This window comes from Xyrauchen texanus, chromosome 36 (assembly GCF_025860055.1).
Source record: "Xyrauchen texanus isolate HMW12.3.18 chromosome 36, RBS_HiC_50CHRs, whole genome shotgun sequence".
In the NCBI taxonomy this organism is placed as follows: Eukaryota; Metazoa; Chordata; class Actinopteri; order Cypriniformes; family Catostomidae; genus Xyrauchen; species Xyrauchen texanus.
The window spans coordinates 22,476,354-22,547,331 of record NC_068311.1 but is presented as its reverse complement, the minus strand read 5'-3'; the positions used below and the strand labels follow the sequence as shown (position 1 = coordinate 22,547,331).

At 37.2% G+C, this 70,978-nt stretch overlaps 2 protein-coding genes across 2 annotated transcripts in view; both read left to right on the top strand.

Moving 5' to 3' along the window:
* LOC127629630 (ribosomal protein S6 kinase beta-1-like) overlaps window positions 1-8,840 on the top strand; it is a 17,776-nt gene extending 8,936 nt beyond the window's left edge. Inside the window, exons 10-15 of the mRNA XM_052106752.1 lie at window positions 1,899-2,006; window positions 2,148-2,210; window positions 2,308-2,385; window positions 4,462-4,569; window positions 4,667-4,779; window positions 7,445-8,840. Coding sequence (XP_051962712.1) covers window positions 1,899-2,006; window positions 2,148-2,210; window positions 2,308-2,385; window positions 4,462-4,569; window positions 4,667-4,779; window positions 7,445-7,691 — 717 coding nt within the window. The 3' untranslated portion in view covers window positions 7,692-8,840. The remainder of the gene's footprint in view (window positions 1-1,898; window positions 2,007-2,147; window positions 2,211-2,307; window positions 2,386-4,461; window positions 4,570-4,666; window positions 4,780-7,444) is intronic.
* Window positions 8,841-10,369: 1,529 nt separating this feature from the next.
* Window positions 10,370-62,564, top strand: LOC127629628 (sorting nexin-19-like). Its single transcript, XM_052106751.1, has 12 exons — window positions 10,370-10,596; window positions 12,985-14,665; window positions 19,709-19,847; window positions 19,934-20,034; window positions 25,403-25,522; window positions 25,614-25,735; window positions 25,857-25,950; window positions 26,140-26,335; window positions 27,715-27,844; window positions 51,385-51,569; window positions 53,824-53,911; window positions 60,051-62,564. The coding sequence occupies exons 2-12, from the start codon at window positions 13,004-13,006 to the stop codon at window positions 60,172-60,174; spliced, it is 2,961 nt and encodes a 986-aa protein (XP_051962711.1). The 5' UTR covers window positions 10,370-10,596; window positions 12,985-13,003; the 3' UTR covers window positions 60,175-62,564.
* The last annotated feature ends 8,414 nt before the right edge of the window (window positions 62,565-70,978 follow it).

Genomic DNA, 70,978 nt, shown 5'->3' with positions numbered 1-70,978 from the left:
ATCTCTTCAGTGTTGTCACATGTAAGATGTAAGATGTAATCAAATATTTACAAAAATGTGAGGGGTGTACTCATTTTGTGAGATACTGTGTGTGTGTGTGTGTGTGTGTGTGTGTGTGTGTGTGTGTGTGTGTGTGTGTATGTATATATATACAGGTGAAACTCGAAAAATTTGAATATCGTGCAAAAGTTCATTAATTTCAGTAATTCAACTTAAAAGGTGAAACTAATATATTATATAGACTCATTACAAGCAAAGTAAACTATTTCAAGCTTTTATTTGATATAATTTTGATGATTATGGCTTACAGCTTATGAAAACCCCAAATTCAGAATCTCAGAAAATTAGAATATTACATGAAATCAATAAAAAAAGGATTTTAAATACAGAAATGTCGGCCCTCTGAAAAGTATAATCATGCATATGTACTCAGTACTTGGTTTGGGCCCCTTTGCATTAATTACTGCCTCAATGCGGCGTGGCATGGATGCTATCAGCCTGCGGCACTGCTGAGGTGTTATGGAAGGCCAAGATGCTTCAATAGCGGCCTTCAGCTCTTCTGCATTGTTTGGTCTCATGTCTCTCATCTTTCTCTTAGCAATGCCCCATAGATTCTCTATGGGGTTCAGGTCAGGCGAGTTTGCTGGCCAATCAAGCACAGTAATACCATGGTCATTGAACCAGGTTTTGGTACTTTTGGCAGTGTGGGCAGGTGCCAAGTCCTGCTGGAAAATGAAGTCAGCATCTCCATAAAGCTTGTCTGCTGAAGGAAGCATGAAGTGCTCTAAAATGTCCTGGTAGACGGCTGCATTGACTCTGGACTTAATAAAGCACAGTGGACCAACACCAGCCGATGACATGGCTCCCCAAACCAACACAGACTGTGGAAACTTCACACTGGACTTCAAGCATCTTGGATTGTGTGCCTCTCCATTCTTCCTCCAGACTCTGGGACCTTGGTTTCCAAATGAGATGCAAAATTTGCTCTCATCAGAAAAGAGGAATTTGGACCACTGAGCAACAGACCAGTTCTTTTTTCTTTAGCCCAGGTAAGACATTTGACATTTGAAGCCCATGTCCAGGACCCGCCTGTGTGTGGTGGCTCTTGATGCATTAACTCCAGCCTCAGTCCACTCCTTGTGAAGCTCCCCACACATTTGAATGGCCTTTTCCTGACAATCCTCTCCAGGCTACGGTCATCCCTGCTGCTTGTGCACCTTTTTCTTCCACACTTTTCCCTTCCACTTAACTTTCTATTAATGTGCTTTGATACAGCACTTTGAGAACATCCAACTTCTTTTGCAATTACCTTTTGAGGCTTTCCCTCCTTGTGGAGGGTGTCAATGATGGTTTTCTGCACAACTGTCAGGTCAGCAGTCTTCCCCATGATTGTGAATTCAACTGAACCAGACTGAGAGACCATTTAAAGGCTCAGGAACCCTTTGCAGGTGTTTAGCTGATTAGAGTGTGACACTTTGAGCCTACAATACTGAACCTTTTCACAATATTCTAATTTTCTGAGATTCTGAATTTGGGGTTTTCATAAGCTGTAAGCCATAATCATCAAAATTATATCAAATAAAGGCTTGAAATAATCTTACTTTGCTTGTAATGAGTCTATATAATATATTTGTTTCACCTTTTAAGTTGAATTACTGAAATTAATGAACTTTTGCACGATATTCTAATTTTTCGAATTTCACCTGTGTATATATATATATATATATATATATATAATTTCATAGCCACATGACACTGTGTAAGCTTCATATTATTATCCAGACCTTTGCTGGGAAGGAACTGTAGAGACCAGACCTCTTGGAACTTTGAGTACGCCTGCACTAGTTAATACCAATAAATTGATGTTTTCTTTCCTTTTGTTTTTTTTGCTGCTCCAGCCACCATTTACTGGAGAGAACCGGAAGAAAACAATTGACAAAATTCTTAAATGCAAATTGAACCTCCCACCCTACCTCACACAAGAAGCCAGGGACCTACTCAAAAGGGTATGCAAACATCTCTTGACCCCCTCCAAGTTATAATTTGTATACCTGTTGCTTGTATTACAATGAATGACCTTGTTGTTTATAGCTCTTAATGGGTTCGTTTGTCATTTTCAGTAATTCTGATTTTACTGTGTTTTTCAGCTACTGAAAAGAAATGCCTCATCAAGGCTTGGGGCTGGACCTGGAGATGCAACAGAAGTACAGGTCTGTTTACAAGCAGTGTAACGATGCTTTAACATTCAACCACAATTATATCATGGAGTTTATTGAAATTCATTGCATTCTTGTGTTTGAATCTTAGACTCATCCCTTCTTTCGACACGTTAATTGGGAAGACCTTCTTGTGCGAAAAGTAGAACCACCATTCAAGCCTTTCTTGGTGAGTATAGTCTAGTTCCCTTATGACTCAGTTCACTTGACATTGCGTGCTAATGAATATGGGGAGTGTCCTTCCACATGACCTAGTTGAAAAAAATATTGCCAATATTCTAGTGTTTGAGCCCACATTTTTAGGTGTGAAGCTGTCTGCTATAAAAGCAGGTGCGCAAACACCATTCCTCAGAATTTTCTTCCTTCAAGACAGCGATTCATCTCTTGTCTAGAAGCCCACTACTGCTTCGCTGTAGTCGGTGAGGAATCTTCACGGCAACGAGCAGGCTCTCCTCTCCCCTGCAGTGTTCTGGCGAACATCATTCCTCCTCCTTGGTTGATGCTTTACTGGTGAAAGGGCCGCTTCAGCATCGTGATTCACCGCAGCGCTTCAGCAGGAGTTGTGTATCCTTATAAAGCAATTGTATATTGTGTGTGTGTGTGCATATATATATATATATATATATATATATATATATATATATATATATATATATATATATATAAAATATAAAGAGGCATTTGCATCTTTTTAAAGATGTCATTCCGTAAGTGTTCCTTGTACGAGAGGCACATCCCGCCATCAGATCAGCATGAGAGCTGCATTCTCTGTCTGGGTGGTTAAAGAGCTTGATATCATGTGGTCTCCTCCAGAGGAACCTACACAATCTCCCTTTGATGAATGGTTCCTGCTGCCGGACTGTGTCAAGTGTCGTGTATCATAGATCTGCCCCGTTCTTCCATGAAGTTCATAATGAGCACATCGATTACATCCTCTCTAATGTGGATTATAGGGAAGAAAATGGTTATGCCCCCCAAATGAGGTGGTAGCGGCACATCTCTGCCCGGCGAGTTGCAGGGCGTGGAACTCATGCCACATTCATCTCTCTAAGCCGTGTCGACTAACGTCCGCACTGGCTGGAAGAGCATACTCTGCGGCGGGGCAAACTGGTTCAGCACTCCACGGTTGATGGTGCTCCAAGTTTTCCAAGCTAAGCTTCCCAAACAAATGGACGAGCAAGGCTACGATCCAAAAACATTCAGAGAGCTCTGCACCACTACGGACTTGGTCACAAACGTCACTGTACAGGCCATTGGCAAGTCAATGAGCAGCCTGGTGTTTTTGGATCATCATATCTGGCTAACCCTCACAGAAATGTGTGACATGGGAAAAGCTACTCTATTTGATGCTCCGGTGTCTCCAGCCAGCTTTTTCGGATTCTCTGTGGATAGTATTGCTGAGCGCTATGTCATGACTCGGCAACAATCACAGGCTATGAGAAATTTAATGCCAAACGGAGCAGCACTTCATCACAATCGACTCGCTCCAGCTCTGTCTCAGGTAAACACCCCACACTAGCTGCCTCAGCGCTGCCAAATGTCGCCACCAATCCGCTGGTAAAGCCACGCAAGCCGTGGCTCAAATTAAGGCAGCCGCTTCAGTGCAAGCCTTGTGCCAATGGGAAAAACCCCCACTGTGCAGCATATCACTCTTTACAATACTGTTCTCCTCTTCCCCACTACTGCTTGTATGAACATACAAAGATTGTAAAAAGTGTACCAACATATTTTGCTCAACCACTTCCCAATGGTGAGCGGTGCATTATATCATGTTATGAACATACCAAAGCACGCAATGTCAAGTGTATTTAGTTGTAATGGAACGTCTCTGTTACGTATGTAACCTTGGTTCCCTGAGATGAAGGGAACGAGACATTGTGATCTCGGGCTGCACCACAAAATTCTAAGTTCTTCTGAGGTGCGAGCAATGAGCTCTTGTCCCTCAGTCAGAAAATTCTGAGTAAGGGTGTTTGTGCACATGCTTTTATAACGAACAGCTTTGCACCTGAAAAGGCAGGGCTTAAACCCCATAGCCATTATTAGAATATTGACGTTATGGTAGAGAGGTTTCAACTAGGTTGTGTGGAAGGACACTCCCCAAATGAGTAAGCATGCAATGTCTCATTCCATTCGTCTCAGGGAACCGAGGTTATGTACAAAACCAAGACGTTTTCTTTTATGTGTGCTGCTATCTTAGGAGTTCATTGAGTTTAGATTTACATGACCTGATGTCTTGCTTCAACAGCAATCAGCTGAGGATGTGAGCCAGTTTGATTCAAAGTTCACCTGCCAGACCCCCGTTGACAGTCCTGATGACTCCACACTGAGTGAAAGTGCAAATCAGGTCTTCTTGGTAAGACAGTCAAGTCATGATTTTGCTGTCTTTTGTTTTCTTTCTTTTAAATCTATGGCACTACCATATTGTGATTTTGTTATCTGGTCTTTTGTAGGGATTTACCTATGTAGCTCCATCTGTTTTGGAAAACATAAAGGAGAAGTTCTCATTTGAGCCAAAAATTCGTTCACCTCGCCGGTTTTTGGGAAGCCCCAGAACACCTGTCAGGTAATCAGATTTTATGGATTATATTCATGCAGAATGACTGAAATCTTAGGGCCAGACAGAATTGGCGATATTTTCTCACAATATCTGTGCTGATTTTGAGGTCAAATCTGCTGAATTCTGGGAATTAAGTATAGTAAAATGGAACTTAGAGGACTATTACTACGGAAGCCCTAAACCGCAAGGTGGTAAGAAAAAAAAAAATTGTCTTTGTTCCTTCCTGAGCCTAAATCTTAATTTTTTTTTTCTCTCTTCAAAATAGTTTTTTTCTCTTTTCAAAAATTTAATTTTTTTCTCTCTTCAAAAAAAGGAATGCGGTACCAAACTTGGTCACCAGATGCCACTATCAGTTATCATGTAATCTTATTCTTTTAATGCTTTCTCTTAATTATTTCACCTTAAACATTTCATTTTGATAAACTGGGCAGAAAATGTGTTAGCAACAGAGAAAACATTAAAAGCATAATATTACATGTTTACTGATAGTGGCATCTGGTGACCAAGTTTGCTACGATCCCCCCAACTTGTGGTTCAGGGCTTCTGTACTATACCATTATTGGTAGCTGAAAGCATCATGAAAGTAGCCAAAATATATATTTATATATATATTTATATATACAAAAAAAAAAAAAAGAAGAAGAAAGGGCTGGGGAACTAGAGGGATTTCTGTCTGGGCCTATGATTGAATTCCTTATATTTTTACATGTATGTATTTTAGATTTCTCCTAATCTGTGCGCTTAAATGGGAATGGATGCCTTCTATAATGACAAATTGTGGAGTGAAGTTAGAGACTCATATGTATTATAAGTAGGGATAGGAATTGCATGGAATTGAACAATTCTGGTTCAGATTCTGATTCAGCTTAAGTCCAGTTATTTAATGATTCCTTAAGTATTTTTGAGGAAGATTTCTACAGAGCAGATATAACAAATCAGAAATAAATGTTATGCAGTTCTTGTAAAAGGTGTTTTTGCAGGCTTTTTAGAGGCATACATGCAATAAAGTGATCATATATATATCTCTAAACAAACAAGAAATGTGATGGTATATTTCATTCATTCATTTATTCTTTTATAAAATTCCACTTATTACAATAAAACTTGTGCATCTTTAACTATACATTGTCATATGAACAAGCAGTCACTAACTGCACTGCTTCATTAAAGTCTCACAGGTCTGAAGTGCAACATTATATAAAAAAGGAACCATTCCAGAGACCGTTTAGAGTGTTATGTATTCTAATGTTGTAGTTCATACTTGTGAGTAGGGATGTTGATTTTCAGACATTTTTATAATGTAATGTAAACAGTTGTGGAAATAGCAGCGTGCAAGTGCCCTATAGCATGGATGACTGTATAGACAGCCTTATCAAAGTCTGCTGGCATGATAACTAAACACATTTGTCCTGAAATTAATTAATCAACGATCAATGAGCTTAATCGATCAAATTAATAATGACAACATCCCTAATTGTGAGACTACCACAGTTCTTATTTGATTTCGAATTGGACATTCATAACTTGCACATCAGTATAAGATTAATTCAGTAACCCTTCTGATTGATTTGTGTTTTTGATTCTCTAAAACTTAAACGGCTCATAAGAGTTATTCGGTTGGGAATCGGGCTAATACAGGAAGCGCCATATGTTTTGTAATGGAGATACAAAAGACCGGCTCAGAGTCACTGTACTATCTATACAATCAAATATATCACAAAACCTTTTCTCACAATATTGTATTATTTTGATTTGTAGATTTTACTCACCAGTGTAGTTGTTTAGTGGCAAAATTTAGTACCGAGATCTTTTCACTGTGTGTTGAGATTAAAAGGTTTGTCTCTTTCCATGTCCAAAGACGAGATCCATGCAATCCATTTGTTTTTCAATAATGTCTCTTTTAATATCCTTTCTGTTCTTTACAGTACAGACTTTACAGTTTATCAAAAACTACAGTACAGACTTTACAGTTTATCAAAAACTACAAAAGAAACATTTAATGCTGGTCTCATGGAGACAGTACCATTTTAGCACTTGTTTTACATATTAATGTAAATACTTGTAAATAGTACTAATTAGGCATATAAACAACAAACATGTAACAATATCAGTATATGCATTTTCAAGACATTGGATGGAATACATAGACTTTGTATATTTTTAAAAACCTAAAATATGACATGATAAAGAACTTAATATTTAATATTTCCATAATTTACCAAGTTTGAAGGTCCCTGTATAATTAATAACAGCATTAACTGAAATAGAATTTCTTTCATACTCAATGTGAGCAAAATGGGCATTATAACTGAATTGTACCCAAATTAATTGGAAATTAAATCTAATCATGATTTGTGTATTATGATGCTTCACAATATATTGAATCGTGAGGTGTGTGGCAATACCCAGCCCCAATCATTGGGGAATCAAAATACCCTGGTAGTGCTGTGTGTTCTACGCTGTAGATTCAGTATTTTATTACGGTGATCCATCGGCATCATTGGAAAAGTGCACATAGGGGAATATCATAAAGTTCTGGTATTGTAAAAGAACGGAACAGGCTCTGAACAAGAAACTGTTCTCAGTACCCAACCCTAATGACAAATATTTCAAGACTTAGTTTTGGTACATGGGGACATTCACACATTTTATTTCTTCTTTACTGTTTTAGCCCAGTTAAGTTCTCTGGAGATGGTTGGCCTCGAGGTCCCACTCTGCCTGAATCCTCCACCCTCCAGTCTTCCTCAGAACACAATATGGAAGTGTCCACCATGGATCAGATGGATATCACAGCCAGTGCAGAGGCCACTGCCCCTCTTCCCATCAGGCAACCTGCTGGCTCCAACATGAGCCAGTTTAAACAGCAGGCCTACCCAGTCATGTCCAAAAGGCCAGAGCATCTACGTATGAACTTATGACCTTTTTTCAATTTAGAGATTTTCTTTACTTTCTCTATTTCTTTTATATGGACACTAGGGATAAAGAAATGTCCCCAGCATTACTAACATCGCCTATATACTGTTCTTCACATCTGATGAGCATGAGTCTTTCACAGAGTTTGAAGAACTGCTCCAGTTCCTCACATCCCAAACCTAAGAGTGCATTCTTAGATGATTTCTTTACCTATCAGATGGACTGGGCCTTCTTTTGGATTATCAAGTTTTTTTTTTATACATGATTTTCCATAAAAGGAATATGGAATAAACAAAAAAAAAACAATTACTTGACACTATTTGCAAATGTGCTGACGAATAGATGCTGCCTGCAAGATGATCAAGTGATGTGGAGGAATTGCTTCCATGGGATGCTCTGGGTTTTTACAGTATTTCCAAGGGAAGTGTGGCTTTCCAGCTGTCAATGAATTGTACAAATCATTGTGGATTGAATGGATTTGTGGGGATTCCATCGAGCGGAGGTTTGCAACCTGACAATAAGTCTTATACATTTTGAAATGAGTATATCTCACAGTACTGTATAGATGATGGATAAATACACAAGCCTCAATAAAAACAAATACATTGACTTTTGAAACTTTATTATGTGCTGCAGGTATTTAGTTCCACTTGATAATTGTAAGATCTCTGTATGTGTTCTAGGACTGGAAATATCATGGAAATTAATCATATTAAAAGTCCTAGAACAATACAAAAAAATTCAGTAGTGAATATAACATTTTCCAAGTTATACTCTGCTCTGTTTCATCAAAGTATAGGTCTCTGTGAAACAATAATGGGTGTTTACCAATCTGTGGGCACTTTCAAAACGGGATGGGCATTTTTAAACTATCCAATGAAAGTAGGGAATCTCAGTGTAGTAATCAGTGGGTGTTTCAAAACCAGTATGGGTGTTTCTAATCTATCCAATTAAATCAGGGAATCTCAGTGTAGTAGGCAAATCGTGTAAAGCGGTTGAAAATGCCCATCCCGGATTGAAAACGCTCACTGATTGGGAGAATCTCTTTGTTCTGCGGAGAAATAAATCTCATGTCATCTGCTAGATATTGCTTGGATAAATTTGGCTTGTAAGACATGGGGATGTCCAATTTGTATGCGATTTATTCTCTGGAGTCGATTCTTTCCAATGAATCGGCCAAACTGGTTCACAAATAAGAAATGACTGAATACTCCTATACTGATTTCACAGATTAATGTAATGCATGGAAAATTGGCTCTCTTTTTGTATTCAATCAGTATACCTCAAAGTCATTTAAATGGAGTCTGGAATAGTTGAATTATTGTGTTTTGGAGGGTACTATCGAAGGGATGCTTGTAAACAAACATTACCTCACATTGGCTTGCTATTATGAACGAATTGCTTTATCCAATCAGAATCATCAGCACGATAGGTCACTGTGCAGCTGAACAGGATCCAAATGGCATTGCAGAACTTGTGCTGGCTGGAACAATGAGTTCTGTGAGGAGAAGAAAAAAAGTGAATTTAGGTTATTTTTGTGAATTGGGTCACTGTCATTTAGACTTTGTCCTGCATTCACTTTAATTACCTGGACGCGTCAAGTCAACTAAGAATGTGTACTTTTTCCAGCAACAGCAGTGTTGTTTCTTTTATCATTTTCATAAAAAATCACGACATCTGTTGAGGTGCAAACTTGGAAGGTTACACAAAATGTGTATTTATTTACATCTCTGTTGTTCACATTTCTACCGTTAGGCACACTCCATTAGTGGGAGTAAAATATGGAGTGAACATCAGTGTCAACTAAATATTTGCAAATAATGTGAATTGCATATCTGTTGGGATTTCCCTTAAAATTACAGAATAACGGAAATGACTGTCTGCCTCTGTAAAAACAGATGTTGAACATCACTTGTAGCAGGACTACACGACAGCTTTGATTGTTATAACAGCTTTGGATTTGAATTTAACACTTTTTGCTTTAAATTTATGAGTAGGCCCAGATGGAATCTGTTGACTTTTTGCACATTCTCTGGACTGATTTTTGGGCAAAATCTGTGGAATACTGCAAAATAGATTTAAACATGTACAAATGGACTAATGGGATACTTCACTCAAAAATAGAAAGTATTTTATCTTCTCACCCTAATGCCATCCCAGATGTGTGTGACTTTCTTCTGCTGGACACAAATTAAGATTTTTAGAAGAGTATTTCAGAACTGTAGGTCTGTTTGGTGGCCAAAACTTTGAAGCTTCAAAAAGCATAAAAAATGTCACTTGCATTGTATGGACCTACAGATCTTAAATATTCTTCTAAAAGTCTTTGTGTCCAGCAGAAGAAATTCATAAAATTCTGGGATGTCATGTGGGTGAGTAAATTATGAAAAACATTTCTATTTTTGGGTGACATTTCCCTTTATACAGAGCTGTGAGTACTGCACTCATTTTGTAAGTTGGAAGCATGATCAAATTAAATAAAAATAGTTAATAAAGGGGTTGTGTAAAATTATATGAATGGAATTCCATTTCTGTGGAAATTTCCAGATTACTCTATGGAGTCCTACACACGCATACACCTACCTACCTACCTACCTCTAGGCCTGCTTATGAGGTGAAGCTGCTGACAAATTTAAAGTTAAATTTGTCCTGTTATAACGACACCTTGTTCCAGAGATGTTCCATAAAATCAGTAGGGTTTGTTGCAACAGTATTTAATTGACAATACTTGAGGAACCTCTAGAGGGCGACAGAACGCTGATTGTAGTTCATCATCTGAGGGGAGAGATGACGAGGAAGAAGCCGTCAAAACATGAGGAAGAGGCCATCGGAGCCAATTCCGGCGATTAAACATGACTTTTTCAGGTTTCAAATTAATTTCTACACATGTCGTCCGACATTTATGTTTATAAGGTAAGTTATTTTGAATTCAATAATGTCCGTCGTTTTCACATATTTAATAAGCACGAAATGTCAGCTTGATATCCATCAATACACATACACAACGTCATAGACATGTTAATGATAAAATAGGCCTTAATAATTACATTCAGGGTATTAGCTTAAAGGCGAAGCTTTTCCTCACTTTTAATAACTCTATACGTTTTAAGTCGTCAGGTAAACTGTTCTTGTCCCTGAAATATGTGTCCTGACTCCTGAGATATATCGACGGTTTTTGCACTAGACTGTAAACAGCAAATAAAAATGTGACCGCGGGCCACTGAAACATTCTGTGATCAGCCAATCCAGAAGACTTTGATGCACTTTCTGTCTGTCAATCATTTTGCGCGTTCTAGTGTAGTAGTTGAAGCGGATCTTTCGAGAAGGGCTTCAGACATTGCTCCAGAAAGGGACGTGAACTCCAATCGCCATAGAAGATATAGGGAGGGAGAACCTAACATAACCCTTTCCCTAACCTTAACCGTGAGTGAAAGTGACGCCCCCTGTTGGAGGTGGAGCAGCCCCCTTTTAGAGTAACCACGCCCTATTTTGGGAATTAGTACAGCCCCTTTTTTGAGTAGCTACGCCCTCTTTCTGATATTTCGCCCTCGTTTTGAGATCTCCGGCTTGCATCTATACCAACTTGAATCTTTCAGGTTTAATGCCATATTCAGAATCAAAATAGTTGTCAGCTGAGGTTGCTATTGTGTTTTACAACTGTGAGAAATGAGAAGACTTTGGAGGACGGTGGTAATCTATGGAGGACGGTGTTTTGGGAAAAGGGGGCGTGTCCAATTCAACTGATTGGTGTCGTCATATTTTGATGCCTAAACATTCCAGTGTGCCTATTGACCTAACAGGAAATCATCTCATTTCAAAGAGTAAACATTATTCATTCAACCACCACTTGTATATTTGAAATCTACCTGTAAAGCATTATAGGGCAAGTGGTCGGAGGCAGTGATTGAGGCTCTTTGACAGCTGGGGAAAACCAATATGGCTACTTGAACACTTCCAGTGGCTTCACCTCCTGCTGGTATTTTATTGTTGTGACAGCAATCCAGTTCTGTATACAGTCACTGACTTTATTAGGAACACAATGGTCCTAATAAAGTGCCTGACGTGGTCTGCGGTTGTAGCAGATCAACCTCAAGGTTCAGCATGTTGTGCTTTCTGAGACAGGGTGCTTGAAGTTATTAAATGGCTTGACTCTGTTTTCACATTTTTAGAAAATATATTTGAAATTGTCAACTGCCTGAAAAAAATATTTGTCCCCTTCATCTAATACACCACTTCCATGACATTTAAAGTTATTTATTTGTTTATTTTGTACTTATTTTTAATACAAGTATTAGTATTAGTATTAGTCAGGGCCCGAACAAGTGTGCAAAAAAGCTAAACTAAATTATTATTAATTATTTAATTAATTTAAAAATAATGTTTGCCACTTGATTTCATGGGATTGGTGTTATTTCTTTAAAAAGAAGTTTTGGAATATAATTTTTAATATCAAAGTTCAGGGGCTGCTTAAATATGCATATAATGATTTTTCCCAGCATGTTAAAAAGTTAATAATTTGCATTTTAACTGTTATATTTTCAAACAAAAACATTGAGATATGTTGAGATAAGTGGTTTTATAAAACTAAATTAACTGAATGAATAAAATATTTTTATTTAAAATGAACAAATAACTACATTTTTTTAATGACATCTCGAGCATAGTCCTTGAAAATAACAAAAAATGTGCTTGAAAAGTCCTTGAATTTAACTTTGAAGCATCTGTACAAACCCTGCTGAGATGCTATTCTGCTCACTATGAATGTTCAGAGTGGTTATCTGAGTTACTTTAGCCTTTCTGCCATCTCAAACCAGTCTGGCAATTCTCCGTTGACCATATCAACAAGTTATTTCTATCTGAGATCACATTTTCCCCCCATTATGATGCCTAAACATTGTGAACATTAACTGAAGCTCCTGACCCATATCTGCATGATTTTATGCCTCACGATTGGCTGATTAGATAATCGTATGAATAAGTAGGTGTACAGGTGTTCCTAATAAAGTGCTCAATGAGTCTATATCAGTGTTGTTTAGTTCACTGCTTATCTATATATAACCCGTAGAAATATTTGCTGTGGTAGCCATAGTTTCTACCAAAATGCTAGTTAATATGAAACCGTAATTCATGAATTTGGATACACTTTAAACAGTGTAAAAAAAAAAAACCATGCAGAATTTTGGTATATTTGAAAACTACTTTTGATGACTAAGTTGCCACAGTTTTATTATAGTGATGATAAACATGACTGAAAACAATATAAATATTGAAATTTAACTGTCTCTGCATTTGCCATTACAGGAGCATATAAACATCTGCCATGTCTCAACCTGAGCATCTAAACACAAGCCCTTGGTGCTTGTCTGAATATTTGGTTCAGAGAAGGCTGCTTGGCTTTGGGGTGCTGTTGGCCTGGATGGTCCTCTTCCACTTACTGGTCAATATATGGCTTCTCTGTGTCTTCACAAGCCTCTTAGTGGTCTTAGGTGGATGGCTCGGATCTCAGGCTTTCCTGGACTCTGACAATGTCATCCATCTGGAGAGGTTTGTCAAACTAGAGGAGATCACGTCTAGCGCTGAGAGTGAGCAACAACTGGAAGATGAAATCCAGAATACAGTCGGCAAGATCATACGAGACTTTGTCTCCTCGTGGTATTTAACTGTGTCCAGAGAACAAGAGTTTGAGGACGAGGTGCACAATGCCATGATCTCCATGGCGATGGAGCTGAAGGCTCGGGCAGAAAGGTTAGATAGGAAATCTTTAATGCAGAAGGTGTTGGATCTATCTGGATGCCACCTTCAGTGCTACATGAATGCCAAGGAAATCGTGGATGGAAATAAAGTTGGGGCAGGTGGTGATTGCAGTAGTGAAACCATGCTCTGGGAGGCCTACAGCAATTTCTGCGTTCCTCATCCTGCTCTTCAGAGCTCTGCTGTTGAGGTTAATTACACAAGGGCCATTGTGGATCTTCTTTTGCATGTTCTTGTGCCTCCTCCACATTTAGAAACCAGAACGGGTAGATTTGTGGTGGGTGAACTTATAACATGCAACGTTATTCTGCCTTTAATTGCAAAATTGTCTGACCCAGACTGGTTAAACATGTTGATTGTAAGTTTCTTTACCAAATCCAGCGAAGCAACCCCAGAACCAGAAACTGTAGAATTTCAGCCTCCACCACAAGTTGTGTCAAATCAAGAAAATGCACATCAAGAACCTGAGATTCCTCGTTTCTTGACCTTGAAAGTCATTCCTGAGACCCCTGCAGTAATAGAGGCCCCAACACCAGAACTGGCAGCCTATGATGTCATCGACTCCACTGAACTTTATTCTCCTCATAATCTGGAGGAAGACGAACAACGGCCAACAAAACCATTTCCATCGGGTTTCGCCCCAAGGGATTACCTCAGACTTGGCAAGCCCAATCCATTTTATCAAGAAACAGACTCCGATTTAGACTCCCCTTTGACAGACTTTAAAAGGAGTTCTCTAGAATCACTGGTTCTGATTGGCACAGAGGAGACACTTTCAGAAAGACTCACCAAAAGCACCACGCCGATAGATAGTGTCTTGGACCTTGTAAATGAACTTCCATCATACACCAATTCGATAGAGAAGGAGTGCCCCAAGGTTCTGGTCTCAGACCATCAGGAGTTGTCATTTCATTCCACCGGTGTGACAGAGGAAGAGTCATCAAGCTTTTGCACTTTCCAGCCGTTGGACAAGAGTAATTTGAGTGCAGATAAAGTGGGGGCGATTGCTGATCAGGCTGGCATGGATAATCTCAGTGAGTTGGCTTTTACTGCACCCCTGCTGGCCTCGTCACCGGCTGCTGGGACGACATCCCTGGCAACTTTTACCTTTGAGCCACTCAGCAGCCCAGAGGGTCCAGTTATTATCCAGAATCTTCGAATCACCGGCACCATCACTGCCAAAGAACACAGAGGCACAGGGTCGCATCCCTACACTCTCTACACTGTAAAGGTGAATTTTCTTTCTGCTTTTGATAGGGATGTGCTTAGGTGGTCGACAAATCGTCTAGTCATCCAATCAAGTGAGTATTTGATTAGTGGGGTCGACTACTAACATTAATAATTTTAGTGGTGGTGGTTTTAAAGGGAGATGTAGCTCTCAAATTATTCTTTGAGAATGTTTTTGCGTGATTATAGCTTGCTGTGCTTAGAAGTGATTAATAGTAACCAGTAAAACCGTTTGCAAGAAGTTTCTTCTCTTTAATGCTTTAAATTTAGTCCATTTATGAACTGCTGCTGTTTCAGCCATCAAAGCTCTGCATCAATAATACATTTCAAGACAATCACTGTCGGACGTTAAATCCTGTTCTGTGTGTAATGTTGCTGTATTTGTAAGGTGATGTGGAGAGATTGAAGTCTTTTGCTGATCCTGATAAAAATTGCAGTTAGAATAAAATTGCAGTTAGAAAGGTTAAAATGCTTGATGTCATGAACTAGATATGTACCCACAATATTATCTAGTAGTTCTGCGCTTTCGAATGCGCAGCGAGTATCGCCCTGAGGCTCCCAAGCTCTCTGTTTACATTGCAGCGCGTCATTCTGCATTCAGGATGCACATAAGCGGTTTTGTGGCACTCTGTATTGAAGCCTTTCTTATTTCTTACTTTTTTACATTGATAGTTTGTGCAATAAGATGTTTTAGTTGTTTAGCCTTTTAACTAGTTGAATATCCATTAGTTACCATGTGGAATGCTGCGCTAAGTGTCCGTATATCAGCCGCGGGCCATGCATTTTATGTCTAGGCCTTCAGTGCTATTCATGGCAGTAAGACAACACAGTTTCACAATGAATAAGACTAGGGCTGCCCCCAACCAAAGATTTTCCTAGTCAACTAGTAGGAGTTCATTTAAGCCACTAGTCGCACATTTATTATATTAATTTAATTACTTAAATATATATATATGTTGGGGGGCATCAGAAAATGGTTTGAGTTCCAGGGCTGAGAATGTTATAAGTAGCATTGCTAACACTGTTCTACATTACAGAGAAATACTAAACCATAATAATGAGCCTTTAAAGTTTAGATTTTATATGCGCACGCATGAAGCAAGCCGCAGCGACACCGGCAAAAGCGGTAATGATTCTGAATGTGTTGGAAAAACCATGAAGGATACTGTCTCAACATTTTGTGAATTTATAGAGAGAAATGCACATTAGGATTGTGCCAACAGACGATGATCTCAGAAATTGACGATGGTCCGAGTGATTGCCAATAGCTGATATCTTTGATGATGTCAAGACGATTTTTGGCTCGTTTTCCCATGTATTAAATTATTATTAATATTATTAGGCTATTATTGTCAAATTAATATTACAAATAATTTGCACGTAGACACACAGATACACACTTGAAGAAACACAATATTATATTATTAAGAACAGATGACAGAAAATCTGTATGTGCACATGTATTACGCGTTGATATGGAGGCGTGCAGTCTCGTGGAACACGCGCATGTAAAAGGTTCTTACTATTTGTTTCTATCTTGAGATATTTATTTAATTTTTTTTTTTGCAAGAACAGTATCGCCTATGAGTGCTGCAAATTACATCTTAGCTCAGGAGGTGTTTTGAGTTCAGTTCACTTTATTTTAAAGTGCACCAAATGCACCACGCCTGTAGATAGTGTCTTGGACCTTGTAAATGAACTTCCATCATACATCAATTCGATAGAGTTCATTGTGACCAACTCTGCAGCCTAAAACATCTGTGATTAAAATATAAAATAATACAAAAACACGTACACCTCGAACCATGATTTATATTTCAGAGATTTATTATCATCATTATAATTATTATTTTTACATTTATAAATGTTTCTTAATTTAAGTAATTTTACGCCATTATGTTTAGACGAATACTTGCCTGATGGTAAATGTAAAGGTGTGTATATATATGTTATTCTTTTATCACTTAATTACTTTATTTGCTTTTTTGTTTCATTTGGATGTGTCTTGCTTTGTTGTGTAGGCTTAACCCTAACCCTGCTTAATGAAAATTACCCCATAGTACCACCTAGCGTACAACCAGCGCTAATACTGGTGTTCATCGTTTTCCTGTGGAGTTTTTTCTGCGACCAACCAACCAATCGAAACTTGCTCGACCATTACTCTTCTCATCAACTAACCTTTGGCCGACTATCAGCCCAAAATCAGACGCTATGGCTATCATACATTATGTGGCAGCTAATTAATAATACCAACTGAAATTTTAAAACACGTCCACGCACGAAAGCCAGAACTTGAAATGACACTTAATGCTCAAGCAAGCCTAATTTTAACTGCAGCATGACTTTTGTGAAATGAACGTCTCCTAAACAGATATTCAAAAATCATAATTTTCATATGAATCTACCAAGGAGGTCTATAATACCTGGAAATCTATCTAATAATATTTGAATTAAATGTTGCTTGCTATAAATTTCGTTTCGGCAGGGTACACGGTTATGCTGCATTCATTTAATTGGATGTGGGATATTCCTACTAGATATCTCCGACCATAAATGCATTCAATTCCCCGATATTCGAAACTGCAATGCTCCCGTTAGCTTATCAGGGGTTTGACTCTCATTAGAGATGTCTCCTAGCAACCCAACTGATAAACAATGCTGCAGCGCTAGCATTTGTGCTTCAGGTGTACGATTATCAAAAGAGATTATAATGTTTTATACACCCTGTTTCTGCAGGCAAGCTTTAATATCATGTAATGTGGAAACAAACTCATTTATCGATATTACTTAAGCACGTCAGCAAGATCTCGCACTCTTCGCTTTCAAATTACGTACATCACTAATGGGGCTTTTCACTGCATGGTACAACTCGACTCAAACTCGACTCTATTCGACTCAAACTCGACTCTGCTTGCTTTTTTGGGGTTTTCCACTGTGGATAGTACCTGGTACTAAAAAAAGTATCAGGTACCATCTCGGTCGAGCTTCCAAGGGAGCCGAGCCGATACTAAATGTGACGTCAAAATCCTGCAGATCACTGATTGGTCATGGAGAATCGTCACTACCAGTGTCACTGAATTTCCAACACAGGACATCAACCCGCTAGTTTTAAAGTTAGCAACAGCGATAACAGTATCATTGGTTCACACGCCTTTCAAATTGTGAAAAAAGAAATGGCTGTGTGCAAAACCATGCCGTGGTCAATAAACGAGGTGTAGATGGTCCATTCGTTAGCGAAGAAAGAAACGACGCAAAACTAAAAATTCTCTCATAAAGTTTATCAGCTGTTGGACGCACACGGTTACCACGGTTACCAACAGTGTAGGGAAAAGTAAAAAAACTTAAAAGTGACTACAGAACCATCAAGGAAAAGTGGTAGTATTTTGACCAAATGGACGCTATCTAAGCCGGCTGACAATGAGAGGGAGAGTGCCCTGGACTCAGCCACTGCTGGAGTCCATAATAGAGGATGGTATGTTAACTCTATATTCTGCTTGAAAGCTTCACTTTATTTAGTTGACCAGCTACTGGAAGATTGCTTCTAAAACAATCAGGCCAATTTAACCATTACACTTTATTGTTTTGTCATGTTTAAGATGATGTCACTGCAGTAGAGGTGGCGCAACAATGACGATCAGCCTATAATCCCACCCACGTTGTTGCGGCACTGAACTGCAGTGGAAATGCATGCTCGGAAAAGTAAAGCGAGTAGAGTTAAGGCGAGTTGAACCGTAACGTGCAGTGGAAAAGTGCCATTAAAGCGCGATTGTGTCACTCCAAGCCAGCTAGAAAGCCTAAAGATCACACCCACCAAGAACATATAAATCAATCTGATTGGCTGATGAATCTGACAATCTGACATTAGTTGCTCATTCATTTGCACTGTTGAGGGATTCTGTGGAAATTCTGAAGGCCTGAGGAGGATGGAGCTCAGACTAACGCACTGCTTCGAGCATGTGATTTATGAAACAGTTGTCACATTTTGCTTGCAAGCATCAAGGAATAAATTCTGACTGGATAAACTCTTTTCTCTTTTTGTTTGTAGATTAATTAAGAGTGGAAATCGATTAAATATACATAAGCAAAAATGTGATTGAGAATGAAAGGATGAAAAATATGTATTTATTTGGCATGTTAGGCCAGCAGAGAAGGCTTTGCTGGCCCTGAGAATTCGCTACTGCCTTGTATCCTTCTGAAACACATCTGATCAGAGTCACGCGACATAACAGAGCCTATTTATACATTATTGTCCTTAACACTGACCAGTGGTTCAAACCACTGACCGACTAGTCAATTATGAAAATTGGTAGTTTTGCACATCTCTAGTTTTTGACCAGGCAATAATCCATGTGTATATTTATTTAGGTAATCTGGCCACAGTTTGGACATATAAAAATGTATAAATGTAATTGTGGTGTAAAAAAAAGAAAACACTAAACCAAGTGGTATTTATTTTAAATAAAGTTAGTACAAGCACACCTTTCATGCCTAAAATGTCACAAATTCTGACTCTGTAGTCATTAAAAATCCCTTAAAACCTCTTGTAAAGAGTAGGGGTATATCCCCGGTGTCTTGGCCAAAATTCCCCATTGACCCTTATCTATCATGGCCTTCTAATGAATAGGCTCCCCATCCCTGAATAGGCTACATCATTCTACTCTCCTCTCCACCAATAGCTAGTGTGTGGTGGGCATTCTGGCGCCCTATGGCTGCTGCATACTGCTGGTGGTTGAGGAGATTCCCCCTATACTATGTAAAAGCACATTGAGTGCCTAGAAAAGTGCTATGTAAATGTAAGGAATTATTATTATGCGCAGCATAAAAATAGCTTTTTCACAATGTTAGTGTTTCTGTTATCAGATTTTAAAGTAACAATTTCTGTAAAATGTTCTGCCTTTTTTCTTTTTCAGTAGACATTTTCAGTGGCCAAATTTTGGTACATGCCTGCTTTTTGGGGCCAATGTATTAATATAATTAGTTCTCTCAGCAAATGATATTTTACAGCTTTATAATTGGATGGATGATGATGGACTTCTTTGATGTATAGTATGAGACAGCTGTGGACACTGAGAATCCAGGGACTTTGCAGCCGTTGGCCTATCACACTGTTAACCGACGATACAGTGAATTCCTCAACCTTCAGACCCGTTTGGAGGAGAAACCTGAATTACGCAAAATTCTGAAAAGTGAGCAGAGCACATTAATACTAATAGTAGCACTACAGCTTTGTACAACAATGTTTTCATGGGTTCTCTTGTGCTGTTTAATGTAGATGTGAAAGGACCAAAGAAAATCTTTCCTGAGCTTCCATTTGGAAACATGGACAGTGACAAAGTCGAAGCCAGGAAAAGTCTTTTGGAAACATTCCTTAGAGTAAGTTCTTTTAATTTCTCTTTTAATATAATTAAATGACATAAACCTGACTTGCCATAACGCAGTTATAGATGTGTTGACCTCTATCACCCAGTGTTTACTGCACCACTGCCGAATCTACAGTGTAGTGGCAAAAGAATGTAGCTGAAATGTAATTATAGAATTATAATAATTTTATGTTAACTGGTTACACGCAATGACAAGCATACAGAATGAACCTTGTAGTCTAATTTATGACTCTTTTGTGCCAGTTCTTTTTAATGATTTGTTCAGACTCAAAAATCAGTTTTAAACTCATGAATTATGCATGAATTATGGCATGTGGATACATAGAATATTAAAAATTTTATCACAATGATTTTGCTGGTGATATAAAATTAAACAATATCTTGGCCACTACGTTTCTTAAAGAGTATCATTAGACTAATTGTAGGATCCTTCAGGGCTGCAAAATGATTAAATAACATTGAAATCTCAGTATTTGCATATTTGATTATTAAACCACAAAAAGCAGTGATTAATTCAGTGCATACTGTACATGCTCTGTGTGAACAGGTGAGGCGCTGTTCTGTTTGCGCATGCGGGAATCATGATCCGCTCTTTTAAGCGGCCACAGAGTGCATTGTGAAGGCAAAGAGCTGCATGTTCACACATTCAAGCAATTACGAACATTTGTAACTGCTACAAGTCATTATACAATTATAAAAATGGGACCTGGTATTACAGAAAAGATGAAGGGGACAGCGTGTTACCACATTTGTAGTGAGCAACATTGCAAACTGTCAAAAACAGACTGCACTTTCCGTGTTCCGCCAGAATAAAAGTTCTAGGTAAAGGAAAAGTAAATATGACAGGACTTTCAGATTTCCGCCAATGTAAAAGCTCCAGATTAAGTAAATACAACAAAAATATATTACTATTTTAAAGAACAAATATAATCCTCATAATGCTAATAATTAGGTGTTATATTGTATCATAATTAAATTCAAATGGGCTCCAAAAAATGAATGAACTTGTAGGTTTGCACACCAAAATGTTTTAGTAAAAATATATGTTTGTAAATATTGTATCATTGTATAGGTGCATCTAAATGAAAATAATTAAATATTGTTCTTCCTTGTATTAATTTAGTGAAAAACATGCCTTAATTATTATTTTTTTTTATTTCATGCATTAAACAATCTACTTGGATACAATGTCTGTTTGGTTGAAATTATGGTTCTCATTAAAAAACAAAGATTTTCAATGCCATTTCAGAACAAATACATAATTATCGAGATATATATTGAATATCGTCAATAAGCTAAAAAATATTGAGCATTTTTGCTGCCATATTGCCCAGCTCAAGTTTGAATAAGTGTAATGATTCGCTCCCTGAATTATTGGAGCACACTAAACCTAAAGCACACTTAAGTCATTTATGATGGAAATTAACCTGTGTGTGTATACATATATGGATTATGCAGCAAGACAATGATCCAAAGCATAAGAGTAAGTCCACCTCTGAATTGTTCAAAAGTGGCCTAGTCAAAGTCCTGACTTGAACCCGATTGACATGCTGTGGCAGGACCTTAAATGGGCAGTTCATGCTTGAATACCCTCCATTGTAGCTGAACTAAAGCAGATCTTGTAAAGAAGAGTGGGCCAAAACTCCACCACAGTGTTGTGAAAGACTGATCACCAGTTATCGGAAGCGTTTGGTGGCAGTTGTTGAGGCTAAAGGTGGCACAACCAGCTATTAAGTTTAATAGGGCAGTTCATTTTTCACATGGGTGATATAGTTGTTGGATAACTTTAATTCAATAAAAAAAAAAAAAAAAAAATATATATATATATATATATATATATATATATATATATATATATAAAATCTATATACAGTGAGGAAAATAAGTATTTGAACACCCTGCTATTTTGCAAGTTCTCCCACTTAGAAATCATGGAGGGGTCCGAAATTGTCATCGTAGGTGCATGTCCACTGTGAGAGACATAATCTAAAAAAAAAATCCAGAAATCACAATGTATGATTTTTTAACTATTTATTTGTATGATACAGCTGCAAATAAGTATTTGAACACTTGAGAAAATCAATGTTAATATTTGGTACAGTAGCCTTTGTTTGCAATTACAGAGGTCAAACGTTTCCTGTAGTTTTTCACCAGGTTTGCACACACTGCAGGAGGGATTTTGGCCCACTCCTCCACACAGATCTTCTCTAGATCAGTCAGGTTTCTGGGCTGTCGCTGAGAAACACTGAGTTTGAGCTCCCTCCAAAGATTCTCTATTGGGTTTAGGTCTGGAGACTGGCTAGGCCACGCCAGAACCTTGATATGCTTCTTACAGAGCCACTTCTTGGTTATCCTGGCTGTCTGCTTCGGGTCATTGTCATGTTGGAAGACCCAGCCTCGACCCATCTTCAGTGCTCTAACTGAGGGAAGGAGGTTGTTCCCCAAAATCTCGCAATACATGGCCCCGGTCATCCTCTCCTTAATACAGTGCAGTCGCCCTGTCCCATGTGCAGAAAAACCCCCCCAAAGCATGATGCTACCACCCCCATGCTTCACAGTAGGGATGGTGTTCTTGGGATGGTACTCATCATTCTTCTTCCTCCAAACACGGTTAGTGGAATTATGACCAAAATGTTATATTTTGGTCTCATCTGACCACATGACTTTCTCCCATGACTCCTCTGGATCATCCAAATGGTCATTGGCAAACTTAAGATGGGCCTTGACATGTGCTGGTTTAAACAGGGGAACCTTCCGTGCCATGCATGATTTCAAACCATGACGTCTTAGTGTATTACCAACAGTAACCTTGGAAACGGTGGTCCCAGCTCTTTTCAGGTCATTGACCAGCTCCTCCCGTGTAGTTCTGGGCTGATTTCTCACCTTTCTTAGGATCATTGAGACCCCACGAGGTGAGATCTTGCATGGAGCCCCAGTCCGAGGGATATTGACAGTCATGTTTAGCTTCTTTCATTTTCTAATGATTGCTCCAACAGTGGACCTTTTTTCACCAAGCTGCTTGGCAATTTCCCCGTAGCCCTTTCCAGCCTTGTGGAGGTGTACAATTTTGTCTCTAGTGTCTTTGGACAGCTCTTTGGTCTTGGCCATGTTAGTAGTTGGATTCTTACTGATTGTATGGGGTGGACAGGTGTCTTTATGCAGCTAACAACCTCAAACAGGTGCAACTAATTTAGGATAATAAATGGAGTGGAGGTGGACATTTTAAAGGCAGACTAACAGGTCTTTGAGGGTCAGAATTCTAGCTGATAGACAGGTGTTCAAATACTTATTTGCAGCTGTATCATACAAATAAATAGTTAAAAAATCATACATTGTGATTTCTGGATTTGTTTTTTTAGATTATGTCTCTCACAGTGGACATGCACCTACGATGACAATTTCAGACCCCTCCATGATTTCCAAGTGGGAGAACTTGCAAAATAGCAGGGTGTTCAAATACTTATTTTCCTCACTGTATATATATCTATATTTGAAAACTATATTTTGTGTTTGCTTAGTTTGCCTTTTGTTTTATGTTGTATCTCATTTGAAAAGAATTGTCAAAAATTGAAAAATACACAAAAATAGAAGAAATCATTAAGGGGCAAATAATTTTTAACATCACTATGTGTATGTGTATATACAGGTGCTGGTCATGTAATTATAATATCATCAAAAAGTTGATTTATTTCAGTAATTCCATTCAAAAAGTGAAACTTGGATATTATATTCATTCATTACACACAGACTGATATATTTCAAATGTTTATTTCATTTAATTGTGATGATTAAAACTGACAACTAATGAAAATCCCAAATTCAGTATCTCTTATTATCAGTATCAGAATATTACTTAAGACAAATACAAAAAAAGGATTTTTAGAAATATTGGCCAACTGAATAGTATGAACATGAAAAGTATGAGCATGTACAGCACTCAATACTTAGTTGGGGCTCCTTTTGCCTGAATTACTGCAGCAATGCGGCGTGGCATGGAGTCGATCAGTCTGTGGCACTGCTCGGGTGTTATGAGAGCCCAGGTTGCTCTGATAGTGGCCTTCAGCTCTTCTGCATTGTTGGGTCTGGCGTATCGCATCTTCGTCTTCACAATACCCCATAGAGTTTCTATAGGGTTAAGGTCAGGCGAGTTTGCTGGCCAATTAAGAACAGGGATACCATGCTCCTTAAACCAGGTACTGGTAGCTTTGGCACTGTGTGCAGGTGCCAATTCCTGTTGGAAAATGAAATCTGCATCTCCATAAAGTTGGTCAGCAGCAGGAAGCATGAAGTGCTCTAAAACTTCCTGGTAGACGGCTGCGTTGACCTTGGACCTCAGAAAACACAGTGGACCAACACCAGCAGATGACATGGCACCCCAAATCATCACTGACTGTGGAAACTTTACACTGGACTTCAAGCAACGTGGATTCTGTGCCTCTCCTCTCTTCCTCCAGACTCTGGGACCTTGATTTCCAAAGGAAATGCAAAATTTACTTTCATCAGAGAACATAACTTTGGACCACTCAGCAGCAGTCCAGTCCTTTTTGTGTTCTGACGCTGTGTCTTGTTCAAGAGTGGCTTGACACAAGGAATGCAACAGCTGAAACCCATGTCTTGCATACGTCTGTGCGTGGTGGTTCTTGAAGCACTGACTCCAGCTGCAGTCCACTCTTTGTGAATCTCCCCCACATTTTTGAATGGGTTTTGTTTCACAATCCTCTCCAGGGTGCGGTTATCCCTATTGCTTGTACACTTTTTTTCTACCACATCTTTTCCTTCCCTTCGCCTCTCTATTAATGTGCTTGGACACAGAGCTCTGTGAACAGCCAGCCTCTTTAGCAATGACCTTTTGTGTCTTGCCCTCCTTGTGCAAGGTGTCAATGGTCATCTTTTGGACAGCTGTCAAGTCAGCAGTCTTCCCCATTTTTTTTTTAACACATTGTTTTGAGTTAATTAGCTGATTAGAGTGTGGCACCCGGTGTCTTCAATATTGAACCTTTTCACAATATTCAAATTTTCTGAGATACTGATTTTGGGGTTTTTCATTAGTTGTCAGTTATAATCATCAATTAAAAGGAATGAACACTTGAAATATATCAGTCTGTGTGGAATAAATGTATACATTATCCAAGTTTCACTTTTTGAATGGAATTACTGAAATAAATCAACTTTTTGATGATATTCTAATTATATGACCAGCACCTGTGTGTGTGTGTGTGTGTGTGTATGTATATATATAAGTTTGTGAGACTTAAATCAGTCGAATTATATTTTGTTCTGTATAGATACCCTGTACTAAATATGTTTAATCCCACACAACGTCTTTTAAATGATCACTGAATCCTCCTTTTTTACTACAGCAACTTTGTGCCAATCCTGAAACAGCCAACAGTGAAGAAATGCAAGAATTTCTTGCTCTAAACACTGATGCGAGAATTGCCTTTGTCAAGAAACCTTTCATCGTTTCACGCATAGATAAGGTATTTTTAAAATCCTGATGGTGTGTAGTTGAACACTTGGCATGAAAGTGTCTTTTAATTAGTTAACTGATTGTGATATGTGTCCTGACAGATTGTGGTGAACGCCATAGTAGACACTCTGAAAACAGCCTTCCCTCGTTCAGAGCCACAGAGCCCTACTGATGACATAGATGCAGAGCCTGATGGGAAATTCTCCATGGACAAAAAATCAAAGTATGGCAACAGAGTGCTTTGAACCTTGTTGATTTGTTTCTGAATGTATCTGAATGTATAAGTCATTCTTCCACCAGCTTTTTTACTTTACTGACACCTCTTTCTGGTTTATTGTTTCAAGGTCTAAAATGAGATTCTCTAGTAAAATTGCACCTGCTCTTAATGTGTCTGAATTGAGACCCAAAGTGGTTTACTGCTTTGATGAAAGCAGCACTGTAAGTAGCAATCATCATTTACTGAGTATTTTTCAATGCAAGTTGTTTGACAGGGCTCATGCTTACACCATTAGCCCAAATAATCTTTTCACGCATTTTACAATTTTGGGTTATCCTCTCAAAATCAGCCTACTGTTTAGCAACCCTGGGAAAATGCTTGACTTGTTTTTTGCTGTTGTTTGTTTTCAGGTTTTTAATGGCTTCTCATTGAACGGTTTAGAGAGCTTCATCTCAGAGATGGAGATCTCTGAGTGTTTAGAGGGTAAAGCTCCAGGCTTTGATGCTGATGGAGACAGAAGCGGGGCACACGGACCTGAATGGGACATGAAACCCTGCACATGTGCCAGAGCAAAGCAACAAAATGCACCTATTCTCAGTGACATTGGTAAGGTCTTTTGTTTACACTATAATGGTTAAACGTTTTTTTAGGGCAGAATTTAACAAATGGCACTACACACATTTTATCACGAATATCCCAAGGTGAATGCGCATCAACAGTTTGTACAACACTAAGCTAAATTGTTTTGTAATATTTAAGAATGGATTTAGGGATTTATTTTGGAAGGGTCCTTGATCCCGTACCCATCCTCTTTGCTTGCTCATATTATGTCAAATCACCATATGAAATAGCAGATTTCTGGAAACATTTATTATTTGTTGGTAGAAATGATTTTAATGCAATGCTTTTGAATTTGATGGCAGATGTGTAAAACTTGATATAATTTAAGCAAATTATTTTAACAAATGACCACCCCTGGTTCTTCTGCTGACCCTACCAAGAGTTTTAAAGTCCTTAAACAACAGTCTTCAAGCTACCAACTACAATAACTTAAACATTTTCAAGATACAGTACTGTGCAAACGTCTTGATGTGACATATGGCACATATGATGGTTCACAAAAGCAATTGTCTTAATAGGGTTATTTATATCTTCAGATTTAATGTGCCAATTGGAAATATACATTACATACATACCAAGAATAAAATAGAAGTGTAGGGTACTGCAACAGATGACATGACTCCCACAGAGCCACAACAGGGATTACGTAAAGAGTCAGAAGCAATTTCCCAAAGTCTAAGTGGGAGTTTGACTAATTGAAAGAACTATTTTCCCCATAGGCTGCATTTTCATTGCAATGGGCATTAAATCACTTAAACTATCATCCACTGCAAAATGTATCTGCTGGTAGACTGTGGCTATCTGCTTTGTTACAGCAATCATGACGTCTTAGTTCTGACAGCTCTAATTCCGTTACAGCCCAACCCTGTTCATACACAATTGTGTTCAAAATCACCTTTAGGATAATAACAGTAAATACTGTTGATTTTATTTATGATGACCCTTGGCTGTTAACCATAATGCCCAAATAGCAATAAAATAAAGCATGTAGGCTCAGTCAAATAGTTTTGTGATGACTCTAAAATAACTCTAGTGGGCAGCAAAGTACTTTCATAATACTGCTTAGTGCTTATGCATCTGGAGAAATACTAGCTCTCATAGTTATGGTCAAGAAAACTCAAGTGCATTTAATGTTCCAAATTATAAAAGATGTCAGTTATCGGATCTTTATGCATTCATATTTTAGGTGTGCTCATTCTCTTCAACGTGCAAACAATATGTGCACTTGTTCACAAATCTGAATGGAAACCAAAACATTTTTACAAACACCCATTCAAAGATTGTGACCACAGTCTCGCATAGTTTTTTCCAGCTATGACTCATTCTCTGAGTTATGTATTGTGTACCTGTGTGTTTGTTTCCAGCTAGTGAGACAGCTCTGTCTGATCTGGCCTTGAAAATCCTGTGTCTGCTCATGAAGAATCAATGGAGCTGGCTGTGCACAGAGAACATTCAGAAGACCATCAGACTGCTGTTTGGAACCTTCATAGAAAGGTGCGTGAACCACAAGCCAAAAATAAGTTATCCTTTATCACGGTAATTCGTCAAAATATAAAGAGATCATGCAGGTTAATAATATAAAAAAAACAAATTTTGCTCAAACAAGAAATTCTACATGATAGTAAATCATGACATTTTAAGTCATAAATATGAACACTGAAATGTATTTTATTAGTGTCTTGTAAAATAAAACATTGTCAATATGGTTATTTCATTTTGCACAAAAGGTTTATTATATCAAAGTTCTTACTAGAGGGAAAAACAATTATGATTTTTTTTGTTGATAAAAATCATACGATTGTGCCTGGTAACAGGTGCATGTAAAATTGGCTAGAAATAGCCTTTTAACTTAGCATAAAGCTAAATGTTCACATAAAAATTTACACAAGTTTTATTTCTATTTCTGCTGCACCAAACTTACTTATAACTTCTCTGTCTGCTCATATGAATGTAATGCATCTTAAGAAAGTGTTTCACCACTGTTAAAACGCTCTTTGGATCACTTCATTTATATGGATAAATGTTTTCCAACTGAATAAACAAAATATTAAATGGAACAAATGACAATTAAAGGCAAAGTAATCTCTTCAGTAATCAAAATACATTTTGAATGTAACTGTATTCTAATGACCAATGATTTAAATTGTAACTGTGGTGGAATACAGTTACTTATATTTTGTATTTTAAATACGTAATTCCGTTACATGTATTCCGTTACTCCCCAACCCTGAATGTACATGACACTATACTTAATCGAATATTTGAAGGAAGGACTTCAGATAAATGCACGTTGTTCATTGCGACTGAAATTCAACTTTCAAAGTGCACGTAAAGGTAGACTTTCTTCGAATGGGTTGAAGTAGTCCATAATAATATGTTCAGTCTTCAACAGTTTTACGCTCTAGATGTTTTCAACTTTCTAGGTCTTGACTAGTGAAATAAGAGGAGGTGGTTTATTAACAAATATCTGTCACTTTCTCTAAATGGGTTACATCAGGCCTCAGTATTAGGTTCAGTCTTCACCGGTCTTTTTAAATGGGCCTAAAGACAGACACACCAGATGGATTGACTGAATGAGGTGTTACCTAAAGGCATCACTCATTCCTCCCAAATTTGCAGCACAATGGCGTGATCATTCTTATTTTTACACTCAAATATAAATACTTTCTTAAACAAGTTGGGCAGTGGGGATTGATGACAACTTGATGTAGAAGTGAGGACTTTGTGTTTTAAAGCTGTCATCAGGAACCTTTCCTCTGCTCCACTTCGCTTGGAGTTAATTACAGTAACGGTACATCCTGCCGTGCCGTCAAATTCAGCTTCGGTTTCAACATGTAGTTGAAGCTTTCTGCTCAGCTTTAATAAAATTCTTGTTTTAACTGCTCAATTTAGCGATGACCGCACGTCTAGTACAGATTTATCCTGTGGCACAAGAATGCCTCTGTAATGATGGCTCTAAACCAGGGGCATGGACCCCAAGAGGGCCTCAAGATGACTTAAAGGAATAATTCACCCAAAAATGGAAATTCCTTTATCATTTAGTCACACTCAAATCATTACTTTACTATGACGTTGTATGATTAACACCATAGGGAACTAAGAAGGGGGGATGAGACTCGACATTCGTCAGTGGGGGGGCTTTGAAATCTTTTTTTCTTGTTTTTTTAAAACCTTCTCATCATTGCTGGAGGAATCAAACTGAAAGGTCAGGCCTCACATTAAATCGCACACGCAAGCTCTCAGCTCCATACGCATCTGTTTTGCAGATACATGTGGTGTGATGTCTAGCCATTTTAAATGGCTTGTTTGTGCAGTGGTGTATTAAACACCTGCTTGCAGACAGGCTTCCTGCCATGTTTAGCTGATGGCGAACAGCCATTGTAGGGGAAAGTTGGAGCCAAGCCCACACCTTTCCTAAACAGTTGGGCAGAGACTTAAACATGTATCTGTTTTTTGCAAAAGCTGATCAGCAAAATGGCTATTTGTTCACAGAAATAAATGTAATGTGGTGACTTACGATTGGGATAATTTCCCCTATTTTCACCACAATGACTTTTCAGGCTGCAGAACATGTATTTAATCCTCAGTGTGCTTTTAAACATCATAGTGAAATAAACATGGCATCATTCCCTTACACTTGTTTTTTGGTCTGTGTTATTCTGCGTTAGGCTTTTTGTTGACAGGGTATTCATTTAGTGTACATAAAAATAGACAATAAGGAGACAAATAATTCTTTAATAAGGAGAAGTCTCAGTCATTGTTATTACCATTAATAGAAACTAATTGTTAACATTTTCACACAACATAATTGGTAAAACAAAAAATAAGCTGAAATACATCTTCATGGGTCCAAAACTATGTTATATACTGAGGCAAGAAAAAGTATGTGAAACCTTTAGAATTATTTGTTTTTTTGCATTAATTGGTCATAAAATGTGATCTCATCTTCATCAAAATCACAAGTATAGACAAACACAGTGCACTTAAGCTAACAACAAACAAACAATTATAATCTTTCATGTCTTTATTGAACACATCCCATTAAGCATTCACAGTACTTTGGAAAAAGTAAGTGAACCCTTAGATTTAATAACTGGTCGATTCTTCTTGGCAGCAATAACCTCAACCAAGCATTTCCGGTAGCTGCGGATTAGACCCGCACAACGTTCAGAAGGAATTTTAACCTTTCTTCCTTACAGAATTGCTTTAGCTCAGCCATATCCTTAGGATGTCTGGTATGAATGGCTCCATTGAGGTCATTCACAGCATCTCTATTGGGTTAAAATCTGGGCTTTGACTGGGCAACTGCAAAAGGTGGATTTTTATTTTATTTTTTTTACATTATCCTGTAGGATATCTTGATAAACTTAATTATAAGTTTAGATAAATTAATGAATTTTTCCCTCTGATTGCAAGTGGTCCAGGTCACGAAGCAGCAAAGCAGCCCCAAATCATGAAGCTCCTACCACTGTACTTCACTGTTGGGTTGACCCCATCTGGATATGTCACTTGGTGGTGACAAACGAGCATCTTATGTTGTATGAGTGAGTCAGTGAATCATTTTGAGTCGTTCATGACCGAAATCTACCAAGAGAATTTATAGTGTTTAAGCATTAAACGAACAAAGCAGATCTATAGTCTTCCTTCAGTCTGAACATGATTTTTCATCCAAAAAGAAACAATAATAGTCTAATAATTGTTAAGAGTTTCAATAATGTCCTTCTCCCATTAAATCTGGCATGAGTACAAATGTACTGACTTCAGTGTAAGAATTATAAACACAAAGCAGATCTACGATATCATTTCCCAAAGATTTAAACTGCTGAGCATGGATTTTATCAGAGAAGACCACAATAATAGCCTAATAATAAGAATTCTGAGTTTCAATAATGTTCTTTCATCATTGCAAAGCACATTTTACATGAGTTGAGTCGAGGCATCAACACATGGGGCGAATTGCCCTCCACATGACAGAGGGGCGATTTTATGAGTTTGCCACGCAACCGTTGTCAAGTCAAGTCATTTTTATTTTTATTGTGCCTTTCACAACACACATTGTTTCAAAGCAGCTTTACAGAAGATACAAATGTAATATATATAATGTCTTAGTCATCATTGTGTAGTTTGATAAAATACGATTGTGAATTGTGTTTAAAAATAAGTAATTAAATAATAATTGTATTTATAACCCCAGTGAGCAAGCCGAAGGCGACTGTGGCAAGGAACACAAAACTCCAGTTGTGCACAATAAACACAATAAACATTGAAAACATGTTTGGAAGAGAGAGAAAAAAACTGGCAGGTTCTTTGATAGCAGAAAGTAATAAAAGGGCTTGTTTATGTGTTCTTGGTGAATTTAAATCAGTTCAATAAATGGGGTCTCTGAGACTCGTAAACGATAAGGTAATATTTAATTAAAAGAAATTATGAGACATTCAATGTCTCTTCACACATTTGGACAGTTTTTAAATATTTCTTGTTGCTTAGTACTCTCAAAGACATTATTTGTGAAGCAAAGACATGTGAAAAACACTTTGGTGTAAATTAGCATAACCCCATAGACTTCATTGTATTAGGCAGCACTGACGCGAGTCATGTGAAAGACCCTTAACATGTGTAAATATCAGTTACTTTTGCACATTAATCAGAGCTCTTCCACCCTTTTCTCTCCTTGATGAACAAGGAAGACAAAAGATGCAGAAGTGAAAAAACAACATGCCCCTCTCATTCAGACGGTCGATACTAGTTTCATGTGTGCCTATTCTTCAGAGTTCAAGCTCCATTCCTGTCAGACACAGATTCACTCTGCACACGCTGCTGTAGCCAAACGAGCAATTGGTCTTAGCTGTAACCAATCAAGCGATCTGCCTCGATAAGACTGCGGTTGCCAAGCACGATTGACTAGTGCTGCAATCAATCAAGTGGGAGTCTGACCCCTGAAATTTTTTCTATTTATGCATTTATTTATTTTGTGGAATTTGATCATTTTCCACGGCACACCTGACAGTCTTTTCACTTTCACTAGTGTGCCGTGCAAGGTTAAAATAGTTTTATATTTTGAATTTAGTTTTTATTTCTATTTCATTTTTACATTATCGCTCCAATTTAGTTTGTTTTGTTTGTTAGTTCTTTAGTTGTAGTTTTTAAATATTTATAGTTTAGTTTTAGTTTTTCATTACATTTAGTTTTTATTTTAGTTTTAGTTTTTATATCAAGTGATACATATAGAATGGGGAAAACAGGCATCATGCATCGACATCACAAAGAACATTCATTCCGGTAAAGGTTCATATGTGTCATAGTTGAAGTCCCAGACATGGCTAGCATGTTTTCTATAGGGTGACCATATTTTGAAAGTCTCAAACTGGGATACCTGGAGGGTTCGTCATACAGCTGTATGAACATGACCTGCAATCTCTTATTTAACACTGTGCCCATGGGAAAGTGAACATTTGCTTTCCAGTTTATGGTGCATTACCACCAACTACTGAGCTGGACAGTGAAACATCACAAGAAAGTCTTTCATTGGAGTCAAACATCAGCTGAAGATAATGACATTGGCTAAATTTCATCAAAAAGAGGTCACACACCTTATGTAGGATTAAATCCTAAATTGAGTGTACTTTAAAGGTACCCTGTGGAATTTACTTGTAAACAAACAAGTTGTTTAATTCATTCTTGAGGTCTAACAAACATGTGGAATTCAGTTCTGCCCCCATTTATGATATTAAATGTATTTTGATAAATATCGATATCGAACGATATGAAAAAATATTGTGATCATTTTTTTTGGCCAAATTGCCCAGCCCTACCTAAGGAAAATTTTTGAGTGCTTTTTATAAGTTAAAGTAGCTTTAACACACACCTCCAATCTCATTTAATTAACTGGATGGCAGGTTTGCCAACAATTGACTCCAAATAGCTGTTGTTGACGTCATTAGCCTAGCGGTTCACATACATTTTCCAACCTACACTGTGAATGTTTGAATGATGTATTTAATATGTACAAGAACAATACAATGATTTTTGTGTTATTAGTTAAAACAGATTGTGTTTGTTCATTATTGTAACAGATGAGGATCAATCCAGATGTAAAGACAAATGTATACATAAATGGCAGTAATTCCAAAGGGTTCACATACTTTTGCTTGCCACTGTAGTTATAAATATTACAAAATTAAAAACCTTACACCCCACCTTCATTAAATATAAAATACAACTAGATAGCAATAACTCCAGACAGCTGTGAGAAATTTAACAGCATTAATCAAATATACACTCACCTAAAGGATTATTAGGAACACCATACTAATACTGCGTTTGACCCCCTTTCGCCTTCAGAACTGCCTTAATTCTACGTGGCATTGATTCAACAAGGTGCTGAAAGCATTCTTTAGAAACGTTGGCCCATATTGATAGGATAGCATCTTGCAGTTGATGGAGATTTGTGGGATGCACATCCAGGGCACGAAGCTCCCGTTCCACCACATCCCAAAGATGCTCTATTGGGTTGAGATCTGGTGACTGTGGGGGCCATTTTAGTACAGTGAACTCATTGTCATGATCAAGAAACCAATTTGAAATGATTCGAGCTTTGTGACATGGTGCATTGTCCTGCTGGAAGTAGCCATCAGAGGATGGGTACATGGTGGCCATAAAGGGATGGACATGGTCAGAAACAATGCTCAGGTAGGCCGTGGCATTTAAACAATGCCCAATTGGCACTAAGGGGCCTAAAGTGTGCCAAGAAAATATCACCCACACCATTACACCACCACCACCAGCCTGCACAGTGGTAACAAGGCATGATGGATCCATGTTCTCATTCTGTTTACGCCAAATTCTGACTCTACCATCTGAATGTCTCAACAGAAATCGAGACTCATCAGACCAGGCAACATTTTTCCAGTCTTCAACTGTCCAATTTTGGTGAGCTCTTGCAAATTGTAGCCTCTTTTTCCTATTTGTGTTGGAGATGAGTGGTACCCGGTGGGGTCTTCTGCTGTTGTAGCCCATCCGCCTCAAGGTTGTGCATGTTGTGGCTTCACAAATGCTTTGCTGCATACCTCGGTTGTAACGAGTGGTTATTTCAGTCAAAGTTGCTCTTCTATCAGCTTGAATCAGACGGCCCATTCTCCTCTGACCTCTAGCATCAACAAGGCATTTTCGCCCACAGGACTGCCGCATACTGGATGTTTTTCCCTTTTCACACCATTCTTTGTAAACCCTAGAAATGGTTGTGCGTGAAAATTCCAGTAACTGAGCAGATTGTGAAATACTCAGACCGTCCCGTCTGGCACCAACAACCGTGCCACGCTCAAAATTGCTTAAATCACCTTTCTTTCCCATTCTGACATTCAGTTTGGAGTTCAGGAGATTGTCTTGACCAGGACCACACCCCTAAATGCATTGAAGCAACTGCCATGTGATTGGTTGATTAGATAATTGCATTAATGAGAAATTGAACAGGTGTTCCTAATAATCCTTTAGGTGAGTGTAAGTGACGTTTGTTAACAAATTAATGTTTGCAGCCTTAAAATACAAAAAATAAAAAATAGAAAACACTGAAAAAACTTCAATTAAAATTTAACAGTCATAGAGTGAACTAACAAAAAATAAATAAATTGAAAGAATACATTTAAACTAAAAGTAGAAATAAAAGAAATCTAAACTATAATAACCCCAGTCTCAGTGGGGAAATTTGACCACACAAAAGTTCTGTTTTGCATTGAATAATACATAGTTGAGTTATGACATTCTTGGTGTCTTTGGAGGAGAGTATTTCAAAATGTGTTCCACAGCCCCTAAATATTTTGTTTCAAGCCACAATGTTGGTGTCTGACTTTGAAGTTGTCTATCTCTGGATGGAATAGCATGTTACTGTACATAATCTTGTACTTCTTGCTGTCCTGGCCACTGTGACATCTCTCAAAGAACATGCATTCATTTTCCTCGGAAAGTATTTTCACTGTTGAATTGTGTTGATATAGAAGCTGTTTCCACATTCAATCTTGTGTAGAGCTACTTTGGATGAAACGATGCTCCATCTTGTTACAATCAGTTAAAAATAATGCAGGACAAATAAAGCAAAATGTCTGTTTTAACAATGTCAGTGGAAATACCAAAGATTACTTTTCTAGTGGGATTTTTTTTTCTGTCACTCGATTGAATTTACAGTTGCTCAGAAAATTGCTACTAATTCACTTACAAGCTAATCAATGTCTGGCATCTGAAAATAAATTTGGTCCCACAACTGTTCACTTACAAATTAGACACTTAATACTGTGTAGACATTTAACACACAGGCAATCACAAAGTTACTTCATAGATCTTATTTAGTTACTTTAAAGGGATTACTCAACCAAAAATGAAAATCCTCTCATTATTTGTGTGCCCTAATGCCATCCCAGATGTGTATGACTTTCTTTCTTCTGCTGAACACAAATGAAGATTTTTACTAGAATATTTCAGCTCTGTAGGTCCATACAGTTCAAGTGAATGGTGACCAGATCTTTAAAGGTCGAAAAAGCCCATAAAGGCAGCATAAAAGTAATCCATAAGATTCCAATGGTTGAATCTATGCCTTCTGAAGCCATATAATAGGTGTGGGTGAGAAACAGACCAATATTTAAGTCCTTTTTTAATATAAATTCTCCTCCCTGCCTGACATGCACAAATAATGTGAATCACCAAAAACAAAAGAAGAAGAATGTGTTGTGAAATTGGAGATTTATTGTTTTCCCACCTTTTTGATAAGATGCCGGTGTTGTGGTCATTATCTAAAAAAAATTGTATACTGTATATATAACTCTTTAAATGTCTACATTTCATTTCATTTGTAGTTTTTGTTTTTTGGAAAAAAAAAATAATGAAATCACATATCAGGGTTCCAAACTATATTCAAACACTACACAATTTTGGTAACAGGGTTGCAAAAATGACCAACTTCATATAAAACAGAAAATAAAACATCACTATAACATTTTAATTGATCTCCTGACTCCTGAAGTTGATGAACAACTATTTCTGAAGGTCATTTCTTTTGCCTTTTTGTTGAAAAAGAAAAAAAAATGACTCAATGAGCTTAAAAGGCCAACTTTGTATGCTATTCATGGAAAGTGCAATGTTTTTGTAATTATGAGACCTTTCCAAACTGGCACATCATTTACTATAGAATTGTATTCATTAGTTTTACAGTTAGTAGATGCTACGAAAGATATGTACTTTGGGAATAAAGCAAAAAGCAGTTCTAGTAAACATTCAGATATAGCCTCAACTGAAACCCAACCCAGACAGTCATTCACAATTTTGCTTAAAATTACTCTCACTATGACACTTGCCTCAAGTGAATTGGATCAAATGTTAGATGATGACTAATGGGTGCAGTGACAATCTAAATAAAAACATGCCGGATTGGCTCCGTTGAAATGGCAGCATGTGATCGTCTGGAAACAAGCGAGACAGAAACATGAGCCAGCTGCCTCTCGTGCCTCGGTGCAAACCGACACATCGGACGGACATCATCTCAGGGAAGGCAGTAGTTTGCTTATCCGCTGTCTGTTTCTCTTCTAGCACTGGACCGGATGTCTTTGTCTGCCTAATTATCCAGAGGGCAACCGTTTCCAAATGGAAATGTACACATTCTGCTACAGCAAGCTCAGACAGCATGCCTCTAATATGAAAGTAGCTGATATGCTTTTTATCAAAAGAGGGTGATTCTCACAAATAATATATTGCAGATAAAAAATAATGTTTTGTTTTTTTTGTGACATTATTTGATAATATTATTCATGCACCCTTTACCCCATTTTTTTATTACCACAACACAAGGAAAGGGGGTCATTATGACATTCTGATTAACGCAATGTGAATTGTTTTGTATTTAAATTGTAATACATCATAGTTGTACTCCCTGGTTCTGGGTTCTGCCTTTCATTTGTGCCAATTTTAATTTTAAAACTTATTGTGCAACAGCATCTTTTTACTGTAATAAAGTTAAAAAAGTTACTGTAGTGAGAATCATAATTGAAAACAATGGGAATGCATTAGTAAAAATTAAATGTCTGGACGCTTTACGGTAATGAGAATTTGGAGGGTAAAATTTATTTGATTGGGGGTTCAATTTGACAAAGATGTTTTCCGCACATGTTTTGTTAGAAACGCCAGAGATGGAAAACAAAATTATTTTGAACTTTCCCACAAGTGACCCAAGCTTTTATTAGCAATGGATCAATTATCACCTTAGGACTGTCAGGCTTACTCCTATCATGTGGCCCCCAAGAGATAAGGATGTTACGGTAATGGCACTTGGTCCCCTGATGAGTATTTTTTTTAAAACTCCTCTGGCCTTGATAACAGTGGAATGTTCACTATGATCAGGGACATTTAGTCAACATATTGATACCTAATTTAGCCCACTGCTTGGAAATGACTGTGAAACCTGCACCATGCTTTACTTAAACTACCCAGACAAACATGCAGACGTCTGTTTTTATGTACCAGGTTTTGATCAAGGGTAGAGTGGTGAGTGTTTAGATCAAGAGTGCTCATACCAGCCCCAGTGTTGCTCTTACGCACTTGCCTGTAATTTTCAAGAGAATGTGATGACCTTTTGATTATGCGGCTCAGGTGCGTTTGATTAGAGTTGGACCTACTATAAACTCTAGTGTTGGGTTCGAGTCCACCTTAGTTTAGTCTGAGTCAAGTCCGAGTCTTTAAACAATCAAGTCCGAGTTGAGTCAGAGTCCAAAAGCGTTCGAGTAAACATATTTTAAACTTCATATTTTAAGCATATTTAAGCGTCCGAGTAAGCATATTTTAAACTTAATATTTTAAGCATATTTTAAACTTTAAACTAGAACTGTTTGTCAGTATAAATGTAACAAAAACACCTTTTATATTTTATGAATAGTTTCCTGCTGAACAGACTTCAAAGTGGTTTCAGAATGAAAGCAAATGCTTTAGGTGTATGAAGACAAAACCGTCCTTCAACACAATTTTTATTGTTTTCTGTTGACATTTCAATTATTTGTTGCTTTTTCCCCTCCATTCAAACATACACCAAAGAAAGTGAAAGCAGCGTTAGACATTACAACCAAGTTTATGTTTCAAATTTTCATTTAGTGTTTATTTCTACTTTCTACTATTTCTACATTTTCAACTTTTCAATTTAGTTTTATTTTATTAAAAATGATCCCTATCTAAAGAAATAATAGTCTATACTGACATTTCTTTCTGAATCGTTCTTATCCATCTACCGATTGATTTTGGAAAATACAGTACATACAAATGAGTAACACAGTAGTAATTAGCTAAATGCTAATGCTACATCCAAAGACACTGGAAAAATCCACTGCTAATATTAGAGCCATGTAATCACGGACATGCTTTTCTAGTTAATTTGTGGGAAACTGCACAATGCAGGGCATTTCTGCCAGCTGCTTGTGTACCTAAATCCCTGATCTATCCATGTGCGTCTCACAGCAGCTGACATAGAAGATAAAACAATTATAATTATAAATGATATTTGCTTGTGCGGCAGCCGCGTTGGTCTGCAATCAGTCTGAAATCTTTAAATACAAACCAAGTACTATTTTAATTGAGCCTGACAATTTAATTGAGCTCTTCTTTAACCACAAACACATGGAGAATAATAATTTTGAGTCTTTTTCAAAAGTGTCAGATATATAGGCTAAAAAAAGATGTGCATAAGCTATCCAGTGGTTTATACGGAGCCCCTTAATTGACCTGTGCAAAAAAAAAAAAATCACAGAGACTTTCGCCTGCGCACGAGAAACTTTCACGTGCGTTTCTGGTGCGCACGCGTTAGTTTCCGGTATGTCTTTTTTGTAATATATAAAAGTGCTAGACTATACAAATATATATATATATATATATATATAATTCTCTATAATTAAATTAGAAACAAAAAATGTTACTTCCCAAAATATCCTAATATTTTTATTGTGCATGGTTGAATTTTGTGATTGGTGGACAAATGCTGTAAAAGAATGTATTTTAAGCAGCTCGTCAATGTTTTGAAAATAGTCAGTCAATAATAAGCAGGTGCTGTTTATCTGTTTAGAGTTGCTGTCTGCTTAAGCAATAATGCTTTTCCCACCGACTATTTAATACATTTACACAGTTAATTCATCAAGCTTTTATGGACCAGTTCAAGCTGACAACACTGCATGGTAGTGATGGGAAGTCCGAGTCATTTCTGCGAAGCGGTTCTTTTGGACAGTTCGTTTCCATGAACCGGTTTATAAACTGATTCAGCGATTCTTTTACGTCATCATGTAATGATGTTCCTAGCATGTAATTCTATCATTCTGGAGTCATGGTTTTCACGCTCAAACATTTAAATGAAGCCATATGTGAACACATTGCTGCTTATTATTACCCATTATTCATTCATACATATACATATATAATATAATATAATAATGGTGTTTTTGGTCATCAGTGTTTTATTCTGTGATCCTGCATGTCGAATGCAACTGATATTGATTACATTTTGGATTAGTTTTCTACATGAAAGTTTGGCACCTAAAGCACCCAATATGGACACTGTGCACAAACGCAGACATGCTGTGTGTCTTAGATTTTATTTCATAAAACTAGTCATAAGAATGTTTCCAGTACATTTTGGTTGAACTTATAGTTCGCCCCAGGCTCATTCATGTCCTCGGTACATGCATGCTCATAGTATCAGCAGCTCCTCATTAAGACTCCTCGGTAATCCTCCGCAAACTTCCACATTTCATGGACCAGCTCTTTCTGTTCTTTTTAAGTCAGACACGAAGAGCTGACTTTCGATTCTGCTTGTAGGTATGATTTCTTCATTTCAAATGGATTCTTTGGTTCAATAACTGGTCTAGTAACTTGTAAGAGCCACCTGGCAGTAGTAGTAACATCATCGAGAAAAAATGCCTACTTCATTTGAAAATATTTGTAAATAATTAAAAAATAACACAGAAACAAACATCTGTAGGTTTCTAAATGCTTTATTTCGGCTACTGTAATTACCATTTCGACATATAGCAAGTCCTCTGTAATCCTCTGCAAACTGGTCCCGTGTCATGTGAAACTGCCTTGTTTAGTTTCTTTTACATTGGATACATACCTGTCTTTATGTTTTCGTTGTGCCAGCCACCTCAGTAGTCGATGTTATACAGTAGTCTCTGTAGTAACATTCAAGCATATTGGTTGACTGATGAGTGTGCCTGTGCACGTGCGTATGTGTGTGTGTGTGTGTGTGAAACAACTCGCTATGTCTACGACTTCAGGAGCTAATACAGCTGCATGCAGACAGAGATGTGTTCATTAATTTCTGTTTTGTTATTTGCTTATTATTATTATAATTTTCATTGCATTCTATGGCGATGTCATATGCAGTAAAAGTTGCAGAAACATTTGCTCTCTCTGATGTTGCAATGAATAAAGATGGACTGAAAATCAAAATTATTGCTGTGCCAATATTTCCAGCATTTTTTTCTTTTTTTGCTGTCTCTTTCTGTTTCTATGATCCATCTATCTGGAGACTTCGATTTTGGCTAGTAGTACTGCAGACTTGTCTCCACACTGTGACAGCAAGTCCGTCTAGTGGTTATGCTTTGTCACCCCCATGTCAAACAACCACAGTAGTACATATACAAAAATGCAGACCTTAAATTGGTCCTGTCTTTTGCAAATGACAATATCCACTAAAGCTTGTAGTTGAGCTCCAAAGGATCCCTTGATCTGACTTATTACTAACAGAACACTACAGAATGTTCCTCCATATGTAGATATAAACTTTGCATGCATTTGATTATGGCCATGGTTTCTCATTTCATTACTCAGATTCTTTGAGGAGACAGAAGTCCCGAAGTTTATTTATTTTATTTTTTCTCAGAATATTCTTTGATTAATGTTATCTTTTTATAGTGTGCATGGTGAGGAGAGACAATTATAGCATTGGTGTCTGTGACAAAGTGCTTTTTCATCCAGGTCTTGCTTAACAACACCGTTTCCAAAAATCAATGTTGATATTGTTCATCTTTTGTTGTATGCAACAACACAAATAAGAACTTAAGAATATCTTATTGGACATTGAATTTTAATCAATGTTGAAAGAAATTGAACATATTCCCAGAATTCTTAGTGGTTGAAACAGTTATTACAAAAGCATTCAAAATGCTTCATCAGACAAGATCCAAATGGCACAGTATATGGTAATTTCCAGGCCTACATAGAATCTTTGAATGCAGAATTCCACAGAGCACTCCTGACACGCTGTCTATGCTGGGTGTGAGCAATGCGTCACGACACATCAAAAATAAATAGTTTCTATTGTAATCAATGAAGCTGTCTACACTGGAATCATCCATTGCGTTTGGTTGCGAAAATTATTTTACTTTCCAAAGATCCTACATGTGAATCTTTTAAGCTACTACATTAAATCCAGCTTGCGATGTTTCTGGTTTTGGTCTACTTATCTTTTCAATGAATTGATCAATTGATCTCAGATCAGTTTAAATGGTTCATTAGTGATTCAGGCTGAATCAAATTTATTTGTAAAATTCCTTATCCAGTAATCACAAATGACTGGAAAGTTCATGGAAAAGTCATGGCAATTCATTGGTCAAAAGTGTACAAACCCTGTTTTTACAAAGGCGTTAAACACCTAGTTTAAGAACTCTTGCTGAAGACATAAAGACTACATTTTGAATAAATGAGGCAGGATCTATCATTAGACCCATCTGGAAATAAGACCACACAGCTCTGCTTGCATTGTTGTCCCTGTGGAAAATCTCTGTAATGAAGTTTTAATATCATCTCACAGTTTAAAATGTATGCGTTTGTCTTTTTTTAAATTGAATCAGAGGTGATTTGTTACCAGCAAATGTACCCATAGAAGATGCTGTCCAATCCAAGATATTATTTCTGGCCTAGGATGTGGCCCTTTGAAGTGAAAGTATGTTCTTGTTTTACAATAGCGGTGCCTGGAGATGGATTTTGTCTGAGATAAACTAGTTAATTTTGACTTAAGGAAGATAATCTGTTTTGGTCCAACATTCCTTTTGGTTTTGAAACATACTGGTAATTGTAATGGCTTGTTTAAAAAGCTGGAACATATCCCAGAGTGTTTGATTATCTCACAGTGCAAATTGATGCAGTTCAGCTCTTGGCTGCCCATATAGGTCACTATGTTCCATTTGGTAAGAAAGCAGGAGCTGAATTGGTCTCCTTGTTGCCTCTTTTTGGACAGGGGACTCTTAGGTATTAGCCTGCACCTGTTGCAGACACCTGCACTAGAATGAGAGTTTGCCTCTGTGTTTCGTTTTCTAGTCCCAGACTTCACTTAGCTCTGTTGCTTTGAGAAAGAAATCCACCTGGAATACTTTGTTTTCTATAAGCATTGAACCACTTTTATTACTCACCTGTGTGATCAATCTTGCTAGAATCACAATCTTAACGGAAGGCTGATTTAGATTTATACACTTTTTGAAACTTAGGATGGCTGGGGTGAGGGTCATTCCAGTTCAATTCACTGTCCTTATTATTTTTGCTTCAAAAATCCAACATACTGTTATTGTACATACATACAATAACCCGAGACCAAACTTTTAAAATGTTACTTCTCCTAGAGCTTTCGAGCTACATCCACTAATCTCGCAACTGTCCTTCAGCCTGTTCTGATTTGAGTTATTACTGTATCGTTTCTATAGTGATCCGAGTTACAGTTTTCCCTTAGAAGACTATAAAAAAAAACAGACTTCTATAGAGCACAACATTTGGGTTCCTGAAGTAAAAATCCTTTAAATTTTTTCAATAGTCTAATTGATTTTCAATGATAACTTATAAACCTTTAAAGACATACCTACCATGAGCTCCGAGGTTGTTCATCGACAGTATGTGCTTCCATTGAAGCTATCGATGTGCATTATTTCAACTTCATTGTTTAAAAATCGTGATTGAAATTGGAATTCCTGGTAAACATCTACACTACCCATGATCCTGAAGGGAAAAGATCTACCAATCAGAGAATCGCAGCCAACAAAGTGCACCAAAAGAGCCCAGCAGCAACCGGTTACTTCCATGATGCAATGTGAATGACGCAACCAAGTCGTATTTTTTTTTTCTCTCAAATCAAAGATTGTAATGTTGTGATTCAGTGAGTTGGTTGTTTTGGTTCATGGCTTATAACTCTTGTATGGATGATTTTATGAGAAACCTATGGAAAAAATCTATATCAATACTTCCAGAACCCAGACAGCTAGAAAATTAGGCAGGCACTTTTGCACTGTATTGACAGAATGTTCTGAGTTTGGATCGGAATGTTTATGATTTCAAAATCCAACATTCAAGCAGTTCAAAGGTACAGTATCTACCTGTCTGTCTGTCTTTAAATTTAAACTTCAAGGCTTTTTTTTGTTTACTTTCACACAAGACTTTATAAAGCCAACATTCAGAGTCTTTGACGTTGTATTAATTATCATGAAAGTGGCTGTGAAACCAATGACTTTTTTAGATATATTTTTTCAGTAGCACCCTGTCTACACTTTTTGAGAAGAGAGGTTGTTACACTTCCCTGCATCTCTCTCGTGACAAACAGACAGTTAGTTTACCATCTCATAATAATGCTCCATACAGTTCAGCCTCCAGATTAGTCTTCCAGCACATCAGTTTTTCCAAGTTTATTTGAGATGCAGATTAGGCAAGTTTCCAAATGGAATATACTTATCATGTTTATGTTTTTGGAGTGTCACAAGAAATGAAGGCTCACATTAAAACTGAAAAGGGTAGTTTAAATTAATTTGGCTCCAGTGAGCTCCAAGCACCCATGTTTTCCACTCCTGTTGGCTTGAGAAATATCTTCCCTGCTAATGCTGCATGTCTCAGTCAAAGGCCTTGCCAGTCCACATGAACTGCCCTTTACAAATGACAGAAATGCCATTAATGGAATAAAATGCTCTACTTGTTGTTCAGATAGCTAGTTTTTGTTACATCACCTTACATCAGAGCCTCTCAAGGATTACATAGGTCCTCTGACGGAGTCGGTTTAAGCATTTTCATAAACTCTTATTAGAACTGCCTGGCAACCTAGAATTTTGAGAGCATTGTAGCTGACACATTTACAAAAATTAGTTTTGAATGTCATTGCTGGAAAGAAACCCGTTTAGGCTTCTTTTAAAAGACCTCCTACAAAACGGCTATAAAGTCTGCTGTTAAAATCTCCTGCAGACGCTAAAAATTTTACTATCACGAAACAGAATGGCCATGCTGTGTATATGGACTCCATGCAACTGAATATGTACGCTTATCTTTTTTGCACAGTATACAAAAAGCAGCATGCTAAATGAGTAGGATTTCAAAATACTCATTCAAAAAACAGTAGGCGAACAATACTGTTATTGTACAAACATATAGGTGACCTGCACCTACTGAGATTCTGAAATGTGGGCACTTTGCTATACCATAATTCCATGTGAGCTGAGAATTCGTCAGATTCTAGATAACACTGAAAAAAAATTTAAATAACTGTCATTGAGTGAAAATTGATGTAAAGAAAATATATACGTGGCAAGAAAAAGTATGTGTAAATAACCTACATTTATACAGGTGAAACTCGAACAATTAGAATATCGTGCAAAAGTTCATTAATTTCAGTAATTCAACTTAAAAGGTGAAACTAATATATTATATAGACTCATTACAAGCAAAGTAAGATATTTCAAGCCTTTATTTGATATAATTTTGATGATTATGGCTTACAGCTTATGAAAACCCCAAATTCAGAATCTCAGAAAATTAGAATATTGTGAAAAGGTTCAGTATTGTAGGCTCAAAGTGTCACACTCTAATCAGCTAAACACCTGCAAAGGGTTCCTGAGCCTTTAAATGGTCTCTCAGTCTGGTTCAGTTGAATTCACAATCATGGGGAAGACTGCTGACCTGACAGTTGTGCAGAAAACCATCATTGACACCCTCCACAAGGAGGGAAAGCCTCAAAAGGTAATTGCAAAAGAAGTTGGATGTTCTCAAAGTGCTGTATCAAAGCACATTAATAGAAAGTTAAGTGGAAGGGAAAAGTGTGGAAGAAAAAGGTGCACAAGCAGCAGGGATGACCGTAGCCTGGAGAGGATTGTCAGGAAAAGGCCATTCAAATGTGTGGGGAGCTTCACAAGGAGTGGACTGAGGCTGGAGTTACTGCATCAAGAGCCACCACACACAGACGGGTCCTGGACATGGGCTTCAAATGTCAAACGTCTTACCTGGGCTAAAGAACAAAAGAACTGGTCTGTTGCTCAGTGGTCCAAAGTCCTCTTTTCTGATGAGAGCAAATTTTGCATCTCATTTGGAAACCAAGGTCCCAGAGTCTGGAGGAAGAATGGAGAGGCACACATTCCAAGATGCTTGAAGTCCAGTGTGAAGTTTCCACAGTCTGTGTTGGTTTGGGGAGCCATGTCATCGGCTGGTGTTGGTCCACTGTGCTTTATTAAGTCCAGAGTCAACGCAGCCGTCTACCGGGACATTTTAGAGCACTTCATGCTTCCTTCAGCAGACAAGCTTTATGGAGATGCTGACTTCATTTTCCAGCAGGACTTGGTACCTGCCCACACTGCAAAAGTACCAAAACCTGGTTCAATGACCATGGTATTACTGTACTTGATTGGCCAGCAAACTCGCCTGACCTGAACCCCATAGAGAATCTATGGGGCATTGCCAAGAGAAAGATGAGAGACATGAGACCAAACAATGCAGAAGAGCTGAAGGCCGCTATTGAAGCATCTTGGTCTTCCATAACACCTCAGCAGTGCCACAGGCTATGCCACGCCGCATTGAGGCAGTAATTAATGCAAAAGGGGCCCAAACCAAGTACTGAGTACATATGCATGATTATACTTTTCAGAGGGCCGACATTTCTGTATTTAAAATCCTTTTTTTTTTTATTGATTTCATGTAATATTCTAATTTTCTGAGATTCTGAATTTGGGGTTTTCATAAGCTGTAAGCCATAATCATCAAAATTATATCAAATAAAGGCTTGAAATATCTTGCTTTGCTTTTAATGAGTCTATATAATATATTAGTTTCACCTTTTAAGTTGAATTACTGAAATTAATGAACTTTTGCACGATATTCTAATTTTTCGAGTTTCACCTGTACATTTGTCTTACAATAGTTACAGTAAAGAACAAACACAATCTGTTTTTAACTAATAACACACAAATATTTTATTGTTCTTGTTCATATTGAATACATCATTCAAACATTTATAGTGTAAGTTGGAAAAAGTATGTGAACCCCTAGGCTAATGACGTCAACAAAAGTTATTTAGAATCAGGTGTTGGCAAACCTGCCATCCAATTAATTAAATGAGATTGGAGGTGTGGGCTTGAGCTACTTTAACTTATAAAAAGCACTCAAACATTTTGAGTTTGCAATTCACAAGAAGCATCTGCTGATGTGGACAATGCAAATGAATTGTTGCTTTGCATAAAGCTGGAAAGGGTTACAAAATTATCTCGAAGAGCTTAGAAATTCATCTCTCCACAGTTAGACAAACTGTCTATAATTGGAGACGATTTAGTCCTGTGGCTACTCTCCTTAGAAGTGTCCGTCCAGCCAAGATGACTCGAAGGACACACAGCAGAATGCTCAATGAGGTAAAGAACCCTTGAATGACAGCAAAAGTCTTGAAGAAATCATTGGAACTGGTTAACATCTCTGTTCATGAGTCTACTATACAGAAAACATTAAACAGGCATGCTGTCCATGGCAGGATACCACGAAGGAAGAAGCTGCTTTCCAACAAAAACATTACTGCACGCCTGAAGTTTACCAAAGACCCCTCTTGACACTCCACAACGTTACTGGGAAAATGTGTTGTGGACTGATGAAACTATGTTTGAATTGTTTGAGAAGACCATGCAGCACTATGTATGGTGTAAAAAGGGCACCTCAGACCAACATGAAAACATCATCCCAACGGTGAAATACGGTGGAGGGAGCATCATAATTTGGGACTGCTTTGGGGCCATCATCAAGGAAAAAATGTATTCCCAAATGTATCAAGATATCCCAAAGGATAATGTCAGGGGGGCTGTGCACCAGCTGAAGCTCAGTAGAAGTTGGGTGATGCAGCAGGACAGTGACCCTAAACATCGAAGTGAATCCACAACAGAAAAAAGAAAATCCAACTATTGAATTGGCCCAGTCAGAGCCCAGACCTTAACCCAATAGAGATGCTGTGAATGACCTCGAGAGCCATTCACACCAGACATCCTAAGGATATGGCTGAGCAGTTCTGTTAGGAAAAATTATACAAAATTCTTTCAAATGTTGTGCAGGTCTAATTCACAGCTACACTTGGTTGAGGTTATTGCTTCTGAAGGAGAATCAACCAGTTATTAAATCTAAGGGTTCACAGATTTGTTCAGTAAAGACATTAAATATTATAATTATTTGTGTGTTGTTAGCTTAAGCAAATTGTGTTTGTCTGTACTAGTGATTTTAATGAAGATTTTAGATTTTTGATGAAGATCTCAGTATTTTACAGAGTAAATGTATTGCAATATTGAATATATATTTTTTCTTTTTCACTGTACTGGCATGATTTTATGAGCTTCTATGGATGGTATGCAGTGTCAAACATGTGCTGTCACCATGCAGCATCTGTGGCATTTCAAAGAGTAAAGACCAAAATAAACCAGCTATGTAATTGAAGAGCAGGGCCGACTTAAATCAATGACACATGAAGTTCCTGGGACACATGAACTGGAGAATACCCTCAGGTGAAGACAGTTGCTTGATTGGGTTACATATTTATAGTAAAATGGATTTGAAGACTTTTAAAACCTCTTTCGTAAGTTGTTTTTACTGTACCATTGCAATTTTTCTGCACTACATTTCCTCAACTGTCAGGTTTGTTTTTTTATTAGGAATATATTTTTTCTGCTGCTTTGAAACAGCGGCTTAAAATGTATCTGGAGAAGACAACACACGCTTTATTTTTTTATGTGTAATGATGGAACTGTAAACATAAATTATAGGAGATTTATGCTGTCTCCTACTATTAAGACAAATTAATTTTCATAATGCCAATGTTAGGTTGGTTTAACTTGTCAAATGTCTAAGATGTCAAAATAGCACCACATTGTCAAGTCTTACAATGTTAGTCAAGGTTTCTTGTACCAAAAACAGTCATAACGGAGTTAACATGACCATTAAAAAGCAAAAACAAAACTGCACTGTACTTCAAATTGATAACCCCCCACAGACTAAAGCACACTGTACGATTTTGGCCATAATTTACCATTTCATTTTAGGAATCATAGAAGATAAAATACAAGTTTTCAGTCTTTGATTGCAGTGTAACATTCTCACAGGTGGCTAATTAATTATTTGCCTTTTAGGATAAATTTTAGTGATGAATATAATCATATCCGCCAATTAATGTGGTACAATCTGCTTTGACTTTTACCCCAAGATCTTATCGTACAATGTGAAAAGCAAAAATCGTCAAAGGCAGAAAATTGAACCATGTGCACTGGACTTTATGATGAAATGTACTGCAGGATGTCTTCATAAAAATGGTAGTGTTTTATAATACTTTTTCCCATTCTTTTTTTTTATTTATTTCCATTTGTTAAAGAGGACTGTCTGCCAAAGTGGTAGTGATTATTAAAAGATTAAACACAATTTCATACAGAGTAAGGTTATGCAATGCTGCAGTTATACACAATTTCTGTAATGTAGTGTAAAGTGGCCAAAAGTAATTTTGTGGTTTTAATGCTGTAAAATGAGACAGCGTTTCATTGCTGGCGTTTTGTTAGGACAAACTAACTCCATATGTGGCTAGTCACAGATTATAACTAAATAGACAAAGATCGTTGTTCGCTGCAGTGGCACATTTTAAAAGTGTCTTATTGAGGGACAGTTGTGAAAAGATGAAGGCCAAGGACTTGATATATTATTGAATTACTGGATGTTCTCTTTGACTTCTTTCCATTTGGTAGATATTTTGTTTGTGTTTTGGTCGAACAGGGTTCATGGTGTGTTTTGTGAAATTACCATTGAATTCACCAGCAATAAAAATTGTTTTAAAGTCTGTCAAAAACGAATAGTCCTAAGTTGTTCTGGGTGATATATCATATAGTCATGACGTATGTATTGTATTCACAATTTGCTTGCGGTTTAAAAAGATGCAATATTTTACTTCTTGCATTAAACATTTTAAATCTTGTTGGCGTCAATGGCTGTATTGTTGAAATGATGGTTGCTCTGTTTGAAGAAAACATCACCCTATTCAGCCATGAGAAAATACATATATATTGAAATAAATATAGAATATTTTAAGAAGGCTGACAAATTTAGAGATTTCTTTTTAGCTATATCTCCCAGCCCTAGTTACAACCCATTAGTATTTACTATCTAATATGTTGAAGTACATTGGCATCTTTATAGGCAGTACACTGAATTTACATACAAGACCAGAGAAAAATCCTGTTCTTTTCATTTACTGTTGACTTTTATTTCAGTTTGACTTGGGCTGCTCCAGACAATATTTTCCATGGTCTCAAATGATTTCTAATGATTTTGCCATTTGTGAGTTAGAAAATGACTACTTCTTTGTCATTTAACAGACACTTTTATCTAATCCAACTCAACCTGGAACAATCTAAGGTGCCTTGGTCAAAGACACAATAGACACTTTTTCACTATCGAGCCAGTGCGAACGAGGGATATCAACTGCCAATGTCCTCGGACCTCGAGCTGCGAGAGCAAAATAGATCTGCATTCCCACCATTGGGCAATAGCCCTGCAGCGTTGCCCTAAAACTTGCCCTTAATACGCCACCCTGGTGCCAATGTCACACACCCCGCTCATTACCCAAGGGAAACTCAAGCTGAGATTTCAGACTCTGCCAGCTAGCCCTCAAATTGAACCCGAATTTGTACTGTGGCCACAATTTTTATTTTCCTGAACCTGTAACGCTGTGTGCTGGATACACAACTTGGCAGTTTCTGCGAAAAAAGATACAGTAATGTGCAAAAGTCTTGGGCACATAAGATGTTTCACAAAAGCATTTGTCTTATGATGGTTATTTATATCTTCAGCTTTAGCATGTCAATAGTAAATGTACATTTTAGACGTTCCTTTTGCAAATAGAGTAGAAGAACAGGGAGCTTGACCCTCACAGAGCCTCCACTGGGATTCCAAGAAGAGACAGAAGCTTGACACTCCAAGAAGCTTGGAACATCCTTTTTGCCAACCACCAAGAAGAACTGTCTAGGTGTACCTAGGATTAGGAGAACTGTTGCTGTTTTGAAGGGAAAGGTGGTCACACCAAATATTGATTTAGATTTTTTTATGTTTATTGGACTTTGTATGATGTTCATTGATAAATGAAATCTATTTATGACATTATTTTTGAAGAAATCACCACTATGCAACATTTTTCAGAAGTGCCTAAAACTTTTGCACAGTATCACGTTTTCGTTCAGCAGACGTAGTCGATCTGACGTTGCACATTTCCATCAGCCTAAATATTCAGAAGAGCCCTAATTTCATCTACTAACCAGTATTGATGATTCTCCATTCTCTGTTGGTTTATTGAGGTAAGCTGGTGGCTAGATATGAAAGATTGGGGAAATGAGAATCTTTGTGCTGAAACCTCTGACGTGACTCAGCGAAATTCTGCCTTTGATGTTAACCCCGCCTGAATCCCTAGTTGACCTTCTTTGACCCAAGGGTAGTCAGTGGACTAAAGGCCATTGGCCCCGAAGGTACTATGAAGCCCCAGATGTGACCATGAGAATGGAACTGGCCCTGGCACGCACTAGCACAACCTCATTTGGCCCTATTATGGAAATGCAGCAAATAATGCTAGCTAGAGATTAGCCATTTGTGGGACTTAAACCAACAACTTCTTGCCAACCAACAAAGCTACATCATGCTTCAGCCGAAAGTCAACCACGTTTTCTGATGCCTCTGACATGATAACATCATCTTTACCTCTTTGTGCTGTGTTCATTGGCTTGTAGATGGTTGGAGGTGGGTGGGGTGAACCTGACCTGTATGCAGTATTGGGTGATTTATCTGCGGGTACTGCAGGAGGCCATCTGGCCCGGGGGGAATCTGCCGGCTCAACCCCGGCCCCAACGCAGCCAGCAGCAGAAGGAGGAGACCAGAAAGCAGGCTTTGCATTGCCTAATAAAACTACTGCCAGGTGGGTTGCCAAATAGTACGCACACATATATAAACATGTTGCTACACCTACTAATGCTAGTTGTACAATTACAGAATCCCTCAATATTTTCTAATTGAGCTTTGACCATTTGTGTGTTGGACAATGAGTACTAAGCCTACTTTGAATTTGAGATGTTTTTCATAGGAATTACCCAAAATTTTGGCTCCCTAAAATGGTATAAAAAAAATTATAATAAAAAAAAGGCTTACTTTTTAAAATCTGGTAATAGAAACACCCACATGGACAAAAAGATTTCTTTTTTTTAATTCTTTTAGCTCCAATATGAGATTAAAGAAGCATTATTTTCAAAGGATCTTGAAGCCATAAAATACTTTTGTAAATCACAAAGGATGAGTTAGTAATCAAATATAAAGTCTGCATGTGCAGCTCGCTTCAATTACTGAGTACCTGTATTAACCTGAGCTTTAGATGTGTCAAGTCTTAATTATCAACAAAACGCAGAATGAGACTATTTTGTCTGCAAGTGCTTTTCATGTGGAGTTCAAAGTGGCGATTGATGCTGGTGCTGACGTGAATCATGAATGCGGCTTCATGACTGCTGTAACAAAGCTGGCTGAATAATATTGTGGAGGATGAGAGTTTTAAGAGATTTAATTCCCATCGAAATGAATGTGCAAACTATGTGGGGATTAATTATTTAAATTAGTAAAACTCCAACTTGCAAAACATTTAATGTTACTTGAATTGGTGCTATTTTAGTGCATTTCTACTGTGAAAGGCTTTGTTAGAAATGTTTTAATAATTCATTATATTGTTACATATTGTTTTGTTCTAAGAAGGAATTAAATGTATTTCGTCTGGAAAAGTATATTTAGTCAAATTTCAGCACATTCAAAATCTGTGATTAATCTTGATTAACTACGAAAAATTATGCGATTTAATCGCCATTACAAATTTAATCGACTGACAACAATAATAACATTATTATTATTATTAATTATCATTTTTTATAGGTAATTCTTTTCTGTCTATTTTATAATTAAATGTGTAGTTATATAAAAGTGTTTTCACTGCAACATGTATGGTCCCACTTTATATTAGGTGCCTTTAAATACTGTACTAACATTAAAATACTTAATTGTGTAACTGCATGTTGTTCTGCAAAATTCTCATTAGATTCACATTTTGAGGTACAGGTAGGTTTAGGAGTAGGGATATGGTTACAGGTTACAGTTTAGGGTAAGGATTGGGGTAGGTTTGGTTAAGGGTTAGGGGTAAGGTTAAAAGTGTAACTACAGATGTATTTAAATGCAGGTACTTAATGTAAGTACAATGTAACACATATGTATATAATAAGTACATTGTGTGAATTGCTTAAATACTATACATAGTAGTTAAAAACACCTAATATAAAGGGGGTCCACATTTATAATTTTTTCAATTATTCCAAACGAAGTCTCCAATAGACTGACTCCAATAGACTGACTGAAAAAGGAATTTATCTAAAACAGAATTTGAGGAAATGAGAGAAACCATCCCACATTCAAAAATGTGCCTGTGCCTCTCAATTACATTATAAATGTTTAGTAAACATACTAGATTTAATATTTTCTATCATTTTATAATGCCTTTTGGGCGTGCTGAGTGACTCCAGCCAGGTCTCCTAAACAACCAAATTGGCCCGGTTGCTAGGGAGGGTAGAGTCACATGGGGTAACCTCCTCGTGGTCACTATAATGTAGTTCTTGCTCTCAGTGGGGTGCATTGGTGAGTTGTGCGTGGACGCTGCAGAGAATAGCGTGAGCCTCCACATGCACTTTGTCTCCACGGTAATACGCTCAACAAGCCACGTGATAAAATGCACAGATTATGTTCAGATGTGGAGGCAGCATGAGATTCGTCGTCCGTCTCCCAGAATGAGGCGAATCAAAACCACGAGGACTTAGAGCGCATTCAGAATTGGGCATGCCAAATTGAGGCGAAAAGGGGAGGGGGAAAATAAATAAATAAAAAATTGCTTTGGGTTGAACAGTGAAATTGGGATTGCAAATAGTACTTTGTGATTCAGACAAACAGCTGTTGAGAAGCACTTCACCATTACTCGAGATGAGTAAATGATTCAAAGCATAAACTAGAAAATGTCAGGTTGGGGAAACCAGCCTCTCAACACAGAATTACTGTTTTCCCTCAATAGCATCAAGTAGTCCATCAGCTTTTCATCTCTATGTTCTTTGTATTCTTTGTGAATTTATTGTGTGGTATTGTCTTTTCAGGTCTAATCTCTGATTTACTTGGCTCTGAAAAGTACATGAGATCTTGGCAGATGGTTGTGGATTCTTTTCAGGACCCCACCATAAACAGGTGTGTGAGTACTAAACACAGCTCTGTGGCCACTTTTGCAAGACCTCGCAAAGCAATATTTATGAAATTTACACAAACAATCTTGTGGTGAGTTATTGGTTCTGATCAGTACTGGCAAGGCCTTGTATTGGCCCTTCATGCTAGGCTATGGATTTAGAGATTGTTGAGATAACATGCTTTCACCAGTCAATTTGTTTTTACAAAAATGTAATTCTGTATTACCTGGCCTTGAAGAGTCATGGAAATGAAAAAATAAATAAAATGTTATAAGTGAATATACACATTTCTTGCTACACCCTGCTTTCAAATACTTAATCTGATTTTGTGAGCGAATCATTGCTAATAATCGTTTCTTTTCAATGAATTGGTCGAACCTCTTCACAAATTGGTCTGAGTGAATCAGCGAATCAGTCTGAATCAAAATGCTTTTGAAAAATTCTTATCTAGTAAGTTAAAAGAAAGGGAATGGAGATTAATTTAAAGTGTGGAAACCCTGCAAATTCATGAATTTGCAAAAAAAAAAAAAGTTGCAATCTAGTGAATAAGAAAACGCATTTAAAACAGCAAATTGGTCAAAACAATTTCTTGAACCACATCCCCCTAATCCAGATTTTCCCAAACTTTGTTCTGCCACAGCACACTTTTTATGAATAGAAAATAGCACGGCATATTTTCAGGGGATTTCTTTTAAAGAATAAGCTAAAAGCACCAATTCCAGCGATCTGCACAATTGTGCAGAATTAGCTGCAACAATAAAGGTTTATTTGGTGTGGCTTGCTTCTGTGTCTCAAATTTGTTAAATTTTATTAACTGATTAGTTCAGTGACCCCTTCTGGATATGTCACTTGGTGGTGACAAACGAGCATCTTATGTTGTATGAGTGAGTCAGTGAATCATTTTGAGTCGTTCATGACCGAAATCTACCAAGAGAATTTATAGTGTTTAAGCATTAAATGAACAAAGCAGATCTATAGTCTTCCTTCAGTCTGAACATGATTTTTCATCCAAAAAGAAACAATAATAGTCTAATAATTGTTAAGAGTTTCAATAATGTCCTTCTCCCATTAAATCTGGCATGAGTACAAATGTACTGACTTCAGTGTAAGAATTATAAACACAAAGCAGATCTACGATATCATTTCCCAAAGATTTAAACTGCTGAGCATGGATTTTATCAGAGAAGACCACAATAATAGCCTAATAATAAGAATTCTGAGTTTCAATAATGTTCTTTCATCATTGCAAAGCACATTTTACATGAGTTGAGTCGAGGCATCAACACATGGGGCGAATTGCCCTCCACATGACAAGCGTTGCAGAAAACATCACCGAGGGGCGATTTTTATGAGTTTGCCACGCAACAGTTGTGCACAATAAACAATGAAAATGTGTTTGGAAGAGAGAGAAAAAACTGGCAGTTGCTTTGATAGCAGAAAGTAATAAAAGGGCTTGTTTATGTTTATGTTTCTGTTCAATAAATGAGGTCTCTGATATTCGTAAATGATAAGGTAATATTTAATTAAAAGAAATTATGAGACATTCAATGTCTCTTCAAAAATGCTTGTTGCTTAGTACTCTCAAAGACATTATTTGTGAAGCAAAGATGTGTGAAAAACACTTTGGTGTAAATTAGCATAACCCCCTAGACTTCATTGTATTAGAGTCACGTGAAAGACACTTAACGTGTGTAAATATCAGTTAATTTTGCACATTAATCGGAGCTCTTCACAATCACAAAAGTGACAAATTATGATTTCAAAAAGGTGAATTTCACAGAAAAGTGAGGAATTTGCCTCCCAGAAATAATTGTATTTATGCATTTATATATTTTGTGGAATTTGATCATTTTCCATGGCACACCTGACAGCCTTTCATGGCACACTAGTGTTCCGCAGCACAGTGGTTGGGAAACACTGCCCTAATCCAAACATTACCTTTAATGCCATGACGTAAATATTGTAATCCACCAATGTGAATCTAATCATGTTATAAATGTTTTGTTTTAGAATGTAACCAAAATATTACATACTAATCTTATATGTAAATAGAACAATTCAAGAATGTTTTTAACATAAATCTCACAAATCTTAATTGCAAAACGTGGCTTCAACACGCTGTAATTATTAAAATACTAATACCTACATCATAATTTTTATGGCACAATAAGTCTGGTGTGGATGTGGATTCTGCAAATGTATTCGGGAAAGTAATGTGCTTTCAATAGATACATAGCTGTGTTCTGTTATCAGGGCACCTCTTTTTATGCCATTACATTAGCACAGTTGGATACATGATTTAGTTTCTCACCAGCTTGAATTTTGAGAGCACTGCACTTTGATTTATTAGAACATGCTGTATTCTGCAATAAATGTTCAGATGAAGCAGATGCTGTTGCAATCAGTTATACATTGACTCAACATCCCTCGCTTTATGATGTAAAATAAGCATGAAAAGATTAAAGACTAATGCTGTAAACCCATTTTAAACCCTTTTCAGGCCAAGGACTCTGTGGTGGATAGAAAGCAGTGACCCCTTTTTACATAGTGTACAAATATTCAGAAGAACCGACTCATAAAGCTCCGTTCACACATGCAGCGACTTCTAGCGACAATTTAAATTATCTCATTCATTTTCAATGAGAGCTGGTGACTACTGGCGACATGAGCAACAGTTACCTTTGTCGACTAGATGTGAGCATGTCCAGTGACTACAGAAAGTTGAGTAAAGTTTAACTTTATGCCAATGAGGAGAGACTTTCATCAGCAACAACCAATATGAGTTAAGACAAGTCAAGTAGCGCATGTGGAGGCTTCATGCCATCCTCAGCGGCATTCACACACAATTCACCACGTGCCCCACTGAGAGCAAACCACATTATAGGGACCACGAGGAGATTACCCCATGTGATTCTACCTTCCCTAGCAACCGGGCCAATTTGGTTGCTTAGGAGACCTAAGCACGCCCAGGGATTCGGACTCGCGAACTCCATGGGTTTTAATCAGCATCTTTACTCGCTGAGCTACTGATGCCCCCCAAATCCATTGATTCTTAATGTGATAATGCACAGTGACTATAGAATATTTTTTGGAAAATTTGGCCTATAGTCCACGTATGTGGTCATTGTGTTTAACAGTGTGCCGTTTCACAATAAATGTATGAAATTTATAAAAATGGCATATTGGATGACTCTTTTGACTCCCAACGGGTTTTAATGCAAAAACGATATAAGGTTTCTTTCCAGATGTAGTTTTGTTGTTGTTTCTCCCAAAGACAAACTTAGTTGAGATCTAGTTTATGCTGTTTTGTCACATGACTAGGTGCATCAAAAGTTTAATCCTATAATGACAGACTAGAGCAATGCTACTCAACACACGGCCTCATGCAGCCCTCGAACAAAAATGTGCGGCCTGCGTTATGTTGACATCATCAAAAATACGAATCAATAATGTAAAGAATGAATTAAACAACAAGGAATATTTGAGTATTTATTTTCTGGTCTGGAGTCGAGTGGAGGCAATGATGGAGAGGACGTTTTTGTGATGATTTCACTGTTTAATATTTAGCTGATGTTATATGAGAGCAGCGGTCAGTATGCGTGCAGCCGTCATTCAAACCTGCTTGTGTTCGAGAGTCACTTATCACAGTGCGAATCTTTTTCAAACCCATTTGAATAGCTCACCATATGCATGATCATCACGATAACAGTAATAACAGGAAAAAAAAGTTTATCTTGCAATAACGGCATTGAGACGTCACGCAATTGATTATTCGTGAACTGCATTACTTAACAGCACAATACTAAAGAGGGTAAACGAATCCATTTGATTTGTCACTGGAGCAATTTTGGAGTAAGTACAGGAAATATATCTCTTGTTTTTGAACATATTTCTGGTTTGTGTGATGCTGAACACTCTTTGTCTATTGGTTGGAAATGTCTTTGACACTTCCTTAGGAAAATTAACCATGGTTTTATTATAATAACCACAATTTATCAGTGGTATTTGTAGTTGAACCATAGGAACCACAAAATTAACCATGGTTTCTACAGTTATAGTTACTGCAATATTACTATAGTAAAACCATGATTCATTTTTGTAAGAACTGATCATGTCTGCTTTCTATATTGCAATCAATGTAGTGGAAACATTTTAACTAAACCATGAGAGAATTTAACTGTTACACCCTTAACATATATTTTAAACTTTATAAATTAACTCTCACTATAACATTCTTACTATAAAAGTAATAAATAAATATTAAATATAAGAATGACTAAAATTAAGATTGTGGCCCTCAATGTTTTAGGGGTCCTGCTTTGTGGCCCCATAGCTTTCCAAAGTTGAGTAGCCCTGGCCTAGATTCTCCTGAACTGAGATCAGTCAGTTTAAATTAAATGAAATTATGCACAGCCTATAGCGAAGACAAAACTTAATGTCCACGCATGTGGATGCGGGGTATCAGGAACATATGGATATAATATAAACTGATGTGTGGAAAACAAACTGTAGGCAGTCTGAGTGAGTTTGATTCCTACATTGATAGATCATTTATCTTGTTAATGATATGATGCAATGAGCTCTGCAGCAGTTCATATAGAAAACACTCTCCCTTGCAGAATGTACATTTTTAGGGACAAGAAAGCTGATCACTTATCAAATTAGAATGATGTTTCAGAAATTGTTGGCAGTCTGAGTGCGTTTTATTCGTACATCGATTGACATCGTTCATCTGGTTTATGATTTAATGCACTTGGAACTGCTCTAGTTTATATATAAAACTCTCCCATGTTAATGTAAATTTTTTGCCACAATAAAACAAATTCCTTGACCAGTTGGAATGATATCTTAATTTTATGGCAATATGCCAGATTTTCAAAAGATATGGCTAGACGTGCAGTCCACTAATAAAGTTAGAGCGACAGCAGTAAGAACACCCACTAGCGACTTCATTGTACATATGTGAGCGACATCAAGCGATAGTCGCTGCATGTGTGAACGGCTTCAGGGTCGTTCGTCCAGGACGTAGTGCGGAATGTTTTACAATGTAGATTTAAAAGAACAGCTTTATAGTCATTCGTTGGGGAATTGGGCTACACTGCTTGTGCTTTGTTTTGTGCTGTAGATTTACTGTATGTTGTGGATTCACTAAAAATAAATGACTTATAAGAGTCAGTCATTTGGGTTTTAGACTACACTGGTCGAGCGTGTTCAGGGTATTCATTAAAATAAAATAAATACAAAATTTGGGATCAAACAATTGACCAACCGTTGAAGACCAACCGTTGAAGATCAACCAATTGACAAACCATTGAAGACTCATGTAAATCAAATCAAACCAAATTAAAGTATCACTTTTAAAGCTTTTGTTGGATGTTGGAACTTTTCTAAAATGAAATGATTTCTTTATATTTTAGGCAAAATACGTTTTCATGCTATACCGTAGGAAACAACAGACTGCAGACCTATGACAATATTGAATGTAGGCTAATAGATCTTTTCTTGCTTGTAATGTGATTCATTAAATTCACATGTTCAAGTTTATACAGTAACAGTACTCTTTTTTTTTTTTTTTTACTACTTCCTACCCCATATGTACTGAGCCAAAGCAGGCTGAAAAGTGTAAATGGAGTAAACTGTCTTGATAGGGTTTGCTCATTTTTATTTCATTTTCATGGTTTGGGGGAATAACTGAAATAGTCTTGTGATACCTTTTCACCTCTACATTGTATTGAATTGATACACTTGTAAAGAGTGTAATAATAGTAATGTTATTACTTTGTGATTAAAAGACTCAAGCATGTTTTGTATTTAGAACAAAATGCAGCACTTCTGAAGTTTGTTAGATAATGTTCCATCTGCAGTCTTGAAATGTTCCATCTGCAGTCACATTTAGTGCATGAATTGTTTTAGTTTTTACAGTGTTAAATGGAAGAATGTGCTTCATGAAACTGCAAGCAATTGTCTTTTTTTTATTTTATTTGAATTTTGGAATCTGCAAGCAAAGTTATGTAATGTAATGATCCATGTTTCTTATAATGTGGTATTACTGGATCTGTGTGCAGGGTGTAGCTGTGATTGTGACCTCTTGTGACCTCTGGCTTGTGGTTTCTCTCTTTTTAAAGTTATTTTCTTATTTACAGGCACCTTGTTTACTGCATCTGGGACCTGCTTATTGAATTTCTCGTCCCAGAGGTGTCTGACGGGGACTTTCAGAAAACACTTCTGCACAGCCTGTCAAAAAATGCTGAGAAGTTGCCACCATAGGCATGTTGGAGCAGACTGTAGAAATAAACACATGTGCACATAAAAGTTTTACTTATAAAAGAGTTTTAAAGAGTGGTCAACAAGCAGCGTGAGATGAAAGTACAGGTAGAAACATGTGATCAACAATTGTCATGTTCCTGTGTTCAGACTGTGGATTTGGATCCATGATTGCTTGTATCTGGCACCAATTTATTCTTCCTGGTTCTGGGACACAAACACACTGAATACATTCGGCCTAGTCTTGATTAATGGCCACCTGTTTTGTGTTTTATCAAAACACAACTCCAATCTCTAAAGACCTACATGCCGGATCTGAATTACTTGCAAGTTCTCAAGCTTTTATTCACCTTATTCCCACTTCAGCTTTTGTTAAAGCTGAAGTGGGAATAAGTGGTAATAAGCTCTTACAGATGGACTTGACAATGGTGCAGAGTTCAAAATCATGACTGTATAATATTCAGACTAATTGGGTGATTCTCAAAACAACTGCCAAGATAATGTACGGGTCATATTTAAAGGGATAGTTTACCCAAACATTAAAATTCTCATCATTTGTAGCGACGTGTGTATGTGTATGACTTTCTTTCTTCAGCGGAACACAAACAAAGATTTCTAGAAGAATATCTCAGCTCTGTAGGTCCTTACAATGCAAGTGAATGGTGACCAGACCTTTTGAAGCTCCAAAAAGCACATAAAAGCAGCATAGAGTAATCCATAAAACTCCATAAAACGGATCATTATTTCAATATTTTTTATTATAAATCTCCACTTTCACTTTCAGAATGTGAAAGTAAATGTGTAGATTTATAGTAAAAAAAGGACTTATATATTTAAATACTTAAAACTATTTTTCTCCCCCACACCTATCATATCACTTTTGAAGACATAGATTAAACCACTGAAGTCGTATGGATGAATTTTGCTGCCTTTAAGTGCTTTTTGGAGCTTAAAAGTGTGGTCAACATTAATTTGCATTGCATGGACCTAGAAAGCTGAAATATTCTCCAGAAGAAAGAATGTCATACTTACACATCTGGGATGGCATGAGGGTGAGTAAATTATGAGAAATTTTTATTTGTTGGGTGAATTATCATGCAAAACGACATTATTTTAAGGACACATAAGCACATTTAAGTTGTATAATGCTTCTGGACATTTTACTTTCACTATTACATTAGATTTACTGTCTTACAGCTTTTGCAGTAATGAGAATATCATTGTGTCTATCTTTTTTGTATAATGAGAAGAAGGGGGGGTTATGTTTGTGTGGAATTGTCACAAAAATATTCTCAGAAAGTAAAAAAATCATAATTGCCCTTAAAATAGGCATGGGGATCACCCAAGTTTATTTATTTAAATTACATTACCTCCCTTTGCACATTGATATACTTGATAACTCAACTTTGAGTCTTGAGTCTGTCTTATCTCTCCAGCCATTCATGGAGAGAAGCTTATTTTTCCATTAAATATTTTCAATTTCCATTATAAATATCTTTGAATATTTATTTCTGTTGGAGATCATGGATATCTTGTAGATGAATGGATATTTTGTCATTCCTATTTGATTACTGTGCATTTCCTTATAACACTGTGAACATTGTTGTCATATTCTTTTATTGAATTATATATATATATAATTGATCTTAAATGGTATGTTTGATAAAGTTTATTTCTTTTAGATGTATTGTATATAGAAAGGCAAATTAAGTTCTAATGCCAAAAGATAAAAAAATGACATTGTTCGGATTTATGGTTTACACATTGTGTTTAGGCCATTGTCTTTTAAGATAGATGAGATAGCGCAATGATAATGTCTTGATTGCCTTAATGTGTGTACATTTAATTTAAATCAGTTTAAAAAAATATAATAACAGTTAATTCACATGTCTGTAAAGAATAGTTAAAGCTACTGAATCAGCCTTGTTCATTCCACATGATTATGTATAATGTGTAAGTGACTGTTCAAATCTTAAAGTGTTACTGTCCATTTTTTTGTTACTGTTGCCTGTGTTTTGCCAGATGTTTTTGCATCAATGCTTTGTCTAACCACTATTCTGCTTGCACAAACAACCCAATATCTGTGGTAAAATAATCCATTATTTTCTTTTCTTATGTGATCCACTTCTCGATGCATGTTGAATTCAGATTTTGCTCCTTGCGTGCTATTGATATTGGTTTAGCATGCATTACAATGAATGGATGGCTTTGTTACACTGTACTTGTGCTTTTAATGTGCTGAATGTTGCAATATTTTTCATTTTATAGTTTTTTCTTCTTCCTGGTGTGCATGTATTGTAGGCCTAAAGTTGTCTAGATGTATGTTACATAAGAGTACAAAGCAATTAATATTGTTATTGACAATTCATTGGAGGTGCATATTACAGGTCACATTTAAAACTACAATGTGTCTGGAGTCTGTTCACTTTTAGAAACGGGTCAACCGATTGTAGATTTTGCTGATACCGATAATTACGGTGATGGAAAAAGCCGATAACCGATTAATCGTCAGATTGTTTTTAAAAGCGATTCATAGAATGTTACAAAATTATGTAGTCTTTCCTTACTAAGACGGGCACAGATATATATAGAGGATACAAGAGTTCAAAATGTAAAAAATATCAAATGCAGGAGAATTGCGTGGCACCATGTTGGGATCGGACGTGTAAACGGGGAGCTCTTTCACTTTGCTAGTTTTTAATACTTTTTATGTCATAAACCTGAGAGATTTGATACACCCTGCTACATAACTGTTCTAATCTTCAACTTGTCAAAGAATTCAAAATCTTCTGGCTCTGGGGATATTAAAAGACACTTACGTGCTCAAGCTGAAGCCCCTGACAGGGCTGCAAACCAGGGACTCGTTTTGGACTGTGCGGCAGGCGAGACTCAACGTCAGGTTTCCAGCATGTCTGTAATGTTGGTAAAGGTCGTGGCGGACTTGGAGGATCTTACTGTAATATGTAGATTGATTACTGCGATGGAGATTAAATTCATTGAGTTGGTTACAAGAATCGGGGACGTTGAGAAATGGATTGATTATCTGGAGTCATCTCAGAGGGAATTAGCTGCTAGCGACCAAAGTAGATTTGAAACGCGTTTGGAAAAAGTTGGAAGACCTTGTGAATTGCTATTGGTGAAACAATGTCTGAATTTTTGGAATTCCTGAGCATGAGGAAGGCTGAGATATGATGAAATTCCTAGACAAGCTTTTCCTGAGTCTGCTCGACATAACGGGCTAAGCTGGAAATCGGGCGAGCTCACAGAGTCCCGGCTCGGAGATCGGCGGAGGGAGACATGCCATGATCAGTTCTGGCCAAATTTCCGAGATCATCCGATAAAGATCTCCTATTACGTGAGGAGGAAAGGAAAGCTTTCTTGGAAGAACCACAACATTTTCTTGTTCTCAGACTTTGCAAATTCGACAAGAGAGAAACGTGATCGATACAAGGAATGCAAGAAACTTTTAAATCAAAGGAAGATCGATTTTGCGCTGATGTTTCCGGCTAAATTGAGAATAGAAGGATGGCTGCAAAATATTTACATGCCTTCAAAAAGTGATGTCTTTCATAAAATCAATGGACTGAGGAAGTCATTGTGTGTTTCTCACATTGCTCCTAAGTGAGCTTGACTCACAGAACATTCACTTGACTGTCTGAGGAAGCTAGGCGCCTTTTTTGTTTAATTTTGTGCTGGCTCCACCTAGCGGCTGGAGTTTGTTTTGTGGAGGAACACTCCTTCGAGACAGTTGTGGAGGAATCCACAAAAGACAAAACACTGACAACAGGGCGTTGGGTGCCAAGTCTCATCAATTTAAATTTCAAATGTTAATATGAGAGGAATGTCTCTCTCCACGTGTAATGTGAATGGGTTGGGGCACCCCATAAAAAAATAGAAACATTTGGGAAGATATGGGGTTTGCATGTTTTGTTTAGTGCTGGATCAAGTAAGAGCAGGGGAGTCATTACATAGATAATTAAGCATCTACAAGTCAAATGTCTCAAACAGATTAAAGATAAATTAAGAAGAGTCATGATCTTAAAAATCTTTTGATCTGAAGGCATATGCTTAAATGTTTGAAATTATTTTTGTAGACAAAAATATAATTGTGCCTACATAATAATTTATTTAATTACAAAACAAAAATTTTATAAAAATATATATACATATATATATTTGAAATGGATGACTTGGACCAAATAATTAAGAAAAGCAGCCACTAAAAAAGCCCAGCATATAGATGAGAACTCCTTCAATACTGTTTAAAAAGCATCCCAGGGTGATACCTCAAGAAATTGGTTGAGAAAATGCCAAGATCTAGGCAAAGTGTGGCCACTTTGAAGATGCTAATATATAACATAGTTTTGATTAATTTTAATAAAAATGTTTAGATTTTTTTTTGTCACAACATAATTGCCATATTTCTATTTCTATTATTCCATAATTGTGACGACTTCACTATTATTCAAAAATGTGAAGAAAAAAAAATTATAATAATGAATGTTAAACTTTTGAACGGTAGTGTATACATATGTTTTTACTTGTCTTTTTTAATGTAAGAATTAATAATAAAAAAAAAATGGATTACAAAAAATTTCAAATGCAATTTATTGTGCCAAAATCCCAATAATGACCAGAAAAAAAAACAAGATTAGGTGCATAACAGATTTTTTTTTAAATATAAAAATGTGTAATATACACCGGGGCTCTTATTTTGATGTGACAGAGACTTGGCTCTATTACAATGCTCTATATGTAATTATTTACCAAGTTGAGCTTTTTATAGCCTATATATTCACCAGATGAGGGTTTTGTAAATACACCGATTAGCCAAAGCATTATGACCACTCAGAGGTGAACTGAATAATGTTTCCTGTGAGACGTATCATCCCCTAACAAGGTCGCATGTCAAGGTCTGGGTAGATTAGATGGTAAGTGAACAATCAGTTCTCGTTAACTTGTTGAATGCAGGAATGACTTTGACAAGGGCCAAATTATTATGGCCAGACGACTGGGTAAGAGCATCTCTAAAACGGCAAGGCTTGTGGGGTCAGCAGTGGTGAGTACCTACCAACAGTGGTCCGAGGAAAGACAAAACACTAACTGACAACAGGGCATTGGGTGCCAAGTCTCATCAATGCATGAGGGCAACAAAGACTATCACGTCTAGTTGAACCAACAGAAGTTCTGCTGTGGCACAAGTTGGTCAAAGTGCCCATGATAACCCCTGTCCACCATCGAAAGCACCTACAATGGGCACGCGGGCATTGGAACTGGACCATGGAGCAGTAGAACAAGTTTGCCTTGTCCGATTACTCAGATGATGTGTGCTGTTTATCTGGGGAAGTGACGGCACCAGGATGCACTGTGGGAAGACAACAAGCCGGTGGAGGGAATGTGGTGCTGGGAAACACTGGGTCCTTCCATTCATGTGGATGTCAATTTGGTATGTGCCACCCACCTACACATCATTGCAGAACAAGTACACCTCTTCAAGGCAATGGTATTCCCTGATAGCAGTGGCCTCTTTCAGCAGGATAATGTGCCCTGCCACACCACACATTGTTCAGGAATGGTTTGAGGAACATGATGAAGAGTTCAAGGTGTTGCCCTGGCTTCCAAATTTCCCAGATCTCAATCAGATTGAGCATCTTTGGGATGTGTTGGACCAACAAGTGCAATCCACTTCGGCTCCACCTTGCAACTTACAGGACTTGAAGGATCTCCTGCTAATATCTTAGTGCCAGATACCACAGGACACATTCAGGGATCTTGAGTCCATGCCTCAGCGGGACGTGGAGGACCAACAGTATATTAGGCAGGTGGTCATAATGTTTTGGCTCATCAGTGTATATAGTGTATATTTCACCAGGTTTAATAAGGTATAAGGTTTATTATTCACAAGAAATAATGTTGGTTACACAATATATGTGCTGATGGGGCACGTTTACATTTTCCTTTGCATGCTTTCTCTTCAATTTAGAACGCTTGATTATTCTTTTTTAATTGTGAATCAAGTGTGATCTAACATGAAGTAGTCAAATATATATTAAATGGTGCAAACAGAGCTATCAAAATATGAACAAACACCTTTCTGCCTTATGTGGTCACACTGCAACCCACAGATTACATGTAGTGATGAAGAGGAGAATTTCACAGAACATTACATAGATTACAGGCACTGAATTGGAACTAAACATCCAGATTTCCAGGAATTTTGGTGGAAAAACATCTCTAAAACTTTATTGTCTCTCAAAAATAAACAGAAATGGATTAACAGAGAGGCCTCTGATTATTAAAATCAGATCGAGTATCTGGGACTAATTCTGTGGACGACAAAACGAGTTTGGAAAGTTGACTTTAAAGATAAAAGTTTAATTTTGTGAAGATGAAGAATGATGCTCTGCCCTAAAGATCATTGATCCCTTTGTCACAAATACTCAACAAAAATTCAACTTGATAAAAACCTGATAATTTATGTCAGAAGCATCTGCATGTAATATTGTTTCTGTATTCACTAAATTCAAACTGACTATATTTGAATTTATGATCTGGTGTCCAGATGTCAAGCACTTTTCTATATTCACAGTATCTTTTTTAAGAAACAGTTTTTTAACCCCTACAGCATTTTAACCCTATAAAGATGTGTATGTGCTCCTGTTTCATTCTCTGTTCAAGCTGACAAGCCATACAATCTATGGTTTGTACATTTCACATATTTATGGCATTATCTAGTGGATTCAATGTTTATATCAATCTATTTAAAATGGTGGTGGACTTGCCCGAAAAGTGACTCTTATGTTGGGATGAATGACAGCTTATTTTAATAAAGTAAAAGTGACAGTAATGCTTATATTGTTACTAATATTTTAAAATGAGTATTTGCTGAATATAAGCAACTTGTGATTGGTTACACAATTAAATATATATATATATATATATATATATATATATATATATATATATATATATATATATATATATATATATATATATATATTTAAACCCTATTAGAAATCCATGAATCAAATGTGATACAACAGGCTTTTAAGGTATATTTCTCAGGATTTAAAGGGTTAATGGGAACATTTGTAAATGAAGATATGATGCAGTTGCTGTAGGCTGTTGTAACCTAAACACCAATTCTAGCTCTGGTCCCCAGGTTTATGCTTAACAAATGAGTGCAGGTGTAGATTTTTATGGAAGTGTGTTAAAAAGGCTTGTTACATCTCTACTTGCCTTAAAGGGATAGTTCACCCCAAAATGAAAATTCTCTCATCATTTGCTCACCCTCACAGTTTTAATTCATAGGAAAATAGGGGGACAGAACTGAGAGAGGATGCAATTGTTTTATCTAAAAAGTTTTCATGCTTGGGCTTGATACATCTGAATGTGCTTCATCCATGTGGTGTGTAAGTGGTTTAGTAATTTTACCGATAAATCATGTTTTTCATCCGCTCTACAGCTGGACAAAGAATATTGACAATTACATTTCCTTTTTGTATCGTTGGCCATATGCATATTTATTAAGTGATAACTGATTTCACAAGACCTGAATTATCTTAATTCTTTTTTTTTTCTGGTAGGCTTGTTGAATAATTGAAGATTAGCATGAACCTTAGGCCCATCCTCATTTATGTGGAAAACACATGGTTTCACTAAAGTTATGCAATCACTTGCTAAACTTTTATTCTCCAGAATCATTTGACAAGCTTTAGTTTTGGCAAAAATATGATGCATACTTTTTTACTTTTCCTATTGATGTTCTCTCTATCTGCATGCAACACAGTCCAAGATTACATGTGTTAGGTTAAAGCACTTTTGTTTAGCAAAGACTCTGATTTATTTGATTATGTGGCTTGTTTCATTGCCAGCGTTGGGTCTGACTGTGATTATCTGATTCAAGTGTCTTGTCCTCTTTTAGAAGTTTCTTTATTTGAAAAATGTATTTGTACCTGTCAAAAAACAGTGCCTCCTGGTGATCATACAGCTCTATTCAGGATTCACTCTTCACTCAGTTTTTATGATAATCTTTACATAAATGAAACAGAAATGACTTTTAAAATGGAATAATAAATAATGACGTCATTCTGTATTTTAAATCCATTTACTTTGACTACTGCTCTTATAACTTGCAACTGCTGATTTTGACCATTTAATTTTCTTTAACTGGAACATTCAATTTATGCATACCATTAATATTTATTTGAATTTATAGAGTTCATGGGACATCTGTGTTGAGCTCTCTTGTTCTTGTTCTTGAAGCAAAAGCTAGAGCAGTTGGGGTATTTATTTAAGATTGTATGGTTTGCAGACACAAGGTGGCAGTATGTGCAAATATTAAAATGTTTTAACTGTTTCACTGGCATGCAAACTAGGGTGAATTTTAATCTACAGTGAGCATGCCTATGCCTCACACAGTCTGAAGGGCAGAGCCATTGAAGTGGGTACTCTGAAGTGGGTACTCTGAAGGGAGCAGGGAATTCTTTACTCATGTGTCATGTGTGACTTGTGTCGTGTGTGTTTGAAACACCCTACATGAAGACACAGGCTATACTGCCACTTTTTGATGGGAACATTACCTTGATAACATAGCAGCAGAAATCATACATATATAGCTGTTAAAATTGTTTATATATATATATATATATATATATATATATATATATATATATATATATATATATGCAAACACACACAGTAATGTGGAGAAGATGTTTTACAAAAGCATTTGTCTATATGGTTATTTATATCTTCAGCTTTATTGTGTCAATAGGAAATATAAATGTTAGACTCCCAAACATTACTTTTGCAAATAGAAAAGATTAGAATAGAAGAACATGGAGCCCTGAAACAGATGTCATGGCCCCCACAGAGCCCCCCACTGAACGTCTTGTCAGTCTAGAGACAGATAGAAGCAATTGAGACAGCCTAATATAAAATTTTATTTATGTTTACTGGACTTTGTATGACATTAAGTGATAAATAAAAACTATTTATGGCATTATTTTTGAAGACATCCTCACTATGCAACATTTTTCACAAGTGCCTTTGCACTATACTGTATATATATATATATATATATATATATATATATATATATATATATATATATATATATATATATATATATGCCTTTATGACATTTCAAAATTGTGGCTTTTTAATGTCTGTATTTCCTTGATTATGACATTTCTAATACACTAGTATTATAATTCTCTACACTAGTGGCCAAAGGTTTAAAATAATGTACCAGTTTTGCTGTTTTGGAAGGACATTTTGGTACTTTAATTCATCAAAGTGGCATTAAACTGATCACAAAGTATAGTCCGGACATTACTGATGTAAAAAACAGTACCATCACTATTTGAAAAAAGTAATTTTTGATCAAATCTAGACAGGCCCCATTTCCAGCAGCCATCACTCCAACACCTTATCCTTGAATAATAATGCTAAATTGCTAATTTGGTACTTGAAAATAACTTTTCATTATATCAAACACAGTTGAAAAATATTTGGTTCATTAAATGAAACATAACATCGTCTTTGTGTTTGTTTTTGAGTTGCCAAATTATGCAATAGACTGGCATGTCTTAAGGTCAATATTATGTCAAAAATGGCAAAAAAGTAACAGCTTTCTCTAGAAACTCGTCAGTCAATCATTGTTTTGTGGAATGTAGTCAATACAATTCTTGAAATTGCCAAAAAACGGAAGATTTCATACAAATCTACAGTCTTCAAAGACAAAGAACAACTTGCTGATGTGGAAGAGATGTGGAAGGCCAGATGTACAACTAAACAAGAGGATAATACATCAGGGTCTCTAGTTTTAGAAAGAAATGTCTCACATGTCCTCAGCTGACAGCTTCACTGAATTCTACCTGCTCAACACCAGTTCCCCTTCTGTAACTCACTCGACTTTGTGTCGATTGTAGTGACACAAGGGGTCTCTTCTGAGAGCCTCGTGTACCTCTGAACTTGAACTTGAGAAAAGACCAAAATGTCAATTTGGCAGACAGAATTTGCATGCCCCACCTCTGAACATATGGGTATAAAGGGAGCCGGCGAGCGAATGCCAGACGGAGCCGAACGGTTGTGTGATCAGAGAGCTGTGTGTCACGACTGCTTCACCCACCTCTGCAAGAGAGCTTTCTGTTGGATCTGACGGCACATTCCAGCGGCTTTCTCCTCTTGGCACGCTGTACATACTCTGCCCCTGGGCACTTTGACAGCCCTTCTCTCATGAAAGAGGCTGCCTTGTGTGCCTGGGTAGAGATCACACCGAGGCAGCGTTTGTGGATGGTTCATGTTCTTACTGCGAGGACATGACCATGGCAACATTGCGGTCGCGGCTTTTGTTTCTCTTTTCATTGCTCTCCTGCAGGTACACCAAGCTAGGGCACTCAAAGAACTGCACCAGGGTAGTCCCGATCCCGACGTGCCTTAGGAACAGCGCTCTGCCACCGACCTCGCTCTCAGGGCTACGAAGGTCAATGCGCAAGCACTCGGGTGGACGATGGCCACCCTCGTGGTCCAGGAACGCCACCTGTGGCTGAACTTGGTCGAGATGCGCAACGTTGACAAAGCCCGCTATCTCAACGCCCTCGTCTCCCAGTTCGGTCACTTCGGCAACACTGTCGACGACTTCGCCCAGCAGTTTTCGCTGGTGAGGAAACAGACAGAGGCCATCTCACCCATCATGCCTCGCTGTCACAGCACAGGCCGCCCCCCGTCTGCTCGCCGCGGGTGTCCCCCTGTGAAGAAACCACCGGCAGCTCCGCCTCAACCTGGGCCCAGTTTTCCAGCG

Excerpts from the sequence above, each read along its gene's own strand:
- LOC127629628 (XM_052106751.1), top strand. The coding sequence starts at position 13,004 with ATGTCTCAACCTGAGCATCTAAACACAAGCCCTTGGTGCTTGTCTGAA. Across the intron at positions 19,848-19,933 it reads ATTACGCAAAATTCTGAAAA|ATGTGAAAGGACCAAAGAAA; the intron begins GTGAGCAGAGCA and ends TGTTTAATGTAG. Across the intron at positions 53,912-60,050 it reads CAGGACCCCACCATAAACAG|GCACCTTGTTTACTGCATCT; the intron begins GTGTGTGAGTAC and ends TCTTATTTACAG.